General features: G+C 38.7%; 1 long non-coding RNA gene across 1 annotated transcript; it reads left to right on the top strand.

Moving 5' to 3' along the window:
- The first annotated feature begins 14,994 nt into the window (after positions 1-14,994).
- LOC127502750 (uncharacterized) lies at positions 14,995-34,449 on the top strand. Its single transcript, XR_007926921.1, has 3 exons — positions 14,995-15,185; positions 32,104-32,188; positions 33,806-34,449. It is a non-coding gene; the product is annotated as an uncharacterized LOC127502750 (long non-coding RNA).
- Positions 34,450-72,089: the final 37,640 nt, after the last annotated feature.

Below are 72,089 nucleotides of genomic sequence, written 5' to 3'. Positions count from 1 at the left end.
CGTTACATCATTATTTATATATAGATTGCTTTAAAGCAAGCAGATTTACAGTATTAAACATGAAAAGACAGTGTCAGTGCCGTTTCAGTTAGAATTACAACTTCAATTTCTACTATAAAGCGGCTCTCCAGTGTGTTTATGTTTTTACTTGTGGATGTCCGACCTCGATGGACTGAACAAAAGTGAGAAGATTCCACGTCTATGAAGGCGAAGCCTCAGAGCCAAACCTACCTATTACGTAATCACCACGGACCAATGGAATTTCGAAAGTGTTTACCAGCCACAGCAGTTCGTTCTTCGATTATGCAAGTATATTGGATAAAGGTACCCCCTGACATCTCTATAATGATGAACTAGGAACTAGTCAGAGTGCAATGGAATTGAACAGAAGGTGTGTTTATAGTTGCATTAGCTCCCATAAACCCTTGCTAAATGTACACTATTTACACTTGAGATTTTTGTCCCTACCCGATATTCATCTGATTGGTTAACTGTTTCATTGATTGTAAAAGATTGTCAAAGATTGTAACTTGATATTAGATCTTAAACGTATATTTGTGAATGTGAATTTTTCAGGAATGTAGATCTCGTTTGGGCACCCCTGCTCTAATGAGAGTTAGTTGACATGAGGTTGCATAGTTACTTATAGTTAGGAGAATGTCCATCATAAATAACGTGTAATCTGTTTCTGCCCCCTGTCATATTCAGAATTTGCCAAATTCTTATGAAAAGCACAGCAAATTCACTTTGCAGAATAAACCAAAAACATTTAGGCTCAGCATTCTGGATTGCTTGAGAGCTAATAAACACTAAACATTGCTGCATGCCTGCAAGTACTCCACTCTCACTCTTCAGGGCAGAGCAGCATTTAATTGATTAACTCCCTCACTGTCTGCAACAACAGCTGCTTGCCTGCCGTGTTATTGAGGGTCTCTTCAGCTAATAAGTGAGGTTGTGGTCGAATGTGAACTGGTGCACTATGAAGAGTGTCTCGGAAGAGCATCTCTGGATCTGCCTCATATATTTTTATTTGTATATTCATAGTCATGTTTTGAGTAAACTGTGTATTTTAATAGTATTTGTGACATTATTTACTCACCCTCATGTCATTCCAAACTCATATGCAGTCTCATTTTTTTTTTCTGTTGAAATGATTGAAGAAAATGTGCTCTCTTTATTTATTTATTTATTACGATGCATTTATTTTTCCTAAAATTCACCTTTAGCTCCGTTTCATTTCTTCAAACTACTTGAGGGAAAGTATATACAGTTGCAAGAAAAAGTATGTGAACCACTTGCAGAATCTGTGAAAATGTTAATAATTTTAACAAAATAAGGGAGATAATACAAAATGCATGTTATTTTTTATTTAGTACTGTCCTGAGTAATTTTTAATATTTTACATAAAAGATGTTAACATATAATCCACAAGACAAAAAAATTGCTGAATTTATTAAAATAACCCCTTCATAAGTATGTGAACCATTGATTCTTAATACTGTGTGTGGTTACCTGGATGATCTACGACTGTTTTTTTTTGTTTTGTTTTGTGATGGTTGTTCATGAGTCCCTTGTTTGTCCTGAGCAGTTAAACTGAGCTCTGTTCTTCAGAAAAAAATCCCCAAGTCCTGCAGATTCTTCAGTTTTCCAGCATTTTTTGCATATTTGAACCCTTTACAGCAGTGAACGAATGATTTTGAGATCCGTCTTTTCACACTGAGGACAACTGAGGGACTCAAACACAACTTTTAAAAAAGGTTCAAACATTCACTGATGCTCCAGAAAAAAACATGATGCATTAATAGATGGGGGGTGAAAACATTTGGAATTTGAAGATCAAGGTAAATTGTATTTAATTTGTCTTCCGGGAAACATGCAAGTATTTTCTGTTGCTTCCGAAGGGCAGTACTAAATGAAAAAAAAAAAAAAAAAAAAAAAAATGATGTTCATGCGAAATAAGAACAATTTGGACCTCTTCATCATGTTCAAAAGTTTTCACCCCCCAACTCTTAATGCATTATGTTTCCTTCTGAAGCATCAGTGAATGTTTGAACCTTTTTTAATAGTTGTGTTTGAGTCCCTCAGTTGTCCTCCATGTGAAAAGATGGATCTCAAAATCATTCAGTCACTGTTGTAAAGGGTTCAAATATGCAAAAGATGGTGGAAAACTGAAGAATTTTTGGGACCTGGAGATTTTTTTCTGAAGAACAGAGCTCAGTTTAACTGCTCAGAATAAACAAGGGACTCATGAACAACCATCACACAACAAAAAAAAAAGTCGTAGATTATCCAGGTAACCACACACAGTATTAAGAATCAATGGTTCACATACTTTTGAACTGGGTCATTTTAATAAATTCAGCTATTTTTTTTTTTTTTTTTTATGGATTATATGTAAACATCTTTTATGCAAAATATCTTACTCAGAACAGTACTAAATAAAAAATAACATGCATTTTGTATGATCTCTCTTATTCTGTTAAAATTTTGCACATTTTCACAGATTCTGCAAGTGGTTCACATACTTTTTCTTGCAACTGTATATTCCATTATATATTATATTATATATTTTGTATTATATTCCATTCCATATTTTATTATATAAAACGAATATTCCATTATATTACAATATGCCACTAGCATTATTTTTCAGGATGTCTGATATCAACTGAAATTCTTACACTTTGACTTTTCAAAAAAAAAAAAAAAATGAAGATAAAAAAGAGAGATATAGAGCAAAAGCTTATTTTCACTATAGTCACTACTGTCAGTACTTAATTTAATAATTCATGGTTAATTTAATAATTCACAATATCTTCATTCTGTTAGTTGACCTGTCATTGCATCATGCATTCATCAGTCTCTGCCACATATTGATTCAGGTGAGTCAGTTCTGAGCTAGCCAGATCTGCCCATATCATTGGCTTTTGTAAGTAATAAATGGCCAAACTCTAAGATCTAATCAAAACTATCTTCAGTCTCTGAGTGTGTCTGTCAAGCTCTGTGAGGTGAGCTCTCAGTGACAGAACAACTCTTGATCTGGTAATGAAAGCTGCTCATTGCTCTCCACAGGGTTGCCCCGAAGTTGTTCTTACAGTGTTTGGAGCTGCAGGGAGCCACTGGGTGCCAGTAAAACAGAGTAAGTGGCATATAGCGCTGTGAGAATAATAAGTGGTGTCATAAATATGTCATTATATCTGCTCTGATGTCATTATGTCTGTTTAGCAGGAGTTGTTCTCTGTGGTTTGGAAAGCCATTATTCCACCCCTTGTTGCCTTTGTGTGTCTCTTAACTATCTTTTTTAATACAAAGACCCACACTATTAAAGACAAGACAGGAAAAAGAAAGTGTTTGTGGACTTCAAAGTTGTACATAATTTGGAAAGTCATACATAATTTACAGTTTTTTTTCAACTGCTTACACACATTTTCAAAACTTTGCCTCTTTTTTTTTCAAAACTTTACACACAAATCCAAGAACTGCACACACAAAATGCAAAATGCCTCACATCTCTTGCAAAATGAAGCACTGCATTCAAAATATCACAAACACATCTCAAAAGCAAACATTTGTCTTACTTTTCAAACACATTTGCCATAATATTCTATTTTTGGATATATCATATACACACAGTTATTCAAAACCTAAAGCTCTTCTTTCATAAGCTGCTATGTACATTTCTGTACAAGATTTAAAGTAATTGGCAGAGAGATGTTGAAAACTTCATGGTAAACAGGAAAGCAAGATTGAAACCTAACTATTATTTATTTTTTTTACTGTAAGCATTTGTAGTTGTGAATACAGTATTGCACAGTACAGAATAAAATATAATACATCAACCATGTGTAGCTGGACAAAAAAAAAAAAAAAAAAAAAAAAAAAAAAAAACTAGCATAATTTTTGAAAAAGGTGAATATTCCAAAGGAATGGTGTGTATGTGTGTCCTGGTAGGGGACCAAATGTCCTCACAAGTATAATACCAGTGCATTTTGACTTTGGGACATTTATATACAGAATATACAGTATAAAAACCATTACGCCTATGGAGTGTCCCCATAGAACATGGAAACCCAACATGTGTGTGTTGTGTGTGTGTTTGTTGGTGAGTGAGATGGTTGGGTGTATCTAGGCTTCATCTCTTCTCCTGGCTTGGTCTGGCCACAATACTTCATCCACGTCACATGCTATGTTCTCTCTTGCGTATCCAACGTTAGATGGAGGCAGCGTCAGTGTCTCCACATGCCTCCTCCATTGCCTGAAGAGTGTTATGTTGACATAGGGATGACGATCATGCACTTTCCAGCAACCATGTGGAGAAAAAATCCTCAATAGGGTTTAGAAATGATGAGTAGTAAGCAAGTAAACAACAGAAAAGTTGTTCAAAATCTATAACTTGACCTTTGGCCTATTCTAAAGCCATGATTGGTTGGTGTTAAGTAAAGCAATGAGTGTTTGCACATGTGAGGAGTTAGTGTGAGGCACTGATGAATTAGTGTGGCGTTTTGATTGGTTGTGTTTGAAAAAGGAAATCAAGATACTTCCTGTGAGATTTTTGTGTGTTACATAGAGAATTGTGTGTTGTGTTTTGCAAAAAGTGTTTTATGAAATTGAAAACTGAGTCGAAGGCTGAGAATTAGTGTATGGTTTTGCAGATTTGGTGTGTGGTTCTGCTGTTTGAGTGTCAGGTTTCAGAAAGTAAAGATTTTGTGTGTAAGCAGTTGAAAAAAACTGTAACATGTTAACTGTGTATTTTAGTAGTATTGCAGTGTTAAAGGAATAGTTCACAGGAAAATGAAAATTCTGTCATTTACTCTACCTCATGTCGTTCCAAATTCATATGCAGTAAAATCTGTTGTTGCTGAATTTATGAAAATATGCTCTCATTCATTCCTTTTTATGATGCATTAATTGTTTTTCCTAAAACATAGCTGTTACATTTTTTTTTAACAAGAATTACTTTAGAGAAAATATTTTTTTTTCACAATATAATGAAATAACAGTGCTTTTATTTCTGTTGCACTTTTAATTTCTGACCTTTATTGAAAAAAATAATTACAGTTTTTTTTTAACTGCTTACACTCATTTTCAAAACTTTACACACAAATCCAAGAATTGCACACACAAAATGCAAAACGCCTCACATCTCTTGCAAAATGAAGCACTGCATTCAAAATATCACAAACACATCTCAAAGGCAAACATTTGTCTTTGCAAACACATTTGCCATAATATTCTATTTTTGGATATATCATATACACACAGATATTCAAAACCTAAAGCTCTTCTTTCATAAGCTGCTATGTACATTTCTGTACAAGACTGAGAGTAATTTGAAAGAGAGATGTTGAAAAATTCATGGTAAGCATGAAAGCAAGATTGAAACCAAACTATTTTTTTTTTTTTTTTTTTTTTACTGTAAGCATGTGTGGTTGTGAATACAGTATTACACATTACGAAAGAAAAAAAATACATCAACGATGTGTAGTTGGACAAAAAAAAACAACAACAACAACAACAAAAAAAACAATACAGTTTTTCTCAATTGCTTAAACACATTTCTTGAAACTATGCCTCATATTCTCAAAACAGTAAACACAAATCCATAACGTCTCACCCAATTCCCCAAACATCCTATTTTCAGGTCAAAATGAAGCTTTATACTCAAAACCATTCACTCTTGCTGAAAAAACAAACTTTGCCCTCAGACATCACACACAAGCCCTCAAAAACACACACACTACAACATAGTCTTACACACTGGTGAGATAAATTCAAAACAATACTACAAACACCAAAAACAAAAACCAGTAATAAGTTGTGTCACTTGTGGTTCTCCCCCTCACTAAACTTTTCACATGATGAACACGTGTATACATTTGCACATTTTTTATTCCTTAATGTACTGTACAGTACAATACACCAAACAACAAAAAATATTCTGCCCCAGCATCACATTTTTGGTCTGGGACAGGCCAGAGAATCTCGTCAACTTCACAGGCCGTACTGGCCCTATCCAGGCAGCGGGGGGAAATCCTCTTGCATGCCTGATCCACCCCTGGCACGCATCAACTGAAATGTCTAGTCAGGCTTCTTCCATTCCATTGTCACTGTGTCCTACAAAAATAGAAGTACTGATTACTGTAACTGTAACACATCCTTTTTACAAAATGGAAGCAGACAGAAATTCTATCGGTATGTAAGGCACTTTGATGCATGTGTTGTAACACTCAAAAGTTACAGTAGAGTACACTGAGGTACACCTACCTGTTTTCCTCCCTGAAGGTTCTCATGATCGAGGCGATGATGAAGCAACTTAAGTTTGGCTGAATTCATTGCCCAGCCTCCCTCATAGTCATACCATGGACAAGGACATGGTCAACTAGTGGCACGAATTTCATCTGAGACTCCTTGTCTCCTTGCACCTCATCCTTATCCTCATCCTCGTCCTCCTCCTCTTCCCTCACCTCTTCCTTCACTCTTTACCGCTCTTGCTCATCCTCTTACTCCTCCTTTCTGGTGTCCTCGACCTTTTCAGTCATGTCTCTCTGGATCCATTGTTCCAAAACTGAATGAACTGACTCGGGCTCTTTTAACTCTCTATTGAAGGTTCTGATTGGTGTGTGATAAATTTTGACTCTTAGTGTTTCCACATGGGTAACTATGTGCTAATTGAGCTCAAGCTATGCTGACTTGAGTGAACAATATTGAATGCTAGTGCTTTCTAAATGACAACATGGTGTAGGCAATGAGAAATGAAAGAATTTGTGTGTAGAGTTTTGCAGTGACAGTTCAACAAATCTGAGTCAAAAAGGGGAATAGTGTTTATAGTTTAGGGAAATGGGTGTGCTTTTTAATAAATGGCGTTATGATTTTGAAATTTTAGTTCAAATGCCTGGTTATAGTGTTTAAGCAATCGAGAAAAACTGTAAAAAAAAACTAGCATAATTTTGAAACAGGTGAATATTCCAAAGGAATGGTGTGTATGTGTGTCCTGGTAGGGGACCAAATGTCCCCACAAGTATAGTAATACCAGTGCATTTTGACTTTGTGGGGACATTTTTTACAGTAAGTCCCTATGAGGAAACAAACTTATACGTAAATCATATAGAATGATGTTTTCTGAAAATCTAAAATAGCAGAATGTTTTCTGTCATGGGTAGGTCTAGTGGTAGGGTTCGTGTAGGGGGATATAATATACAGTTTGTAAAGTATAAAAACCATTATGTCTTTGGAATGTCCCCATAAAACATGGAAACCCAACATGTGTTTGTTGTGTGTGTGTTTGTTGGTGGGAGAGATGGTTGGGTGTATCTAGGCTCCATCTCTCCTCCTGGCTGGGTCCAGCCACAATACTTCATCCACGTCACATGCTATGTTCTCTCTTGCGTATCCAACCTTGGATGGAGGCAGCCTCAGTGTCTCCACATGCCTCCTCCATTGCCTGAAGAGTGTTATGTTGACATAGGGATGACGATCATGCACTTTCCAGCACCATGTGGAGAAAAAATCCTCAATAGGGTTTAGAAATGATGAATATGGAAGCAAGTAGACAACAGAAAAGTTGTGCAAAACCTATAACTTGATTTATATAACTTTATTTATAGGCCTATTCTAAAGCCATGATTGGTTAGTGTTAAGTAAAGCAATGAATGTTTGCACATGTGAGGACTTAGTGTGAGGCACTGATGAATTAGTGTGGCATTTTGACTGGTTGTACTTAAAAAAGGAAATCAAGATACTTCCTGTTAGATTTTTGTGTGTTACATAGAGAACTGTGTGTTGTGTTTTGCAAAAAGTGTTTTATGAAATTGAAAAATTTCAATTAGTGTGTGGAATTAGTGTGTGGTTTTGCAGATTTGGTGTGTGGTTCTGCTGTTTGAGTGTCAGGTTTGAAAAAACTGTAACACGAAGGTTATAGGTTTGTCACGGTTCATGGATTCACTTACTCACCCTCGTGTGTTGTTGTGTGTGTGTGTGTGTGTGTGTGTGTGTGTGTGTGTGTGTTGGGTGTGAGTGAATGATTGTGTGGGCGTCACCCATTATGGTCTGAGTGCGATCTGTTGCCAGCCGTGTCTTGTTAGTGGTTGTTATATATTGTGCATGTCTTTATGTGTCTTTGTCAGTTCGTTGCAGGCTGTTCCCGGTGTCGTGTTCTCTGTGTGTTTCTTCCTGGTTTTTGGATTCTGGACTTTCGTCGTGTGCCCTGTTTTCTGGGTTGGATTATCCTTGTTCTCTGATACCCGCTGTAGCCCTGCGCCACCCAGTGCCTCGCCACTCTGCACGCCACAGCCTCTGCCTCGACTGACCCTTGGAGTGAAGTTATTGTACAGCATTTTTCCTGTCAATAAATATTGTTATTCTTGCACTTGGATCCTCTGTCTGTGTTCATTCCCTGACAGAACGAACTGACCACTTATGGATCCAGCAAGGTCGTCGGATCTTCAGGAGTATTTGAGCAGGAGTGCTCAACGGATGGATCATCAGGACGAGCAAGTGGTGGCCACTGCTCGTGCCGTTCAGGCGTTGGTGGCGCAGGTGGCTGAGTTATCTACCCAGGTTCAACATCTTTCATCTCCCACTGCGCCAGCTCCACCGTCTGTTCCCCACCCATCCGCCAACGTCAGCAGTCAACAAGAGCCGCGTATTCCTGCACCAGAGAGGTATGCTGGAGAACCAGATGTTTGTAGAGCCTTTCTAACGAAGTGCTCTATTTATTTCTCTTTGCAACCTAACACGTTTTCTTCTGAGGAATCTAAAGTCGCGTTGGTCATGACGCTTCTGACGGGACGCGCAGCGTTGTGGGGAACAGCGGTGTGGGAGAACAAACATCAGTGCTGCTCCTCATTCCACACCCTGTCGCAGGAGATTAGACGGGTCTTCGACCGTTCGGTGGCGGGACGGGAGGCCGCGCGCAAACTCGCGGATCTGCGGCAGGGAATCCAACCAGTGTCTGATTACGCCATCAAATTCCGCACCCTGGCAGCGGAATGCAAGTGGAACGAGGAGGCGCAGTGGGATATGTTCCTGCATGGGTTGGCCGACCGTGTTCAGCAGGAGATTTACCAGCTGGATCTACCCACCAGTCTCGACGGTCTCATTGAGCTCGCGCTGCGGGTGGACGCTCGCTTGCAAGAACGCGCGGCGCGTAAGAGGCCCGTAGCGCGCTTCGAGGAAATGGAGGAGAGCGGTGCCAGCGGAGTTAACACGGTCGGTCCCCCGTTCGATCCTGAACCCATGCAGGTGGGTAGAGCTCGGCTCTCCCGGGAGGAGAGATTACACCGGAGAGAGATGGGACTGTGTTTGTACTGTGGAGGGGCGGGGCATTTTCTTAGGGAGTGTCCCGTAAAAGGCAGAGCCCGACAGTAGTACCGAGGTTATTGTCGGGTGGTCTTTCCTTGGATAAATCCTCATCTGCGACACTCCTCCCGGTGAGACTACAGTGGGTATCGGGGCATCACACCTGCCAGGCTCTGGTCGACTCGGGGGCGGAGGGCAGCATCATGGACTATGATCTGGTCACGCGTTTGCACATACCCATTCACCCTTTGGAACATGCCATAACTGTCATCGCCCTTAATGGACAGAAGCTACCCACCATCACACACGCCACGGAGCCCTTAACCGTCATCACTTCCGGTAATCACACTGAACAGTTGCCATTTTTTATTTCTAGATCTACTACTCATCCGGTCGTCTTGGGTCATCCGTGGTTGCTCAAACACAAGCCCAGGATCGAGTGGGGTCAGGGGTCCGTGGCAGAATGGAGCAACCAGTGTCATGCGTCTTGTTTGTTGTCTGCCTGTTCTTCTGTGTCTCGTTCTGTGTTACAGGAGTCGTCGGTGAATCTGTCAAACGTGCCAGAGGAGTACCTTGACCTGAAGGAAGTGTTCAGTAAGTCCCGGGCTGCTTCTCTTCCTCCGCATCGTCCCTACGACTGTGCCATAGACTTAGTACCAGGGTCTTCTCCGCCTAAAGGCAAGTTATATTCACTTTCTAATCCGGAAAGGGAGGTCATGGAGAAATACATTTCTGATTCTCTGGCAGCTGGGATCATCCGCCCTTCCTCGTCTCCCGCGGGGGCGGGTTTTTTTTTCGTGGGTAAGAAGGACGGGTCGCTGCGGCCGTGCATTGATTACAGAGGACTGAACAACATCACGGTAAAGAATACTTATCCTTTGCCGTTGATGTCTTCTGCCTTTGAACGGCTGCAGGGCGCGTCTCTTTTCACGAAATTGGACCTGCGCAACGCTTATCATTTGGTTCGCATTAGGGAGGGGGATGAGTGGAAGACGGCATTTAACACCCCTAGAGGGCACTTTGAATACTTGGTTATGCCTTTCGGCCTTTCCAACTCGCCCGCCGTGTTTCAAGCACTCGTTAATGACGTGTTGAGAGACATGATCGATCAGTTCATTTATGTCTACCTGGACGACATATTGATATTTTCTTCTTCTCTCCAGGAACATGTGCAACACGTCAGACGAGTGCTCCAGAGGCTGCTAGAGAATGGGCTTTTTGTCAAGGCGGAGAAGTGCGTTTTTCATGCACAGTCAGTTCCATTTTTAGGGTATATCGTGTCGTCTGAGGGGGTGCGCATGGATCCTGACAAGGTTAAGGCTGTGGTGGATTGGCCAATCCCAGATTCCCGTAAGGCCCTGCAGAGGTTTTTGGGATTCGCCAATTTTTACCGGCGTTTTATTCGCAACTTCAGCCAACTAGCCGCTCCTCTGACCGCCTTAACCTCCACCGCAACGGCGTTCAGGTGGTCTAATACAGCTGAGGCTGCATTTTCCAATCTGAAGAGCCGCTTTGTTTCGGCTCCCATTCTTGTCGCCCCTGATCCTTCACGTCAGTTTGTGGTGGAGGTTGATGCTTCAGAGGTGGGGGTAGGGGCAGTTCTTTCCCAGCGCGCCGCCACGGACGATAAGATGCATCCTTGCGCGTTTTTTTCTCATCGCTTATCCGCCGCCGAACGGAATTACGACATTGGTAACAGGGAGCTGCTGGCGGTCAAATTAGCTTTGGAAGAATGGCGTCACTGGTTGGAGGGGTCGGGGGTACCTTTCATCGTCTGGACCGATCATAAGAATTTAGAATACATCAGATCCGCTAAAAGACTAAACTCTAGGCAGGCTCGGTGGGCTCTGTTTTTCGGTCGTTTCGATTTTTCTCTATCATATCGTCCCGGGTCTAAGAACATCAAGCCCGATGCTTTATCTCGTATTTTTGATCGTTCCGAGCGCCCGTCCACTCCCGAGTGTATTTTACCTGAGAGACTCATTGTCTCTTCACTCACATGGGAGGTCGAGTCGAAGGTCCACACGGCCTTAGAAGGGGTAACGCCTCCGCCCGGGTGCCCACCGAGTCGATTATTTGTACCAGAGAGGTTACGTCCAGACGTTATCCGATGGGGCCATGATTCCAATCTGGCTTGTCATCCAGGGGTTAGTCGTACCATGTTTTTGGTTAAGCAACGATTCTGGTGGCCCTGCATGGCTCGCGATGTTCGCAATTTTGTTTTGGCTTGCTCTGTCTGCGCTCGTGGTAAGATTTCTAATCGTTCCCCAGATGGGCTTCTTCAACCGCTGTCTGTCCCTTCAAGACCCTGGTCCCACATAGCGCTAGATTTCGTAACAGGCCTCCCTCCTTCACAGGGCAATACGGTGATTTTGACCGTAGTGGACCGGTTCTCGAAGGCGGCACATTTCATCCCCTTGCCCAAATTACCCTCTGCCAAGGAGACAGCGGTTACTGTCATTAATCACGTCTTTCGTATTCATGGCCTCCCGGTAGACGTGGTTTCTGACAGGGGATCCCAGTTTACCTCCAGATTCTGGAAGGAGTTTTGCAGATTACTGGGAGCGACTGTTAGTTTGTCATCTGGGTTCCATCCCCAGAGTAACGGGCAAGCTGAGAGAGCCAACCAGGATTTGGGGAGAACGTTGCGATGTCGGGTAGCTCAGAATCCTTCATCCTGGAGTCAGCAGCTTCCTTGGGTGGAGTACGCGCACAACTCGTTACCAGTGTCGGCTACGGGCCTGTCGCCTTTCCAGTGTAGTCTAGGTTACCAGCCACCTATCTTTCCTAGTCTGGAATCCGAAGTCGCGGTCCCCTCCGCTCACGCCTTCGTCCAGAGGTGTCGTCACACGTGGAGAAGAGCCCGAGAGACTCTTATTCAGGTGGGAGCGCGCACCAAGGCCCAGGCCGATCGCCACCGGCTGAAGCCTCCCGTATACGTCGTCGGACAAAAAGTGTGGCTTTCTTCCAGGAACATTCCGCTCCGCTCCGTATGTAATAAGTTGGCACCTAAATTCATTGGCCCGTTTACTGTCACCAAGATTCTTAGTCCGGTGACAGTCCGCCTCAAATTCCCCCCAGCGTACCGTAGAATTCACCCCGTATTCCACGTATCTAAAATCAAACCTGTTTTTCATGCTAACATTAATCCGCCGGTTCCGGTTCCCCCCCCGCCGCGTCTCGTAGATGGGGAACCCGTTTATTCGGTTCGTCGTATTTTGGACGCTAGGCGAAGGGGACGCGGATTCCAGTACTTGGTGGACTGGGAGGGTTACGGTCCGGAGGAGAGGAGTTGGGTTCCTGCCAGGGACATCCTGGATCACTCTCTTATTGATGATTACTATCAACAGGTAGGCTCTCCTGGGAGCGCCAGGAGGCGCTCATAGGAGAGGGGGTACTGTCACGGTTCATGGATTCACTTACTCACCCTCGTGTGTTGTTGTGTGTGTGTGTGTGTGTGTGTGTGTGTGTGTGTGTGTGTGTGTGTGTGTGTTGGGTGTGAGTGAATGATTGTGTGGGCGTCACCCATTATGGTCTGAGTGCGATCTGTTGCCAGCCGTGTCTTGTTAGTGGTTGTTATATATTGTGCATGTCTTTATGTGTCTTTGTCAGTTCGTTGCAGGCTGTTCCCGGTGTCGTGTTCTCTGTGTGTTTCTTCCTGGTTTTTGGATTCTGGACTTTCGTCGTGTGCCCTGTTTTCTGGGTTGGATTATCCTTGTTCTCTGATACCCGCTGTAGCCCTGCGCCACCCAGTGCCTCGCCACTCTGCACGCCACAGCCTCTGCCTCGACTGACCCTTGGAGTGAAGTTATTGTACAGCATTTTTCCTGTCAATAAATATTGTTATTCTTGCACTTGGATCCTCTGTCTGTGTTCATTCCCTGACAAGGTTCTATTCCAGGTAAGGCTTTGTTTAGACTGATCCATCACCAATGAACTCTCACACAAGACACTTAATCCCAGGTTGCACCAGGAGGACTGACTGTCAATTAGTTTACCAGAGAAGTGTTAATTAAATAGTAAGTAGCCATGATTTAGTATTCTTTCAGTTCACGAGTACAAACAATGTACTGTATAGTTCACCTTTCCATACTAACATACATAGCTTAAGGATCAGAATATCAAAAAACAACATATGGTTCTGAAACAACATGAGGGTGAAGAAATATACTACAGTAAATATACTATGTTATAAATATAGTTTAAATATGCAGTTGACCTTATCAATAAGGAAAGTATATCAGTGCAAAAGTCAAGCTGGTTTTTAGAACTTTATTTTATTTCATTGTCTTTTGGCCAACCAGCCCTATCCAACTTCATCAAGATGATCCACCATGTAGTTGTCTAGCTGATCAACTATCTAAACCACCTATAAACCATAGGGCAATGGTGTACTAAAAATGGAAAAGATTTTCCTTTGCTTTTTTCACGTACATACGACAATGTTGTCAAAAGGATCCCGTTCACACAAATCTGCAAAACGACCAAAAATGCTGTATTATGCTGCCAGGCCAGTAGTTGGTGATGTCACTTTGTAAAGAAACACTACGCGCCTATACATTGAACACCTAATATGCATGTGCATGATGTCACCATTTTCACAAATTCACGTTTTTGTTGTTTGCACAGAGATGATAATGGGATCAGTTTCAAAAACTTGCAGATTTTGAGTTAGTATTTTCAGGTCCCCAAATTGCCATTGTCATGTAAATGAATGGCCAAAGGTATAAAGTTTTCAGTTTTTGTTGAAAACGGTGTCGTGTAAACAGCCCTTTAATCTGAATCAGCTTAATGTTCACCCAAAAATGAAAATTGTGCCATAATTAACTCATGTCATTCAGATCCTGATCAAAACATGTTAACAGGTGTAGAAGAATGTGTCGATTGGGCTCCAAGGTCCAGTTCTGCATATCTGCATATGGTTTAAATGAAAACAAAAGCATTCTCAACTCCTCTGGATGTACGACAAAAGATGTGTAAAAGCGCTCAGGGGTGACAACAGAGAAATGAAAACCATGAAATATTCATGCCTCACATTTTATCTAATATCACAGGACAATTAGTAGTCTCTCTGCCCACATTGATTTCCTTCAGAACAGAGAGGAAAAACAAGTCTGAAAGTCCAGTCATCAGCACAGGAAATGACTCTCTCTATTATGGCTAAAATGGGTGATAGCAAACACTGATACAGTAAACAACATCCGGCATGAAATATTTTAAGACCTATTTTCCTGACAACACTTCAGCTATCCATCGAAAGTTATTGAATTTCAATGTTTTGACAAAAGCCAGAACCTCCATGTTGTGTGGTTATTATTTGTTGCCTTTGTATGAGTTTGTGCCCTTATGAATGTAAATGAATGTCTCCTTTTATTTTTTATGACTAAAACAATGCCAATATCAAGTCTTAATTATTCTTAAAAGTACATTATTTTTGTATATATTTATGTGTGCAAATACTTCAAGAAACACTATAAAATAATTCAAGGTATGTTGTTTAAACATTTTTGGTGTAATGATGACACACATAAACAGCTGATCTTGGCGGAATGGTTTCTGTGCTTGAGGTTAGTAAAAGACCTCCCTCTGTACTCCACCCTCTTCATGTATTCTCTTCCTGGCTTTGATGTGAAACCTCAAAGAGGGACTTCAAAGCCTCTTCTAAGGAAAGGGAAGAATGTTTATGTGAAGAAAATGTCAATACTTGGAGTCTATCGGCACAATCAAATTACTTATCACAGCTAATAAGCTTGTGGAGAAAGCAGCGCCAACCTTTTACCAACAGGATGATATGATCTTTGTTGCACTCAAGAGCTGATCAGGAATGTTGTTTGCCAAGGATCAGGTGTAAGCTGTGAGATGTGCTGGAGTGTTCCGGGGAGGCAAAGGTAAGAAATGGAGAGAGACATAGAGATTGTGTTGGTTATACTTTTTATTGACCAGCACCTACCCAAGGACGTAGTAAATTAACCAGTACCCATACAACCCAATAAAATAATAAAACTACTAACCCAAACTGAATCCTGAACTTGCTCTATTACACTGCACATTATAAAAAATGACATAATGTTACGTCTGAAGATGTCTCCGCCCTAATTGGACGTACGAAGGCGCATCTGCTGATTCGTCTTTTTTTTTTTTCATCAATGTCAGTCTTTCTGTCTTCTAGCTTCATACCTTTTTTCACTTTTTCGGCTGTACATGTACTGATTCTCTGGTTGTCTCTAGTAAATTGTATGATAATAAGTTCTATTGTTCTATTGTCTAATTTTTGCTCTTTGTATCACAAAACAACAACTCTGCTTGGAAGGGGAATATGTTATTGGTTACCTGCAGTGCTGAGAGTTTAGAATGCTTCCAGATTTATAGATATTCTTGCACACTTCTTAACATATTAACTTAGTAGCGACTTTTACTGAGTTTGGTTTCTCATTAGACCAGCACTAACTTGATTTACATTTCCTGAGAAAATATAATATGGCCTAATATGAAGGTGCCTAAAAATAGTTTGTCAATATGAGCAGTTCTTTTTTTTTTTTTTTTTTTTTTTTTGAAATACAGCCATTCACCTGTCATGACTAATTTGCTCTTGCCTCCATTCTGCTGATTGATGCTTGCCTGCACTGCACCTGGCTCCAGCACATTTCTTGCGACCTGTCACCTTCCTGTCATTCAAATGTGAAACCCACAGAAACCAAAATAATGCAGCCAAGAGTCAGAGGGGTTGATCTCCCTCCTAAGCACTGACTGTTCTTCTCAATCTGTCAGAAAGAGCTTGTTAAGTCTCCTTATGTCCACCTCTCAGTCAAGTCCCTGCCTCAAAGACTGCACCCTTAATGGTTACTTCTGCACCCTCTTCACCAATGACACCTCTTCACCAATGGTCTGTGAAAAGACCATTTGCATTTGATCTCAACACAGGTGGGTTAGGTTTTAGATCAGTTGGTTATGTACAATATTCTGACAGATTCTCTGTTCTAAAAGCACGTGTGCTGTTTTACAATGAGATTTACTATGGTAATACATTATTTAATAAACTAACTATGGACCACAGTTAAACTATACACGTAAATACTATAGAAACCTTTCATTATGAAAGGTTTCTATAGAATCAAGAGCTTTAAAGCTTAGGCCTCCATGAATTATAGATAAAGCTGTCATTTTTTCTCCTGTGTAAAATCTGTTGAGTTCTAATGATCTTTTATTTTAAGATTCTGGCTCTTTTGTTTCAAGTTGTTGGCTTCCAGGGTGAAAAAAAAGAGATGACAATACTGCAATCTTTAGGAGGCCGATGAAAGAAAACTTTCTGTTAGGGAGCCCTAACAATCTACCTACTGTCATAATATTTTAACTTATCTCTATATACTGATGTTTTTGTTGTAAGTCACATATGCATTTCAGCTTATATTCAATGATTTACTGTCTTTATGTCTTTATGTTATAATATTGATGTAAGCAGTCATAATTTTATTATTATCATAATATTATTATGCTGTCCCCACATATTTGACTAATACAGGTGATTCCAAAAAAATATGCACTAACATTATCTTCCCATCAAAGGCTGCTCATGCTACACACCATATTGTGAGTCTCTTAGGTAACCCTTGTGAAGCATCTTCACAGGTAACCCATGTGAAGCAGACTTTTCAAAAGAGTTCTTATTATGGAAATAACTTTAAAAAATACTTGAACTTTACTTAAAGGGATAGTTCACCCAAAAATGAAAATTATCCCATGATTTACTCAACCTCAAGCCATCCCAGGTGTATATAAATATCTTCTTTCAGACGAACACAATCAGAGATATATTTAAAAATATCCTTAGTCCTCCAAAGTCCTCTGATGGTTGTGAATGGGAAGTGTTTTAAAGTAAAAAATAATGCACCCATCCATAAAAAAAAGTAATCCATACGACTCCAGGGGGTTAATAAAGGCCTTCTAAAGTGAAGTGATGAGTTTTTGTGAGAAAAATATCCATATTTAAAAGTTTATAAATTCAAATAACTAGCTTCCGGCGGACAACTGTACACAGAATGCGCAAGTCGATTTGCAGCAGTAGAGTATCCTTTGACCTGATGCACAACGTAATGACAAGGCACAGAGGATAGAGCAAAACAAATCACTGGTCGCGGATAAGTCTGAAACGCAAATTTTTAAAGAGAAATTTCTGAGGATTTCAATATAAGAGGAGCTTAAATTTGTTGCACAGCGCTATTTGTTTGAACTGCGAGAGGCGTCTAAGCTTACAATACTCCTACATCCTGCATCATACATCGCGTCAGAGGATTACTCATTTGGCACAAGCCGACTTGCGCGTTCTGCGTACAGTCGTCCGCTGGAAGCTAGTTATTTGAATTTATAAACTTTTAAATATGGATATTTTTCTTACAAAAACGCATCACTTCGCATCAGAAGGCCTTTATTAACCCCCTGGAGTCGTATGGATTACTTTTTTTTATGGATGGATGCATTATTTTTGGCTTCAAAACTTTTTGTTTGTATTACTCTGTGGTAAAATTACAGCACCACATATTGGTCTGACATGTATACTGCATTGTTTTGAGTCAGTTTCAGTGGTTTTGTGTGTATGCAGATATTTCTTGAGACAAGGAAAAAAAAAAAAAGATTGAATAGGGAAAGCTCTGGCTTCGTGTGGATGTGGCCTAAAAGAATTAGACAGCCTTTGCATTTTGAGTTGAAAAAAAAGGAAAATGTACTGTTATTTCTGTTAGTAAAAGTGTTCTTTCTGCTGCCTCAGGGCACATATGAATTCTGTACCTCATCACTACAGTGAGTAAACCTAATCAAGCAATTTCTCTTGCCTGTTACCAGAAATACTCCACCAAGAAAACCAGAGGCATAACAGTCAGTTAAGCGGAGATTTCAAAGCTGACACAGTATTGCTGGCAAAATTGAAATGATTTTTCCTTTACATTCTTTGAGTCTGTAGCTCTGTTCCAAAACCTAGAAAGTTGCCATCTTGGCAATATTTTTTAGGCATCATAGGCATTTCAAATGTAATGTTTATTCCAAACTGTATGCAAAAAAAAAAAAAAAAAAAAAAAAAAAAAATCGCTGCTTTACCTTGTTTTTGCCAAAAAATTAGGCCTGCAGGTGCTTAGATCCTTTGTGGACAGGATACTGCAGGAAAATTTGTGGATACGTATTTATAAAATGTTGATTATAAATATGCTTGTTCTATATTTCATTCAGTGCTTAAAGTATTTAGCTCCATCTAAGTATAAGGTAACACTTTAGAATACTGTTCTGTCATTAATGAATAACCACACAGGAACAAATGCGTAACATAATATTAAAATAGTAACTGCTATTAAGAAACTCTGATTAACTAATAAGTAAGTAATAGTGCCCAGCTGAATGTGGTTGTTCACTATTGGCTATCAATAACTCCTATTTTTTCATACCTCCCAGTGCAGTTCTAAGAACTATTATATACATGTTCATAATTAAAATGTTAATAATGCATAATGTGTAATTAATTAGTTAAGATCATGGCAACACACTAGTAATGACTCGAGTATTACCAAATAACTAATTATTTTAAAGTGAAAAAGTGAAAGTGACATGACGTGTAGCCAAGTATGGTGTCCCATACTCGGAATTTGCGCTCTGCATTTCACCCATCCAAGTGCACACACACAGCAGTAAGTAGTAAACACACAGCCATTTTTGCTGCGGCGCTGCTTGCTCAAGGGCACCTCAATTGTGGGTAATGAGAGTGGAAGAGAGCACTGTTCATTCATTCCTCCCATCTACATTTCCCACCAGTACTGAGACTCAAACCTGTGACCTTTGGGTCACAAATCTGACTCTTTAACCATTGGGCCACAACTGGCCCCAGTAGGAACATAACTAGTATTGACTGAAGTCATTGTGAGCTTTTGAGGTTTTTGTAAGGTTTTGGATAGTAATTGCTTCTGATGGATTTCGTAACACTTGAGCCATTGTAAATGTGTTCAGCATTCTGCAGTAAATATTTTTGGGGATTTTAAGTCGGAAAATGAGCAGCATATATTAAAATTTAATGTATGGCTTCAGCAGGTGTGTATTATGATACTAAACATGAGTCCTCCCCAGCTCTACAGCGCCACATAATTTTCTAATGTAAATCTGTGGTGAAAAATGGAACTGCAGTGGACTCTAATTGAGGGCCATTGGGGCAGATTTCAGACTGCCCCACTTATTTTTCATGATGCACTATAGGTAATCCTCGTTCCAGACCAAGACGATATTAATCAGCTTCAGCTATGTGTATTCAAGAATGCATCAGGTCTATGACATGCCTGTTCTTCGGAGTAGCATATCCAATTAATGAAAGTATAAATCCTTTAGTTTAAATGTGCTCATGTGAATAGACTTTTATAGTTGTGTTTTGTTTTATTTGTTTCAGAATACACATAGCTTTCTTTTCTTCACTGGAATTCCTCCACAACTTGTAGGCTAATATTTTAAAACAACATTCCGAGGCAACATTCGTTCTATGCGTGGGTCCTGCAATTAAAGCCTGTCCATCAACATTACAGCACCATGCAGGCTAAATAGCGCAACCTCTGCCAAAAGTGTTGTTCGTGTGTTCAGCAATTACAATATAAAGCTTACAAAATGTTTATCATAAACTAGTGCTATTTATATAACAATCTATCTTTGCTACCAATATTCTGTTAATATTCTTGTAATCAGTTATTTATTGACCTCTCATGCACTTTAAAAATCAAAATAGCTTGTCTTGATTTGACGTTTCTTGATTATATTCTATTTTTACTTATTCTTTTTATCATTGGATTAATTCATTGAAATTTGTTGTTCTTTGTCATTTTAATGTTTGTTGGAATTGTTGTTTTTATATGCTGCAAACTGGATTGTGTCACAAAGAATTTCATTGTGACTCAGTTACAATGACATCAAAGAAGTCTAAGTCTATTCTATTTCAGAATATTAAGAATATTAGGCCTATAAGTCCTGAATCTTATAGAAACAAACAAATTTAAAGCATATAAGCACTGACACCACAAACTGCACCTTAGCTCGGCATTGTATACAGCGCATTTTTGAATCAGAGACTGTTCTATGAAGCCATGCAAAATTAACATCCTCCATTACCTTGCATATCCTTTAATCGATCAGAAAAAGAAATTTTAACAGAAGCCTGAACATGTTTTTTTTTTTTTTTTTTTAAATTTTGGATGGATTCCCCCAACCACAAAAAAAAACAATGGTTCTGCACAATTCGCCTATAGGCTGTGTGACATTTTTTAGCCAAAAACTAAGAAATTCACCAAAAGAATTTAGCAGTTGATAACATGACGCACTGAACATTCTAATCACACCGGTGTGATCGTACACTTCAAAGGGTTAATTGTCAAATGTAAAAATATTGTTTTTTTCATTTGGAAGCTGCTTTCAAATCCATTTGGCTCAAAAATCTAAGGGGTTACTTGCCCCCTCGGTTTGAATGGGCATGACACCTCTTGTCATTATTCAAAACCTTACAAAAACTTCAAAAGCTTACAATGACTCCAGTCATTACTAGAGTTATCATGCTTTTCACTTTAGAATACTGATCCAAGTAATTAGTAATTCCTTCTGAAGGATTTGGTAATAGTTGAGTCATTACTAGTAGGTTACCATGATCTTCACTTTAGAACTAATTATACATTGTAAATTACTCTCATTAATTATGAACCTATAGTAGTTCTTAGTATTCCTCTGGGAGGTATGGTATGAAAAAAAAATTGTAGTTACTGATTATCTAATAGTTAACTACCTCATTTCACTGAGCGCTATACTTACATATTAAAGGGATAGTTCACCCAAAAATAAAAATTATCCCATGATTTACTCACCCTCAAGCCATCCTAGGTGACTATATGACTTCTTTCAGACGGACACAATCGGAGACATATTTAAAAATACCCTTAGTCCTCCAAGGTTTATAATGGTTGTGAATGGCTGCCCAGATTCTGAAGACAAAAAAAAAAAAAAAATGCACCCATCCATAAAAAAATTTATCCATACGACTCCAGGGGGTTAATAAAGGCCTTCTGAAGCGAATTGATGCATTTGTGTAAGACAAGTATCCTTATTTAAAACTGTATAAGTTTCTAAACTACGCCATGTTGTACAACGCGTAGTACTTTATGTCATCATGTAGAACGTCATGGCATTGTGTACTAAGTCGTGGAAGTTTTATAAAGTTTTAAATAAGGATACTTGTCTTACACAAACGCATCAATTTGCTTCAGAAGGCCTTTATTAACCCCCTGGAGTCGTATGGATTCATATTTTTATGGATGGATGGGTATTTTTTTTTTTTTTTTTTTCAGAATTTGGGCAGCCATTCACAACCATTATAAACCTTGGAAGACTAAGGATATGTGTGATATGTGTTTGCATGAAAGAAGATAGTCATATACACCTAGGATGGCTTGAGGTTGAGTACATCATGGAATAATTTTTATTTTTGGGTGAGCTATCCCTTTAATTCTTTAATCAGAGTTTCTTGTTAGTAAATAGTAATTACAAAAATGTTAATATTGCATTACTCATTTGTTCTTGTGTAGTTATTCATCAATGACTGAACAGTATTCTAAGGTGTTACCAAAAAAAACTTAGACATTTACTGTTTGGTCCAGCTCAAGTGCATTGTTCTAGAGTTAAAAGGCAAAGCAGTACCTTTAACAATGAGGTGAATTGCTCTCTTAATTGAAATACATGAGCTGCTTTTCTAGGAAGTGAGAACAAGAATTTCACCATGTACTTCTGTTGTTTGCAGATGGTTCATCCTATGAGTTCAGGTGAGTGGATGTTAATATTGACTCAGTGTGAGGTGGGGAACTTTGGAGTCAGGGAGATGTGTCAGCAAACACTGTCCAATACATAATCGCCACCAGGCCATAAAACAGGATCAGGACAGGATCAGCATTGATCGGCAGCTTAATCGCAGTGTTCTGAGAGATAGAGATTGTGTGTGTGTGTGTGTGTGTGTGTGTGTGTGTGTGTGTGTGTGTGTGTGTGTGTGAGAGAGAAAGAGAGAGTGTGCCCAATGCCCCATCAAGTGTAAGTGGGTCATACACTCTGATTTATCTTCTCAAACCCAAAATACACCATGCACCATATCATGATACTCCTTGATACAAATAACAGCAGCTCCAGTAACCCCCGATTTAAATCACACATCAAAAAAATTAGGCCACAGTGGCCGAGTTTTTACACATGCTATTCCTGAATCACTCTCTGCCCTATGATCATGAAGTTTGCCCGCCAAATGACTAAAATACATAGTGACCTGAATGATTCAGGGTTTTTTAATTTATGAATTTGGCAGATGCAGAAACACATTCCCAGTCCTGGTATTTGCATGCAAATACCAAGAAAAATTAACCGGCTTAACTTTTTTTGGCTGGTCATAAAGTGAGTTGTAATATATAACTTTGCACAGAGTTGGTAAGTTATTCTATCTTACCAGTCGCATGTTACCTTATTGTGGTTTTACTTCCTATATCATTGTGATAAATGTGTTAAAAATACTTATGTAAATTTGGTGGAGTTGCTTAAACCAGTGGTTCTCAACTCATGACCCCAAAATGGCTAGCAAGTCTGTAAGCAATGATAATTAATAGCCTAAAATGTGTTTTTCAACTATTTAATCATGACAGTCAGGATGGAAAATTAATTTGCTCCTCAACTTCACATCCTCAAAAAACATGAACAAAACTACATAAAGTAAATGAAAATATATGTTGCTTATGCTGGTTATTAATAAAATGGTCTGTTTTTATTTAGCTATGTAATGTTAAAAATGTTTAATATGCCTATCCAGTGTCACAGACACGCCAGGCTCCAACACCCACCAATCACAGCGCACTCCATCTCCTGAGTACTGATCACACGCACCTGCACCTCATCAGCACGCTCATCACCATCAGTACAAAGGACACTCACTCACACACACTCAGTCACTGTCCGGTCTCGTTCGCATCCATCTCGTGGTTCGCATCCCTTCTGGTGGCCGAACATGGCATCTGACGTCAGAAGGTACGTGCAGGGGTGCAAGGAATGCACCATCTCGAAGAGCCCTCGCCACCTTCCAGCCGGCAAGCTCCTTCCTCTGCCCGTTCCAAACCATCCCTGGTCACACCTAGGAGTTGACTTCATCACAGACCTTCCAGCCTCCAATAACTGTACCTGCATCCTCGTCATTGTGGACAGATTCTCCAAGTCTGTGAGATTGATCCCCCTAACTGAACTACCCACTGCTATGCAGACTGCTGAGCTCATGTTATCTTGTATCCCTGAAGACATCGTCTCTGACAGAGGACCTCAATTCATTTCTCGAATATGGAGAGCATTCTTCTCGCTCCTAGGTGTGACCGTCAGTCTGACATCCGGCTACCATCCCCAGTCGAATGGGCAGACAGAGAGGAAGATCCAGGAGATTGGTCGCTTCCTCCGTACCTTCTGTCACGGCCACCAGGAGCCAGTATCTGGGTTGGGCCGAGTACGCACAGACCTCCCTGCGCCAACCATCAACTGGACTCACCCCTTTCCAGTGCGTACTCGGGTACCAACCCCCACTGTTCCCCTGGTCAGGGGAACCATCGGACGTTCCATCTGTCGACTACTGGTTCCGAGAGAGCGAGAGAGTCTGGGACTCAGCACACCATCAGCTGCGTCTGCCCTGCCGGAAGCTGAGTCCCAGGTTCATTGGCCCATTCACCATCACCAAGCAGGTCAACCCGGTCACGTAACAGCTCCAGCTTCCACCTCAGTATCGCATTCACCCCACATTCCATGTGTCACTCCTGAAACCTCACCACCCTTCTGTTCCTCTCTCCACAGAGCCTGGCGTAGCAGCAGCCGAACCCCCCCTTCCACTCATCCTGGACGACGGTGCAGCCTACGAGGTGCATGAGATCTTGGACTCCCGGCGCCGTGGTGGCCAGCTTGAATACCTAGTGGACTGGGAAGGCTACGGCCCCGAGGAGCGCTCTTGGGTCCACAGAAACGACATACTCGATCCCAACCTGCTTCACACCTTCCATGCAGCCCATCCCGACAGACCTGCCCCACGTGGAAGAGGACAGCCACCACGACGTCGGGGTCCTCGGCCCTCAGGAGCGGGCCGGGGGGGGAGGGTATTGTCACAGACACGCCAGGCTCCAACACCCACCAATCACAGCGCACTCCATCTCCTGATCATCACCATCAGTACAAAGGACACTCACACACACTCAGTCACTGTCTGGTCTCGTTCGCATCTAGACTTACCTACATGCTTACCTCAAGGACTCCAAGCGATCCACTCACCTGTCTCCAGCGTCTCCTAGTCTCTCCTTGTGTTCCCCGTCTGTGTGTGAGTGTCTCCAGTCTCCAGCATAGTGTGTTCTCCACCGTCTTCCAGGATCATCACCTATTCAACACAAAAGGACAGTATCATCTATTCTCATCTCACCATTCATCTGCAAAGTCACTTAATACTCACCTGCACGTCTGTTTACTCTGCTGTTGTCTAATAAACTACCATCTCTGCCATCTTCTGTCTCCGACCCTTCTGTATTGTAACATCCAGTTTATAGTAACTATAATAAATATAAGTTTATATAATTTTAATCTAATTTTATTTACATTTGTACAATAATCAATTTTGGTGCTTTAGTAAAATCTGGTTCCTAAATCATAGCCAGTTTAAAATGGGTTTAAATATTTACTTTTGCTGCCTGCTGGTCTGCTAAACTTTCATTTTAAGTGTATTTTTTGCAGCACAGGTTTTTAATATTCCTGTTCTTTCAGTGCTCAGAGGTAAAAATTTTGTCCGTGGTAATCAACAACATGCTACAAATGCAACACATGAACATTAGGTAAATAACCTGGTACACATTGCTCTAACAGCTTTGATACCAACTTTGTTGAACTCCTGATTCCCCATTCTACAAAAACTGCATAAGACAGCATGTATCTTTATGAACCCCAAACCACTAAATAAAAACCCCTGAAATAGAAGAAGCTAGAGTAACTGTGAGGTTTATTTCTTGTTGTTATTCTTATAGATGCTCACCTGCCCATTTCTGAGCATGACCTTTATTTAGGAAAGCTGATAAATTGGCACAAAGGGATTCATGAAGAAAGGTGCCATCACTAACAGGGACAAGGATTGCTTCTACTGGTTATCATTTGAAGGTCAGTGCTAATTTGAGCTCTTCTGATGGAGGGTGTGTGATGGACAGACTGAGGTGGAGGTATAGTGTGAACAAGAGAGCAGAGTGATTGCAGAAGGCATGTAGAGGTACTGATAAAAGGATGAAGCCTTTCTCCTCTCGCTGTTGTCTTTCATTAGTCCTGTCTTTTCTTAACACCTCAGCTATGTCTTTATGTCAAGCTGAAGATGAGGTGTTTTGTGAGCCACATGAGCAAACAGCATTCACACAAACCAAACAGCCTGAACTCTGACATCAAACAGTGTATTTAAGCATGAACTGTACAAAATGATATTATGTAAATAAAAAGATTATTGGAGTATATTTTACAAAAAACATTCAGTATTTCCACTTAAAAACAAATCAGTGTGTGTTACATGCCGTTTGTTTGTAATTATTTGTGAAATTTACCAGCAATTTCTGAGTGAAAATTGAGTGAAAAGTAAATTCTAAAAAATTTTTCAGTATAATACTTACTGTTCATACATCATTAAAAAGTATTATGCATTAAAAACATGCAAAATCGGGTGCTTTAATTGCATGTTACTCTTTTGAGAGTGATTTCTACCTACGGAGCCGTGCATATGACATGCAGGAAAAAATAGTAGGCTAAGTCGTTCCCTCGATTTATAAATCGTGCACACGATTTACTTATTTGTTCCCTCGATTTAGTAAATTGTGCGCATGCTTTACTAAGTCGTGCGCAATTTACTTTTTTTTCCCTGCATGTCACGTGCAGGGCTCCGTATCTACCACAAGCATTTTAGACAAACATCTATCTTATTTTTTAGAAATAGCATTTAAAACAAATTTGATTCCTGTCACAATCTGTGTGTTTAGTTTCATTTTCATGTTTTCTCATCAGTCACATGTTTCTGTTTGTTCTATTTTCTTGCCACTATCTGTTACCACGGAGATTCAGTAATGATCACACTTGTTTGTATTAGCCTGGGTATTTAAGTTCTTCTTTAGTTCTCTGTCATTGTCCGGTATTGTTTGTCTGTGCGTGTTACATACGCTGTTACATTGCCTTTGCTATTTTGGATTATCCTATTTACTTTGTTTATTAAACTGAACTTTGATTATTATCTATCTTCATCTTCCTTGGACCTAATACATTACAGAATTCCAGACCGAATATAAAGATGGAATTTGCTGCAGCATTTTCTGTCCTTACCAAGGAAGGGCTTTCTTTCATGGAATATTCATTTCAATTTTGCCAGCTTGCTCAGCGAACTACCTTCCATGATATGACTCTAAAGTCTCTGTTTTGGATAGGGGCAAATTACAACCACTCAGTAGATCTCCCAGACATTAAAGGGGACACGGAGGGAAGCTGTCCTCAAATGTCTGGTGAGCATTTACCCCCAACTGGAACTATCCGCCACGTAGCCAAGCCAAGAGTAAGACCCAGCACCTACGCCCACTGAATACACCGCAGACTGAGAGACCCAGCTGATTCCCGCCACGGAGCCAAAGCCAGAAGCCACCATAATATCTGTCCCAGTGGGAGTATTGGTAAAGCTGGGAATTGATGAGTGGCTGATTGACTGGTAAAAGGAGGTAGTGCTTCCCACCCTGCCCACCCACAAACATTATTTACTCCCAGTTCCTTCCTGTAAAGGTATATGTTTGTCACCGCTGGTCCTGCCTAGCACAAAGCCTCTGTTATTGCCCTATATGGAGATTGTGTTGTCATCACCGATCACACTCAACCTCTCTCTCTCACCTATTCTTCAACATCCAGCCGGTCCTTCAGCCCTGTCCTCACTGGTTCCCTTCAGCCCCTCATATTTTACCCTGACACATTGCTGTGAGGAAAAGCCTCAGGTTCTGTGGTTGCTAGCTTCGCCAAGTAAAGTGGATCCCCCGGCTTCACATCCAGCCACTAGCCATCCTCCCTCCATCGACTCCACTGTAGGCTGTCATTCTGCCAGCCTTCTGGGTCCTTCTTCCACCATCTACTTCACCCTGGGTCCTTCTGTCTACTATCTTTCCTGGACTTTTTACACCATTTGTCCTATTTCCATTTAGCAAAACTAATTTTTTTATTAACGACTACACCTACCCCAACCCTAAACCTACCCTTAGTGATTTATAGTGCATATACACTTTATGAGCACATGTGTTCCCTGGGATCAAACCCACGACTGCATGATCATATGATTGCATATTGTTGCATATTGCAATGCTTTACCATTTGAGCTACGCAAAACCCAAAATATGATGCAGATAAAAGGGTACAATGCATTAAAACGAAAGTGTCCTGTTGTTGATAGGGGCACAACTTTAGCAAACGCTCCTATGGGACGTTTTTCATGCATTAAAATGAAAGTGTCCTGTTGTCGATGGGGGTGCAACTTTAGTAAACGCTCCTATGGGTTGTATTTCAGGGAAGTGACAAACAACCTTTATGGGCGTATTGGTTGGAGGACATGTTGGTGTGCCTTTGCTATCTTAGATTATCCTATTTACTTTGTTTATTAAACTGAACTCTGATTATTATCTATCTTTGTCTTCCTTGGACCTAATACATTACAACTCCACTGAGTCTGTAACAAGTTTCTGAAGCTGCTCAGAGATCAAACCTTATAAATCAATGAGCTATCAGAGGCTGCTTATAGATCAGTTATTATTTTTATTATGCATTTTTCAGAACACATGCAAACCATAGCATTGTTTATTCATGAAGACTACTGACAACGATAACAATTGCTGTCTTTAAAACATCTAAAAACTTTTTTCTTTGTTTAATCCTAACTCCCGCACACCCAAGTTACAGCTGCCTGTTCTTGTTAAAGTAGGAAGTGTGTCATGATGACACAGTTTCCTCTAGACTGTAATGCATGTCCTCTAAAGCACATTAGGTGAACTGTATGCTCAAAGATACTAACATAGTCACTCCTGAAGTGATTCATTTACAGTTGCACATTGACACCAAAGGATTTCTTACAATACCTGTGCCTGACGCTCAGGCTCTGTTCCAAAAGCTACACAGTATCACTTTGTAGGTAGCATGGTAACATCAAACTTTATTTGAATTAACTGCTTGAGAAGGAAGTTATGTAGGCAGTACACACACACACACACACACACACACACAAAGCGTAGGCTTTGGATAGAACTTGTATGTGTGATATATTGTATATGTCCGATTCCTCAACTCCACAACTGTTTTAGAGAATTATTAGAGCACACATTTAGTAGATTTTACAGAGGAGGCTGCACACATACATATGAGGTGAGAAGCTGCGGATCTGGAGTTAATAGAAATAATCAATAATCATGTTGTACGAAATGTTCACATTTGCATTACCACCATCTCCATGAAAGTACAAGCTGTCTCTAATTCCCAGGGTTAATTACCACATCACATGTAGTTTGGGGAATACAGCACTCTGAACTTAATTATCGCCCAAGACGAAAAAATTACATAACACATAACCACAAAACTTCCCTATAAAGACAGAGGACAGAGCGACACATGTCATAACCACGCCCACCAGTTATTGGGCTATTAAAGTAATGGGGGGGGGAGAGAGAGAGAGAGAGAGAGAGAGAGAGAGAGAGAGAGAGAGAGAGAGAGAGAGAGAGAGAGAGAGAGAGAGAGAGAGAGAGAGAGAGAGAGAGAGAGAGAGAGAGAGAGAGAGAGAGATAAAACTGACATTTGGATATTTGACTTAACAGTGACAAAATGTTTACTGCACACGTAGGCTTACTGAGGCATACTGAGTGTCAGGATCCCAAAATTTACCCATTCTTCCTTCTGATGCTTCACGTCTTATTGCCTGTATCCACTTTTGTCTCCTTAAAGGCTGGCTTTTACAGTTCGGTAGCTTATAAAAACTTAGTTCTGGGTTTTTTAGCTTGTTTGCTGTACACCTTGTCGCACAGCAGCTTTAAGGCATTGTTCTGTTTTTTGTTATAAGTCAGAAATGACAAGAAGGCAGCCTCACGCAATACAAAGTCAATGGAGACGGTTGGATTGCCCCCCCCCCCCCCCCCCCCCCCATTCAACATTTGTCATTCTCTAATGTTGACTGTCATTAAAATGCAGAAAAAAGCAACACAAAGAGACAGAACTAATTTTATTAGAAACTGCATTCATAACATTCACATGAGGACAACATTTTTTCATTGTTTTTTTCAACTGCTTACACACATTTTCAAAACTTTGCCTTTTTTTTTTTTTTTTTTTTAAACTTTACACACAAATCCAAGAATTGCACACACAAAATGCAAAATACCTCACATCTCTTCCAACGTTGCAAACACCTTTGCCATAATATTCTATTTTGGATATATCATATACACATAGTTATTCAAAACCTAAAGCTTTTCTTTCATAAGCTCCTATGTACATTTCTGTACAAGATTGAAAGTAATTGGCAGAGAGATGTTGAAAAATTTATAGTAAACACGAAAACAAGATTAAAAGCAAACTATTATTATTATTATTATTATTATTTACTGTAAGCTGTTACATATAGAATTGTGTGTTGTGTTTTGCAAAAAGTGTTTTATAAAATTGAAAACTGAGTCTAAGCCAGATAATTATTGTATGGTTTGCAGATTTGGTGTGTGGTTCTGGTGTTTGAGTATCAGGTTTCAGAAACTGTGTGACAAGTAAGGATTTTGTGTGTAAGCAGTTGAAAAAAAACTGTAAAATGTTATTTTGTGTATTGTACTTTTTATATTTTTAGTATAGTATACAGCAAAACTACAGCACTTCCAGTAGGCTATTTTACAGAGCTGTCAACACTAGAAACGAAACCCAGATGGCATGCCTTCAGGCTAACACAACATGCATATATAAAATTATATGTTATAAAATTGTGTGTATATATATATATATACAGTGGGTACGGAAAGTATTCAGACCCCCTTAAATTTTCCACTCTTTGTTATATTGCAGCCATTTGCTAAAATCATTTAAGTTCATTTTCTTCCTCATTAATGTACACACAGCACCCCATATTGACAGAAAAACACAGAATTGTTGACATTTTTGCAGATTTATTAAAAAAGAAAAACTGAAATATCACATGGTCCTAAGTATTCAGACCCTTTGCTCAGTATTTAGTAGAAGCACCCTTTTGATCTAATACAGCCATGAGTCTTTTTTGGGAAAGATGCAACAAGTTTTTCACACCTGGATTTGGGGATCCTCTGCCATTCCTCCTTGCAGATCCTCTCCAGTTCTGTCAGGTTGGATGGTAAACGTTGGTGGACAGCCATTCTCTCCAGAGATGCTCAATTAGGGTTTAAGTCAGGGCTCTGGCTGGGCCATTCAAGAACAGTCACAGAGTTGTTGTGAAGCCACTCCTTCGTTATTTTAGCTGTGTGCTTAGGGTCATTGTCTTGTTGGAAGGTAAACCTTCGGCCCAGTCTGAGGTCCTGAGCACTCTGGAGAAGGTTTTCGTCCAGGATATCCCTGTACTTGGCCGCATTCATCTTTCCCTTGATTGCAACCAGTCGTCCTGTCCCTGCAGCTGAAAAACACCCCCACAGCATGATGCTGCCACCACCATGCTTCACTGTTGGGACTGTATTGGACAGGTGATGAGCAGTGCCTGGTTTTCTCCACACATACCGCTTAGAATTAAGGCCAAAAAGTTCTATCTTGGTCTCATCAGACCAGAGAATCTTATTTCTCACCATCTTTAGCAAACTCCATGCGGGCTTTCATGTGTCTTGCACTGAGGAGAGGCTTCCGTCGGGCCACTCTGCCATAAAGCCCCGACTGGTGGAGGGCTGCAGTGATGGTTGACTTTCTACAACTTTCTCCCATCTCCCGACTGCATCTCTGGAGCTCAGCCACAGTGATCTTCGGGTTCTTCTTTACCTCTCTCACCAAGGCTCTTCTCCCCCGATAGCTCAGTTTGGCCGGACGGCCAGCTCTAGGAAGGGTTCTGGGCGTCCCAAACGTCTTCCATTTAAGGATTATGGAGGCCACTGTGCTCTTAGGAACCTTAAGTGCAGCAGAATTTTTTTTGTAACCTTGGCCAGATCTGTGCCTTGCCACAATTCTGTCTCTGAGCTCTTCAGGCAGTTCCTTTGACCTCATGATTCTCATTTGCTCTGACATGCACTGTGAGCTGTAAGGTCTTATATAGACAGGTGTGTGGCTTTCCTAATCAAGTCCAATCAGTATAATCAAACACAGCTGGACTCAAATGAAGGTGTAGAACCATCTCAAGGACGATCAGAAGAAATGGACAGCACCTGAGTTAAATATATGAATACTTAGGACCATGTGATATTTCAGTTTTTCTTTTTTAATAAATCTGCAAAAATGTCATCAATTCTGTGTCTTTCTGTCAATATGGGGTGCTGTGTGTACATTAATGAGGAAAAAAATGAACTTAAATGATTTTAGCAAATGGCTGCAATATAACAAAGAGTGAAAAATTTAAGGGGGTCTGAATACTTTCCGTACCCACTGTATATACAGTATATATATATATATATATATATATATATATATATATTTTTTGTGCTCGTGCTTTATCTATATTCTACTACACTATTTAGATCACGGGTGCATATAGTTTTTACAAAGTGAATAAAACAGTTTGACTTCCCAAAGGAACCCAAGAAGGGGCCCGGGGTCTAGCCGGAGGGAGTCAGCAGCATAGGCGGAGCCAAGGAGCTGCAAGACACCAGCAGAGCAGGTGAGTCCAGAGAACTGCATAGCAAAAAAAAAAAAAAAAAAAAAAAACTTGCGTGCAAACCTTCCTGTGAGCAAACTCTTAGTGCAGTTCTAGCAACAAGGTTTCTTTGAAAAGATGCTACATGTGTTGTCTTTTTAAACATTTATAGTTTGTAGGATACAACTTTGTCCTCTTAAAGGCATCTTCACTAGCCTTTTTGAATCAAATCTTATGGCATAAACGAATAAGAGATAAGAGATGTTTACCTGTGTATGTCCTTCTATATCTCCACAATCAATGAATGATGTATGCATTTATCAAAAATTCACACATGTATTTTCACACACACAGTATGAGCGCAGATAATATAAACAATGTGTGCTAAATCAATTCTGTCTGCAAAGATTCACATGAACTTCTTTCATACCTTCTCCATCCTAAAGATATTAAAATTTCCTTTGACAGAGAGAGAGAGAGAGAGAGAGAGAGAGAGAGAGAGAGAGAGAGAGAGAGAGAGAGGGTATGTGCATAAAGAATAAAAACAAGTTCCTTATCTCTGTTGCCTCAGGGTGGGAATTAAAACATTGAAGAGGGGTGAACATGAGGAACTCCTTCCAAATTGCTCTCATTACTGGATGCATTCACCATGGCAACCTGCCAGTTCTAAAACTCACTTATATTCCTGAAATGAGTAAATGTGTACAGTGACCACTCTTTGAACATATGCCTGCCAAATATTTCTCAGCGCTTTATATGCTTTCTCAGGCTTGAATGACTTTGAGACAAACTGACATTTTGTTTGGTGTTGCATAAGAATAATTTCAGTGAGGCATATCGTGTCACACAACACCTCAGTGGAGAGTGGTTGGGCTCTGATAAAGCAAATCCTGTCAAGCCATTTGGCTAACATTTTTGAAAATGAAAGCTGGCCAACAATGACAGTTTACGTTTGGTACAAAGAGTGATAGAAAAATAATCTATTAATAAATAAAATATCACAAAATCAGATACACAAATGCTTTTGTGGGTGCCACCGTCACTGTTATAGTTAGTAGATAATTGGTTTTATCTTGAGAGCCCCATCTCAGTCATATTAAGTATCAGTGCCCAGAAATTTGTTTAGATAATGAGAGAAAAGAAATTCAGTCCTGGCTCACACAACTGTTATACACTATAATCCATCTTTATAGCTTCATAAGACCTCTGTTTCCAAAGCACTTGTTATAGATTATCAAAGCCCTAGAACAACAAGTTTTTCTTAGAAGTCAAAATGCAGATAAGTCCTTATAATCCTTCAAATTCGGTCAGTTCTTGGTTCTAAAAATTGTTATCTGATTGTGTACAATTGATCGCTGACAACTTGGGAAAACAATGCTAAATTAAAATAATAATAAAAAAAAAAAAAAAAAAAAAAAAGTCTTTTTATTTTGATGTTTCATTTTATATAGGCTATGGCTATATATAGTATTTTGCTACAAATTCATCTGCCACTGCCACTTAGAAGTTCGTCAAGTAACTTATTACAAGTCACTAATCACAAACATGTCACGTAACAAATGCACATGATCATTTGTGCCTGAAATCAGTTAAACAGCATATGCTAATCCTTCTGCTTTTTCTTTCTTGTTTCTATTTCAGGATGCCCATCCTGAGGTTACTAGAGACTTGACCAGCTGCAATTTAGATATTGTTTCACTTGTGAAGACTGCAGATGATGCCAACGATAAATGGGCTTACAAGACTGCCATAATATTGTCTTGTAATCGCAATCATTGTGATCACAAGCTGTTTTTACTGTCTTGATAATGCTTCTTTTATAAAAGTGGTGCTAACTACTAAGTAATGCTTAGTAATGCTAATTACTAGTGTGAAACTAGTTTCTCTACTGGGTTAAACTCAGGGTTTTGAACAATAATAACAATAATAATAAAGGGTTAAGTGCAGTGTCAAAAGCCCTATTGACAGGAACCGAACAAGGTTTAACAAACCATGACAAATATTACTGTAAGTTAGTTATGGTGTTTTGGAATAATTATGCTACTAATTTTCAAAGAAAAAAAAAGTAACTGAATAAACAGTCAAGCATGTTTACTTTCAGGTCGTCAGATAGAACCTCGGTATTCTAAGCATACATTCTAGTGGAGATTTTAGCAGAGGCTCTCCATGGTGCCTCCTCTTAAACATCTTTCATATGGCTCTTCAAAAGCACTGGGCATCTTCTCTGTTTGGCTGTCAACTTTTGTTCTTTTTGAAAGGGAAGATCTCTTTATGAATGTGAAAGAAAGTCAAATGCAGGTCTCTGGTGGAAGACATTAAAATGAAATTAGATACATGTGAGACACGCAAAAGCCAAGAAGTTAAAAGGAATTAAATAAAAGAGACTGAATCATTATTGTTTGCTTTACCAACTTCATAAAACATATGAAAAATCAATGGATGTCAATTCAATTTAGGTATGATTGAACTGTTGCAATTTTATTTTAACTTATTTTAACAACTAAAAGAATGTTATACATTCAATCTTTACTTTTTCGGTTGCAATTTTTTGCAATTACAGTATAACTCAGAATTGATTAAATGTTCATTTATTATATAACATTCAAAGAAGTTTGACTAATCTTTGAACTATGTAGTTATCTGCATGTCTCATCCATGAGGATGCAATGAACAAGCTTGTTGAGAACCAGAACCAAGCTGACTGAACAAGTTGAACTTTAGCTATAGTGTGAGTCACTTTATAAATATGCCCGACACCAGATAACTGATAACATTCTCAAAAAAATGTATTCATTCCCTCTGCACTGGCTACCAGCCCCTTAATACTGCCTGCACACTCAACACTGTTTATTTTAGCCTTTTTTTGGTTTTCTTAGATGCTCGGAACTCGCTATCACTTCCAAATTCGACCCAAAAGTCCACCCCGTCATCTCAGACTTATTAGTACCTAATAGCGAAACAATCACACATTTGATTAAACAAAGCAAGACAGACCAAACCAAAAAAGGCCATTTTATCTATATTTTCAACCTCTCATCGCCAATCCAACCATACCAGACCATCTTGTGTACCTCCAATATAAAAGCTCTCAGGCTAAATCCCCTTTTAAACCTCTATTCATAGATGACTCCAACAAACCTGTTACATGCTTTTGGTTCCAAAAACACCTAAAATCCGTTCTCCAACAGTCAGGCATCCCAGCAAAAAATTTCTCCAGTCACTCTTTCCGCATCGTGGGCAGCAACCTCAGCAGCCCAAAAAAGCCTCTCCCAGCAGCAGATCCAAGCTTTCGGAAGATGGTCCTCAAAAAAGGCCACCAAACCCTCATCGGTTAAAAAAAAAGCCTCTGTCCGTTACCCGTCCAATGCTGTGAGTCTTCATTTCCCATTGGACATGAGAGAGCCCTCCCGGTCAAGCGTCCATGTTTTCTCTTTTTTCCTCCCAGCTAGGCTTAACCGTCCGATGCCTTGACTCTTGATCTCCTGTTGGGTGCAGCGAGAGCCCTCCCGGTCGAGCGGCCATGCTTTTTCTTTCCCTGTCCGGCGAGGCTTATCCATCCGATGCTGTGAGTCTTGATCTCCCATAGGACGCTTCGAGAGCCCTAGCATTGTGTTTCAGAGAAACAATTATGTGAACTTTGCATGTTTCCTAAATCTCTGCACACATATCATGGTATTTTTGTGCTTTATTACAGTAAAAAAAATAAAAAAATAAAATAAAATAAAATAAATAAATAATAATAATAATAATAATAATAATAAACATAAATACATCACCTTTAATATTGGCCAAACAATATTTAATTAAAATGTCCATTTAATCTTATCTGGCCACTTCTTTATGATAGCAATGCTACAGCCACTAATTTCTTTTGTAAACATGTGGACATCAAAACATGCAAACTCAGAGCAAGGGTTTAAACTTTTATCTTGAAATCACGATGAACAACAATTTGTTGCTGGCGTTCGGACGTAAACACGGAAGCGTCCACTGCGTAGGAGACTGACAGCATAGAGAAGAAATTGTTGAATAAAGTCGTTATTTTAGTTTTGTTTTTTGTGCACAAAAGTTATTTTCATCGCTTCATAACATTAAGGTTGAACCACTGTAGTCACATGAACTATTTTAATGATGTCTTTAATACCTTTCTGGACCTTGAATGACAGTAATTACGTTGCATTCTATGGGGGATAAAAAAACCTCAACATAAAGTTGATGTCCCTACAATAACAGACCGGCATGCATCTAATAAATTATTCATTCAAGAATGTTGTGCAACTTCACATACTTTTGAAAATCCAGCGTTTAGTTGGTCCTGGAAAGCACTCATTGTCACAGTCGTAAACACAATGGCTTTCTTCATCCATGAGGGATTTTTGCTTCATGGCATTTGTTTCCAGGCGGACCATTAAAGAACGTGACACACGTCTCCCGGACATCCTGTAGAATTCAACTAACCAGATGACGACTTTGAAAATCCTGAAGTGTTTCCAGTTAAGTGTGCCATATGCATCAGACGTTCAGCCAACGGTCCGTGGGCATGACGTCTGAGGCTGAGACTAGGTTTTGAACGACATGAGGGTGAGTACTTAATGACAGAAATTTCATTTTTGGGTGAACTAACCCTTTAACCAAGCTGCTGAGACTCTCCACGCATGTAAATGATAACAGTGCTACGCTTCGCTTTGAAACACAAAGCACGTTAGACTTTATATGCGTTCCCAAATCCACGTTATTGGAAACCCAAACAAAAAGCACATCCCTTACGAAAAAGAAGTATACTTCAAGTTAATTTTATGAAGTTTACTTTACATTTCATTCAGTAACATTAGGCAGTTTTGATTTACATGCTGTTTAATGTTTGATGATCGCGTTATTTTATATTTGCATGAGCAATCTTATATCACTTGTTTCAGCTTCTTCTTCTTCTGTGTTTTGTTCCGGAGATTCTGTACTCTTTCAGAAGATGCATAATAGCGCGCCTTGCTGTATAACAGTGAAAACATTGATAGCCAGAAACTTCAGTCAGTGGCGGGGAAAGAGTAAAGTAGATTTGAAGTAAATTCCTAGTAGCCTACACTACCAGTGGACTAGCCTACACAAAAATTCAGATACTCAGAATTAGGAACATATATTTTTTTCTTTATAAATCAATACTTTCAAACAATGTAACCCTAGTATGTATGTATAAATAAATAAATAAATAAATAAAGCAAGCATAGGGATACTTTCACAACCTGATTGTTCGGATTTTATGACATATTAGCTATTTTGAGACGGAACTTACCGTACATCTGAAACAATGCTGTGTTCTGAGATAAATGCGCTTGTTGTGTGTGCGATTTATGGCAGCTTCCGTAGACATCAGTGTATGGAATTTTTTACAAACTATAAATGTCTTTTTTATATAGCCTAGTACTTCATTTGAATGTGTATTTAAATGTCTGAAACCTAAAATAAACCTGATATGGTTGAAAACACTGATATATGACAAGCACTGAGCGCATCTGTCTCTAGCTCAGCGCCAAAGCACATTTGAATTTAGCAGTGAATCCTTGCATTTTATTCTTTGCCATTTATCCTAATTAAAAACCGGGTGTATTACAACTTCAGAATTTTATTTGTATAGACTGTCAACAGTGATAAGGTATAGCTAGTGGTCCAGACCAACCTTACGAAAGTATGACTTACAGAAGGTACTTATAAGAACGTTTCGGGAAACACGTACTAACGTTAAGGTACAGTTGCAATAATAACCCTTTCAATTATATAATTTGATCAAGTGTTTTATTTATATCAGATACACATTGTGTATGAAACAATAAAGTTTACTCTATTCTTCTCCCAGTTCACCTGCTATATAGCCTACTTCTATGTATTTCAGGGAAAAAATTTCTAAATCCGACAGCTCTGAATTGCGGTGCCAACTCATCGCGTGACAAAGCACATTCACTTCCACATATTTCACAATCAGAATATATCCTAAAATTCTTGATATAGTTAACAAGTTTATGAATATTTTGAATAAAAAAGGAAAAATGTTATAAATGCAATCTATCAGCTTCATGACACATCTCCAAGGAATTAATATGTTCTAAAATAATGTTATAAAATAACGGTCGCCTTAAAGGCCCGCTGAAGTGTCTTGGAACGCGCAGCATTATTCAATGTGTTGACGCAATTTCAACTGAAACAGGAAGACGCACAGCTCCGCCCCCTTTTTTAAATAGCCAGTAGCGTTTCGTTTATACCACAACTCGGCCAGAGCCGTTAAAACCCCCGTTTCCTTCTAATCTCTAACTCAGAGCCGTTAAATATGAGAGTTGCGACACTCTTTGATCTCGCAGCCACGCTGTCACGTGGTTCGTGTAGCTCTCAATAGTTCCAAACAAATCCGCGCTGTCAACCAGTTTGAATGGTTTTAAGTGGGACAGACAGCAGCAGCTATATTTGCAGCAATTATCCGTAAATATTGATGTTGTGTATTTACGACATGCAAATTGACCTTTCTGTGTTTCCGTATACCCTCCCTGTGTTACGTTATTCTAACGAGAATACGCCATAGAGTCATAAAGTGTTATGCAGGAATAAAAACGGCACGCACCTGTTTTATGCTCGCTCCTGCCTCTCGTGTATTTCTTAAATATAAAGGAAATACATAACATAATTGGCGACGAGGACCCTTCGTACCACGTTAATTTTTGTTGTTTTTGAACTTTGGTCGATGTTTCAAGACTGAAGATGTTCGCAGCGCTAATTCTCCACTCCGAGCACGCCATTCTCCACGAGGGAAAGGGAGAGTGAATGCACGGCAACCTCGTAATGTTGCAAAGCCGCGACAGTCGGAACAGAACGAGTTGTCTTCGCTGGAAGGAAATAGAGTGAAAGACAGAAAAAGAAGTTGACGACGGAACGCAGAGCAAGAAAAGGGGGAGAAATTAAAAGAGCTGATGAACGGAAACAAAGAGGGGAGTGAGTAAAAAGAAAAATGGCTGGATTAATTGGTTGTATTGGACTGTTTGATGAATCAGTAGAGCAGTGGAGTGCTTATACGGAACGTTTTGACTACTTTGTGCTGGCAAACGAAATAAAAAATGAAGCAATTGTGCCAACATTTCTAAGTGTCATGGGTGTGAAAACATTCAATTTGCTGCGAAGTTTAACTCAGCCGCAGAAACCAGGCGACAAATCATATGAGGAAATAGTGGGCTTACTCAAAGATCACTATTCACCCAAACCACTGATTATCGCAGAGAGATTCAGGTTTCATAAAAGAAATCAGCAAGATGGTGAATCCATCTCGCAATTTGTGGCTGTGCTGAAACAATTATCCGAACATTGTGAGTTTGGCCAGTCATTGAGTGACACAATACGTGACAGGCTTGTTTGTGGTCTTTGAAGTGAAGCTATACAAAAGCGACTACTAACTGAAAGTAACTTAACATTGCAGAAGGCCATAGAAATCAGCACGTCAATGGAAATGGCTGCAAAAGAGGCACAACAACTAAGTGCTTCCACCCAAGTACACAAAGTGTATGCTGATTCAAAGAACAAGTCAAACTCAGATAAGCCATGTTACCGCTGTGAAAAAGTGGGGCATCAACCTGGAGATTGTTGGTGCAAGGACATGAACTGTAGAAATTGTGGCAAGAAAGGTCACATTGAACGTGCCTGCAAAAACAAAAAGACACAACCAGGCAAAAATGCTGGACCTAAAAAGAAAAATTACCATAAATTCAAACAAAAGCATGTGAACCAAATGGAAAGTGCCCAGCACACACAGAGTGATTCGGGACCTGAGGAAGAGGATGTGTTATGCGTTTTATCTGTTTCAGGAGATGAACAGGGCTATTGGGTGACTCCTCTTCTAAATGGGAAACCAGTACGGATGCAGGTGGACACAGGAGCTGCGGTATCACTGGTGTCAGTGACAACATTGAAAGAAACGTTGCCGCATCTCACACCTCAGCCATCCAACATTACACTGAAGGCCTACACAGGTGAGATAGTTCCTGTTAAAGGGGTAATTGAGGTGACAGTTGAACTAAATATGCAGAAGAAGAAACTACCGCTGTACGTTATCGAAGGCAATCACCCAGCTTTGCTAGGAAGGACTTGGCTGGAAAGGATTAAGCTGGATTGGCAAGAGGTCCGTCTGGTCAACGAAAACACAAAACTCCAAGGGATTCTAAATAAGTATTCGGATGTGTTCAGTGATGAACTAGGAAGTATGAAGGACACTGCAGTGAAACTGATGGTGAAACCAGGCAGTCAACCAAAGTGTTTGAAAGCCAGACCAGTGGCGTACGCCATTAAACCCAAGGTTGAAGCTGAATTAGAGAGACTAGTAAAGGCTGGAGTTCTGCGACCAGTACACACGAGTGAGTGGGCGACGCCAATCGTGCCGGTCTTAAAAAAAGACGGGTCCCTTCGACTATGTGGAGATTTTAAGGTCACCATAAATCCGGTTCTGACCCCAGAGCAGTATCCCTTGCCTCTTATTGAGGATCTCTTTTCCAATCTCGCTGGGGGCCAACAGTTCAGTAAAATAGATTTGTGCCAGGCATACTTGCAGATGCATGTGGACCCAAATTCACAAGAACTTCTTACCATCGTGACCCATAAGGGGATGTATCAATATCAGAGGCTTCCTTTTGGGATTACCTCGGCACCGGCTCTGTTCCAAAGAGCAATGGACCAGATTCTCAGTGGGCTGACCGGGGTGCAGTGTTATCTTGATGATTTGCTGATCACCGGGAAGGATGAGCAAGAGCATTTGAGTAACCTAGAAGCCACCTTGCAGAGACTGCAGAATTTTGGACTGAAGGTCAGGAAGGACAAGTGTGAGTTTTTCTGCCCTTCTGTTGAGTATTTGGGCCACGTAATTGATAGTTCTGGACTTCACAAGGCGCCCTCAAAAGTGAAGGCGATACTAGAAGCGCCAGCTCTGCAAAACGTGAGTCAGCTTCGGTCTTTTTTGGGCCTGTTGACTTATTATGCGAAATTTGTGCCAAATCTAGCTAACAGGCTGAAACCGTTGCACGAGCTACTGAACAAATCCAAAAAGTGGGAATGGACTAAACAATGTGAAGAATCCTTCAATGAAGTAAAAACAGCCCTAGCTCAGTCTGAAGCTCTCACTCATTTCAACCCCGCTCTGCCAGTGCAGTTGGCATGTGACGCATCGCCCTATGGCGTGGGGGCGGTGGTGTCACACATCATGCCATCGGGTGAGGAAAAACCCATCGCTTTTGCATCACGAACTTTGAGTAAGGCAGAATGTAACTATGCCCAAATCGAGCGTGAGGCACTCGCTATTCTGTTTGGGGTGAAGAAATTTCATCAATTCTTATTTGGAAGACGATTTACGCTTCTAACTGATCACAGACCTCTCACCTTCATCTTTGGCCCACATCCAGGTATTCCTTCACTTGCAGCCGCAAGAATGCAGTGTTGGGTCCTTCTTCTGTCTGCACATCAGTATGAGATAAAATACAGAAGATCGGAACATCATGCTAATGCTGATGGGCTCTCCCAGCTTCCGTTGCCTACTTCACATCCAGAACCAGCAAAGGCAGAAATTTTCTACTTCAAAGAGGTGGACAGTTCCCCTGTAACGGCAGCTCAGGTAAAAAAGCACACATGTACTGACCCAGTGATGTCCAAGGTTTTGGATCTCGTGCTCAGAGGGGAAGTAGGAGAAATGTCACCACTCCTAAGGCCTTATGTGACCAGGAGAAATGAGCTAACAGTAGAATCTGGATGTCTACTATGGGGCTCAAGGGTCATTATTCCACCACCATTGAGACAACAAGTTCTGGAGGAACTTCATTCGGGACACTGTGGAGTAGTTTGGATGAAGGAAATCGCCCGTAGCTACCTTTGGTGGCCAGGTGTGGACTCGGAGATTGAGGAAAAAGCAAAAACGTGCAGTGCATGTCAAAAGCTGAGAAATACCCATCAACCAGCCCCGTTACACCCCTGGCAATGGCCTGAGGAACCATGGGTGAGAGTCCATATTGATTTTGCAGGGCCATTGGAAGACCATATGTTTTTAGTTCTTCTTGATGCCCACAGCAAATGGCCAGAGGTTGAGGTAATGAAAGGCACATCATCATTGAAAACTGTGGAAGCCCTTCGTTCAATTTTTTGTCGTTTTGGCCTGCCACAGCAACTTGTCAGTGACAATAGGCCTCAGCTGGTCTCGGAGGAGTTTGAGGCTTTCATAAAGCTCAACGGGATTCAGCACATTCGATCAGCACCTTATCACCAGTCAACTAACGGTCTTGCTGAGCGGTTTGTCCAGACAATGAAGCAGGCTCTCAAGTCGACACAGGGTAAAGGATCACTGAATCAGCGCCTCAACACTTTTCTACTTTCCTATAGAAACACCCCCCATGCCACCACTAAAGTATCTCCTGCCACCGCTATGTTCAAAAGACAACTTCGCACTCGTCTGGATTTGTTGAAACCCCTGAAAACAAAACAGACTGTTCAAGCGCAACAAAACCTTCAGATGGAACGACGTCTAAAAGCAAAACATTGTTGTTTCAGACCGGGAGACAAATTGCTAGCTCGTAACTATGGGAAGGGTGTCAAATGGTTACCAGCAGTAGTGATCGCACAAACAGGGCCAGTGTCTTACACTGTTGAACTTGCTGATGGTCATCTCATCTGGAAAAGGCATGTAGACCAGTTACTAGCTGCAAATTCAGGTGACAACTCAGGAGAACAGGTGACGATAGATCCTTACCTGGAAATTGCTCCAGAATACCATCATCTGTCGGAGAATTCTTCCACACCAACTCCTGAGAATGCACAGACTGAGACTCTGCCTAGTCAGGTGAAACAGACTGTTCCAGGTACAAGTCAGTCAGTGCCCTTGTCAAAGCAAATCCCTGCTAAAGAGACAGTAACTGTGGATGTACCTACAGTTCGGCCATATCCTAAAAGAGAACGTCGACCTCCAAATAGACTGACACTCTAGATAGTGACAAACCCACAACAGTGGGGCAGAATAATCCCCAGGGTTATGTCTGGGAATAGAGGTAGTCTACCCTCTTTCCCTAGTTAGTTAAAAAAAAAATAAAAAAAAAAATCTTCTGAATAATGTATGCTGACACATACATCTGAAGTTTAAAAGAAGTGTGTTTAAAAGAATGTTACAGTTGATGTAATCTTTATTTTCTTTACTACTTTGAATTTAGGGGGAAGGAATATGTTGTGTATTTACGACATGCAAATTGACCTTTCTGTGCTTCCGTATACCCTCCCTGTGTTACGTTATTCTATTGAGAATACGCCATAGAGTCATATAGTGTTATGCAGGAATAAAAACGGCACGCACCTGTTTTATGCTCGCTCCTGCCTCTCGTGTATTTCTTAAATATAAAGGAAATATATAACAATTGACACATAATGTACGTTTATTATTATGTTGACACTTACATTACATACATATAATAGCATTTTGTTTTCTTGGGAGTGGCGGAAATACAGCATTAATCAGTTTTTGTGTTTAATTGGAGGGAAGAGGGGCTGCTCCCATAACGTAAAATACATTTACAGCAACGACTATATTTGCAGGAGTTATATTAACGCATAATGTTCATCGATTACCACGTTGACTACACTTACAGTAGTGTATTCTATCTGGAGAGTGATGGAGAGATGGCATTATGGTTAACAGTGTAATTAACTATGTTCCTAAATATGATCCATAACATTAACGTTACTGTTAACGGGATTCATTTCTTCATTTCAGTATGGCTAATGTACCCCTTCATCCTTCCCTAAACATAGGCTAAACCATTCATCAGGACACACAAATACATGCATACGATACAGTATGTATGCATTATACATATAAACTGTTTGTAATAAATACTATATATATATATATATATATATATATATATATATATATATATAGTGCTGCTTGAAAGTTTGTGAACCACTTGTGTTTGCCAGAAGTCAAATTAAATACAATATTCCTTGATCTTCGAATTCAAAAAGTTTTCAACCCCCTGACTCTTAATGCATCATGATTCCTTCTGGAGCATCAGTGAATGTTTGAACACTTTTTAATAGTTGTGTTTGAGTCCCTCAGTTGTCCTCAGTGTAAAAAGATGCATCTCAAAATCATAGTCACTGATGGAAAGGGTTCAAATATCCAAAAGATGTTTTTGTGTCCTAATATATATATACATATTACTGTATGTATTACAAACAGTATATATGTATGAATATATACATAGTCTTAAAACTTTCATGCCAATAAAGCCCATTTTAATTTAATTTTGTGTGTGTGTGTGTGTGTGTGTGTGTGTGTGTGTGTGTGTGTGTGTGTGTGTGTGTGCAGGGAAGAGGGACTGCTCCCATAAGATATAATACATTCACAGTATGTACTGTATATATTTTCTCGTGCTTCTATGGTCATAATTACTAAAATCCTAATGTTGTGTTATGTTAAGATAATATTCACATAAACATGCACAACAAGTTAATATCAATGAATGAAGCTGCTTAGTTTAAGTCAAGAAAGAAGTTTGGTCAACAGTGAAAAATATACAAGGCAACCAATTGCATTCAACAAAACATTTAATTATATATTATATCCAGGGAGAGGGTAGGTAAGTTTTCCTTGAATGTTCTGTCTTCAAAGAAACTCATTAGACTTCCTACAGGGAGAGAAAGATGGCTGAAAGCAGGCCAGAATAGGAATACAAGTGTTCACAATAGCCATTACATTCTTCCAGCGCAGCTGATCTGGAGACCTGGTGGTGAATCGAGAATCAGTCAAATGCTTATCCGTACAATGATAACAAAAGCATTCAAACTCCACGCTATAAGTAATGCTATAGTTACTTGAATTTTTGGGTGAGAGCATTCCACTGCCAGAAGCAGACTGTGGCCCTGTTTCCACCTGGTGTTAAGATGCGTTTTGGCTGATTGGATCACAAGTGGACGACACTAAATACAGATGTAAAGGGGGTCTAAAACGATGTGAGTTTGTCCACTTTTGACCACTTCCAGAGGTAGTCGAAAACGCATTTGACCGGATTGCTTTCATAGCAATTTTCGTAATGTGGTCGAATGTGCTTTCGTAATGTGGTCGAATGTGTTCAAACAGCCACTAAAGACGCCTACTCTCCTCCTACTGACCTAACGTGTAAACATTATGGGAAGCGCTCAAGCCAGACAGGATTTAAACTTTGTCAGATGAAGACCCAATTTGATTTGAAGATGAAAAACGTACCAAGCACAATGTTCTCTCACCAAGACCTGTTCGACTGGTCTTGTGGCTGTCAGAGCAAAAACGAACACTGATGCTCTCAGTATGTTTTCCTGTCATCTCTGGGCACATTCATATGTAAACTGCTCTAGCTTATTTTGTCCTTTAGATTGAAAGATCTGAAAAAACAAACAAACATACATTTACCCTCCAATAGACCCTCTGCTCGAAGAAATCAGGACAGAAGTGGTTGAAAGTTGACAAAAGAGACGATTAAAACACCAGGTGTAAATGCGTATGTGTCTCCCTCGTCCACTTGTGATCCGATCGACCAAAACACAACAAAATCGCAGAGGAGACCGGGACTTGAGCCAAGTCAAGCCTGTTGCTGCTGGAGAGAACTGGGAGATGTAAAGAAAGAGGAAACAGTGTTAAGATTAATACATTGAAGGAAAGATTAAATACACATCGAAAGCCTGTGTTTCCCAAACATTTTCATGAGATTGACATTACAGAAGTGAGAGCACACACCTACAGTTAGGTCCATAACTATTTGGACATTTGTCAAGATTTCTGTTCTTTTGGCTCTGTTCTCCAGTACAGATTTTAAAATTAAATGAGAAAAAATATATATAAACAAAATATATCTAAATAAAAAATATAAATAACATTATGAAAAAAGCTGGGTGATTATTTTGCTCATCAAACAAATGATGCAAATAAGGGAAATATATATATTGCATTATGATACCATATATACAAAGCTCAGCCATAAATTCTGCTTTTATGTTTCTATAATGTTCCGGATTTTTTATGCTGTCATAGAGGTGTAAATTCAATTACATGATTTAGCACTGAGGTTGAGTTATATTTATTTAGCACTTGTATTGAATTACATTAGTTCGTATAATGTGTACCTAATATAGTGGCCACAAAGTGTATTCAACCTCCTTACTGTGTTATTCTCTGGTACTTTAATGATCTGGCAACTAAGTGTTGATAACTTTAACAACAAATCTAATAACTGAAGATAAATGTTGTATGTCAACGAACTTGCAAATGTAAAGGTAAATGTAGCCCAACTGACGTCAGGTTATGGTAGCTAAAGTTAGTGAAATGTTGGTCACTTAAGCTAGCTGCAATTAGAGTCTAACTAACGTTATTATCTTCCAATAAACATTAACTAATGCTGGTTACATAAATTACAACCATTGACTAGATTCATGAGAGGTCAGGTAATGCATTCAAATGTCAAAAATGCAGAAATTTAATCAACTTACCAGCGAGCGAACTTTGGAATCACTGAAAATGAATGGGGTTCAGCGCTGGAACTATCAGTGTTTGGAACTATCGGCTGCTCCACGACACGCGTTACTTCTGCATTCCAAAGTTTCTTTGGAAGTCTATGTGAGTGTCGCAACTCTGTTTTTCAACGGCTCTGCTCTAACTGTTTCTCCTCCTAATACCCTCTATAGCACTTTAAAATACAGCATCCTTTGCAGAATTCAAATCGGTTCGATACCTTTTGTGGTCTGAGTCGACTCGCGGTCCGCGGATATGATCCACTCTGTGCCCTCGTGTCTCTGGACCAGAGCAGACTGTGCTTACGCTGCGGCAGTTCACGTGACACTAATGCGAAAACGGACTTCATTCGCGTCATTGGAAAGCATATTTACACTGTCTGAATTGTTCCCTATCCTCTATAAAGTACACTGTGTGCCATTCACCATGTAGAAACTAGTAAATGTGTGAATGAATGACCGATTTCAGCCACAGCTTCAGTGTCTGTTTATAATGTCGGAGGGGCTTGACTTCAGATTCTAGAGAGCATTTGATTGGACAGAAGATCTGATGAGAAGTGATGACATGAAAATCCATGATCCATTTTAGCAGAAGTAAGAGACTGTAAGTTTTGAATGCTTATATCTCCTACATGCAAATTTTGTCATTGTTTTGGAACACACCAGCCTATTCATCACCTTAAGGCTAACATATTCATACTAAAAGCTAAAAAACTTAAATTTTGATTTCAGGGGGACTTTAAACTCATGCTGGGGGCTCAGCTAGTGTATAGAGCCTCAGAATATAGATAAATTACAATATAGATTTAGTTTGCAATTTGGATTATTTTTATAAGATCCCATGAGTCCTGATAAATGCAATTTCTACTTCTGAAGTGATTCTTTTATAAAGACCACCGCTTCCTCACATAACACAGTGAAGCAGCCCTGCATAGAGTGAATTATCGATTCTCAAGTCATCAATATCAACCAATTCAGCACCACCACCATGGACAGCAAGGTATACCTTTAGAGTCTTCGTAGCGAGCTAAGAGACAACGTTATCGGGAAATCCAGCCCAGAGCCGTAAAGTAAGGTGGAAAGGACGCAGCTCTCGTAAAGTCTCAGTTTAGTGTGGGTGCTATATTCTGCTACATTTAAACAAAACTAAACTAGCCAGTCAGATTTCTTTTCACCGATTCCCCACCAATGCATGCACATACATTTGACTTTACAACACACAAACGCACATCTTTATTTATTCTCATTTTCTCTTGCTTTCACAATATGTCATGAGATATGGGTATGTGAAAGTCAAGTCAAGTCACCTTTATTTATGTAGCACTTACAATACAGATTGTTTAAAACAGTGCCAGGTCGTCAGCAAAATCCAGTACTACCTCACAAAAATATAAGGAATAAATATGAATAGAGATTATCAATTACCATGCTGTCACAGACTGGAGTATCCTTGGTATTTAAGATGTAGGTTTGTCTTCTGATTTGGGATCAGACTCTGGCTTAAAGGGTTAGTTCACCCAAAAATGAAAATTCTGTCATTAATTACTCACCCTCGTGCCGTTTTACACCCGTAAGAGCTTCATTGATCTTCGAAACACAAATTAAGATATTTTTGTTTAAATCCAATGGCTCCGTGAGGCCTACATAGGGAGCAATGACATTTCCTTTTAGTACCTTTATGGATCTTGAGAGAGGAAATGTCATTGCTCCTTATGTAGGCCTCACAGAGCCATCAATTTAAACAAAAATATCTCAATTGGCGTTCCGAAGATTAAGGTCTTACAGGTATGGAACGGCATGAGCGTGAGTAATAAATGACAGAATTTTCATTTTTGGGTGAACTAACCCTTTAAACGTGTATGGCGAACATTGGAAGTTTTCAAAACTATTCCACAATTGTAGCAGGATGTTGAAAATGAAAAAGTGAGTGTTTCAAAGAGAGGGTCAAAAACAGGATAAAAAATAACCGATTACTTCTAAATTAAGATTTTTTTTTTATGTAAAAATCTTGCTGATATTATAGTTGGCCTCAAAGAAGATTATACAATTTTTTTAAAAATGCAGTTCATAACCCCTTTTAAAGTTTATATCTGTGGCCGCTTCAGTAATAGAATTCTAAAGTAAGAGAGAAGTTAAAAATATATTAATTAATATAATATATATATATATATATATATATATATATAATTTTTTTTATTCATTTATTTATTTATTTTTTAACCTACAATGTGATATTAAGAGTAAATTTGCCAGATGTGGTCTAATGTTAGCAGATGACAGTGCCATTTTTTTAGATACTTCAATTTACATGTTCAGAATGGACCAAAGTGTATGTAGGGCCAGATTACCCAAATTAAAATTTGAAGGGGGCAAGAGTAATCATCAAATCTTAGCACTGTCATTGTAAAGCCAAATTCACAACAGAAGTGTTTAAATCCCTGGAAGCCACAGAGTCTAAAGGTTTGTGTTATGTACAAGTTATTTCTACTGCAGCATATCACTGTCTGCACTCCCGATGGTAGTCTTTACATCATTACTCACATAACTAATTCTACTTGTACCAATGTGAGTGGGATTTGAACCAGCATCAACTGGAATGGGAGGCAGGTGTGTTAACAAGGAGGCTGCAGACCACAGCCTAATATGCTTGCCTAAAAAATTGGTGGCCTATGCTTGATAAAGTAGGGTAGATGGAAAAATAACCAAGAGAAGCGTTCAAATATAGTGATCAAATATCATGGTTCAAATATGACCATTGCACAAAAAACACTCATGTATCAGGAAGCACAATGATTTAATCAAAATCAATCAGAGGGGCATATAAGATGGGCATTTTGAGGGGACAGATTTGGCTCTTGGGCTGCTAGCTGTATTTTTCCTACTTCTCTACAGAAAGTAACCTTAGGAAATGACCCAACTTTGTTTCTTTAAGTATTGCAATGTAACTGGAAATCATAGTCTCTGTCAAACACACACTGACTCTGTAGGGAGCTCTTCACACCCACACACTAGCACACGAGAACACTCGAGCGGCTTCACAACCCACTGTGCTCTGGCATTTAGTAGAAGAAAAAAATGGAGATGAAATACTAACAAATGTAAAGGACAGTGCCCACATTTTTCCATGACCTTAGGTCTGTTTCCATTTGGTATTAAGATGTGTTTCAATGATCCAATCACATGTGGTCAGCCGAGATACATTACATCCTGTGTCCCCTTGTGTTCGGATTTTGTCTACATCCTCCCCTCTTATTTCGTCACACTCTACATGACTTTCACAAGAGCGCCGAGAATGGCACACAAATATGATTAAATGAATAAAGAAATTATGCTGCTTATTAGTGAGCTGGAAAGCAAAAAAATGGAAAGGATACGAACAGTAAAAGCGATTTTGATCCCAATCTATGTGTTTTGGCATAATATAGCCAAGTTGGAATCAATTGTTTTGGTGCTCTTTCTCAAAACATATAAGTTATAACACAGATGGTCTTAGCTGTTTGATCACATTCAACCACATGAGCATCTACACTACAAATGCAATCCGGTAGAATCAATTTTTGACTACCTCTGGAAGTGGTTGAAAGTGGGCAAGCACAAAACTTCTTAGACCCCATTTGCACCTTTGTCATCCACTTGTGATCGGATCAACAAAAAGCATTTTAATACCAGGTGTGAATAGGGCCTAAAAACGTCCCACTGGCTTACTTGATCTTGGTTTGGGGAGCCACAATTGTCGAGTGTTTGACGGAATTCTCACCTTCTCATCTTCCTTTCTGAGTTCTGTCACACTCACTGATTGAGAATGTAAGATAGGTGACAGACTAAACAACTGCCTCTGATATTTGTCTGTCAGCCTCCATCTTTTATTCCAACACCCCATTTTGACAATAAGTCACAATAAGTTTTCAGAAATAAGAACAGATTGGACAAACAATTTTTATAGGCTGAATTAGCATGCAGTTCATGGAATTTACTTTGTGAATGTGTGCAATTGTTTGTCTCTGTGGATGTTATATGTTCATGTGCAGCTTTAGATAAAAAGCTAAACACAGACTATTCTGTCTTCTGTCTCAATCACCATGGAGGAACAATCATTGTTTTTAAGGGAAAACCAACCCAATCTCACAGGATTCTTATTTTCTTACGAGGTGGTTTTCGTGTGATGTGAATTGTTCAAAAACTTGTGATTTTTAGACAAAAAGTAAGCATAAAAAAAATAAAAAAAAACACACCCTGAACCCCATCCCTGAACATAACAGTCACTGGGATGTACCCAGATTGCACAAAAACTTACAAATAGGACCATACAAGTTCATACAAATTAGCCACCAATTTGTCAAAAATACTCAAAAATACTTGTTTTAATCTCACCACAAATGTGATTTTTCAAGTAGAATGTTCATTGTTATTTTAGTCAAGCACCTGAATAAACCTAACTCCGGATGAGCTTCACATGATCTGTTATTGCATGTCGATATCAGGCACTACATTTATGCATTTCCCTGGAATAACACAGGCAAACTCATACAAAAGATGTTAAGTGAGGTTTTGTGCATGTATATGTATGAGCTTTTCAATTGTATGGCTGCTTTTTTACGGACAGATGTGGACTGCTTTTGGTGGGTCATCTTCCGTTGTTTTGGCACAGGGAATGCATGTTATGTGAGAAAACAGTTCAGGATGCATGGTTGAGATGAGCTGAGATGGATGTTGATACTTATGTAAATGAGGTCTTGGAAATTTGGTGTAATACAAATCTACATCAGATTCCTTGTGAGTCAGGCAAAATATACAGTAGAATAAACATCTGTGCAGTTTTGACAGTAGTGTCTATTTGACTCACATTTTTATTAAGCATTATTGGTTAGGACTTTGCATATGGCAGTTCATTGCTTTATGTGAAAGGTGGGACTTCATGCTGACAACCTCCATGCTTTAGAACTAATTTAACACAATGTCCAGCTGCTCAGCCAAACAAATCCACATGTACCATCTGTTACCACGTGTCAGGCTAAACGTCTTTGAGTTGTCAAGCAGATAAGTTTTTCCCCACTAATCAATGTCTGTGGATCCCATTAGCTGGACATCATGCACATGGAATACAAATGGAAACCAAATGCCACATTTGTGCATACACAAGATGAAAGTATAAAAATCTTTTTCTATGACATGAGGAAAATTATCACTGTGTCAATAACACTCTTCAGCTGCTCTGGTCTTCATTGGCCACAGGCTGTCTTGCATTTAAGGGATATAGTCAATAAGAGTTTGAAGAAATCCCCTTGGAGAAGACTGCCTCTGCAGTGCTTGGCAACTGTAGCTGTCCTCTGCTGCTTTTTCTGAGGTAAAACATGTACTTGTCCTTGTTTTGCTAGCAGTGATAAATAAGCCATGGACACCTCTACCCATTCTGCCTACGTCTCCGGGTTTGGTCCGTTATGCCTGAGGCCAGCATGGTGGTGTGGGAGGACTCCTCTGTGATCACAACCTCTAGCTTCATATTAATGCTAACAAATGTACAGATTGACCCAGAAAAGTTGTATATTCCTATTTTCAGCTCTAGATACTACAGTATATGGATTGTAGCAACTATATTAGTAGTTGCAACTCTTCCAGTTTGGCCTTACATAACAATACACTAAACCTTGTGTAGTGATTTTAGATTAGGCTCACATGAGGGCACCACAAATGTAGTGATTTTGGATTAAATATTCATATTAATATTTAGTATTAATATTAATATTGAGTTTTTGGTCACACATCACCTAAGGTGAGTATGAGAGTGACAGATGATTCCTTCCCATAGTTCGGGGCACCTGCCAAGGAATTTCACCTTGACAATAAAGAACAATAATGGAAGATTGTTGACTGAATTAGAATTATATAAATTAGAGGAAGTTTGTCATCTGACCAATCTGAAGGATTTAGTGAGATTCTGGCGAGCTTGTAGAGCCTCTGATTATCAACACAAGAATGACACTATTTGCAATAAAAATGAATTTATTAACAAAAAGATATACAAGAGTAAAATATCACACTCACTAAATGCTAAGGAAAATGACTAAACTACTATGGAAAAATGACTAAACTACTAAGAAAATTTAATCAATAATCAAACAGAAACTACAAACTACTACATAAATGGACATTAACAAAATGAATGCCAAGTAGATGAGCAACGGATTGGACGAAGCAATTAATGGGTAATTAACAGTCTATGGGGGAGTCGATTGAGGTCTTTCTGGATGCTGATATGAAATAGTAAATAAGCATTTACTATGAATATAGATAACATGTCTGATGTACACTATATTGCCAAAAGTATTGGGACACCCTTCAAAATCTTTGAATTCAGGTTTACCAATCACTTCCATGGCCACAGGTGTATAAAATCAAGCACCTAGGCATGCAGACTGCTTCTACAAACATTTGTGAAAGAATGGGTCGCTCTCAGGAGCTCAGTGAATTCAAGCATGGTACTGTGATAGGTTGCCACCTGTGCAACAAAGATTTCCTCACTACTAAATATTCCATGGTCAACTTTTAGTGGCATTATAACAAAGTGGAAGCATTTGGGAACAACATCAACTGTGGTGTACAGTGCGCAGAAGTCGCCAACTTTCTGCAGAGTCAATAACTACAGACCTCTTCGTGTGGCCTTCAGATTAGAGAGAACAGTGCGTAGAGAGCTTCATGGAATGGGTTTCCATGGCCGAGCAGCTGCATCCAAGCCTTACATCACCAAGTGCAATGCAAAGGTCGGATGCAGTGGTGTAAAGCACGCCGTCACTGGACTCTAGAGCAGTGGAGACGTGTTCTCTGGAGTGACGAATCACGCTTCTATGTACGACATTCTCAATATAATTCATAATCCCACGTTTATAATGAACAACGCATTATGGTTATTGTGTTATTACAAACTGTGTACGCAGGTGGTAAAGTTAACGTGGTAACACTACACTAAGCTTACTTTTGTGGATGGTTTTTAATGGTGTCTGTTACTGATTAAGAAGTACATTTACAAGCCTACATTTACCGAAAAAAAGTTTTTCATGACCATAAGCTGTAACATCAATCTGTCAATGAACTAATGTATACATCAGTAAACACATAGCATTCGTATCTCACTACGCTACCCTGCCAGTACATACAAAGATAGATCAAAGTGACATTACGTTAACCAACCATTCAGAAACGTCCTGTTCGAGCCTTAATTGTCGAACTTCGTCGGGGCCGTCATCTTGTCCCGGGTCCGACTCCGGTTCAAAATTATACGGTTGCACAGATGTGTCCTCAGAGACTCCCGCTGCCATTCTTTCTCCAAAATATACCCTCAGCTGTTGTCAAGGCAACACTCCACGTGTGTTGTGTCAAAACGCCCCACAGAACAGAGGGGCGGGGTGAGCAAAGCTCATTATCATTTAAAGACACATGCACTGGCTTGCTGAAAACAGAGCTGTTTTTGCCCAGGTAAAATGAGTGTTTTCTTACAATACTAATGAGAATTTTTAATTAAAGTATATTACAAACTTTTAATTTAGACCCTAAAGAATCATATTAACTTGTACAAAAATGCCATTATATGACCCCTTTAAAGGCAGACGTCCCAAAACTTTTGGCAATATAGTGTATATATCTGTATACGCTGACCCTAGATAAACAGTCTCTATACAAATAGCAATCTCCTATAGCAACCCCTAATGCCAAGCCCTTTGGGAAAAGGTTTGGTTATCTTATATTTATATTTCATTTGGTCCACATCTTCCACTGGTATCCTTCCGTTTGCAGTGGGAGAGACTGGATTGCTTTCCAACAGTTGCAGAGCTGCACTGAGTGCTGGGGGTTTGCTGCTGGTCTTTGTGTAATCCAGAGTATTGTAGGTCAGATAGTGGTCATTCCGTAGGATCTTCTGTAGGTTGGAGGTACTTGAGTCATGCAGGTCAGGAGCCAAAGTCCTCTGCAGAAGCAGTTGGGCTGCCTGAAGGTCTGTGTGGTGAAGGGTTTACTCGCAAGAGTATAACCTTGGTCATGCTGTTATTCTTCCCTTGTCAGGTCAGAAACTCAGAACAACGTTGTTTTTTTTTTTCACTTCTGAAAGCTTTTATTCCTTCGCGTTGGGGAGGGGATTATTAATCTCCACCTGGTGATGTGATTGGATTGTAGCATTCCACGTGTCCACCCTTCATGTCTCACCTTTCCATCCTGTGGAACTTGTTGCATTGTCCCAAAAAAAACAGTTAAATAAAACAATGTCTTTAGAACCTTGGAAATGCTTTGTTTCTTTTCCAAACCTTTATCAAAGTCCTTGTGGCAGCTAGTGTTCTGAACTCATAGATTCCAAACTTGATGTGAATTGTTTGAGGTATCACACTTCTGTCTCAGTGGGTGCAATTGCATTGGCTGTTATTCCAGGTGCGGTTTCCACTGTGTGTGCACAGTTTCCTGGATGAGTAAAAAGACATATAGGACATGTTCCTTAAAGTATTCCTGTCCATTTTTGATGGTTTCAAGCCAATCTATTTAAAGATTGTCTTTCTCTTGGGGCCTTTATTTGTTGTTGCTGTATTCTAGCCAGAACCGGTTTGGTGGCCCTGGGAGTCCATGATCATTCACACTTTGGTGCCACTAGCCGCTTCTCCACTGCCAGGCCAGTCTGGGCTAATAGCCTCAGACCTGTACCACCGAGCCCAAAATCTTGCTGCTTTTCCACCGTCGGGCCAGAAGCTCTGCAGCACTTCACTAAAACCCGCCTGTAACATTACTCTCTGGAACAACTTCACACAAACCCATCATTTCAACAACAAATGGAAGTTTTATCAGAAAACTAAACGGAAAGAAATCACTGGAAACAAGCTAGATTGCAAAACGAGCATGATAAAAGCGGCCGTTTGTTGCCATTTTTGTTGTTTACTTAAAGATTTAAAACCCAAGCATCGATGTTTCACAACATTTTTACAATAAGTGATGCATTGATCATAATTAATTAATTTGTGTCAAGATTGCACATTAGTCACAGAAATAAAGTGGTATTTACCGTTATTTCACAAAAGAAAGAGAACACATTGCTTATTCAGTCGCATCAGTTTCTGTTTATTTAAACTTTATTTAAATGCCTTTGTTCGTAACCACTCCCTCAAGCCCGAGCTGGCCCGCTTTGGACCAAGGTATTCGGCAAAAATTTATATGGAGGAAAAATTTTTTTTTTAATAGGATCAATAATGTGATGCTAATGTTTTTGGTGTTAGGGTGTTTAAATAATTCAAAAACAATTTTGCATTATGCAGTTTATACGGATAATGATTTTAATACACCACTAAAATATAATATTAAAGTATAATACATCACCTTCTGATTTATTTTTTGTTTTCATATAAACCAGGCTCATTGGAAAAACATACTGTATCTGTGGTGACATTTATGCAAAATTATATTATTGCATTTTTTTATCATATAGGTTTGAGTAGAATTATTTTGTACCTCTTCAATATAAAACTACAAAGACAATGAAAATATATTCTATTCTTTTGTTATTAACAATGTGAAGTGCATAAAAAATACATTACATTAGGATTTCCCAAACTGGGCTTGTGAAAGAACCACATAAACTGATTAATGATTAATTAATTAAATCATAAAAATGGGCTGTTAAAATAAATCATTTTAAATAAATGAAAATAAAACACTACATGTCATGTGATCATTAACAGACATCAGAGAACTGTGAACATGCAATTGTGTTATTAAATTATTGAACTATTAACTTCTACTTCATTTAAGTAAATAATACTTCAAGTAAATGTTTTAGGTCAAAGGTGTTTGGCTGACAAAAAAAAAAAAAAAAAAGATTGGTAATCCCTGGATTACATGAACAAACATTAATAAACATGAAAACAGCAATGACATTACACAGACAAACATCTTCAATGTTTAAAATACATTACACGGACAAACATCTTCAATGTTTAAAATATTTTTGTCCAGACTTGCAGAATTAATAAGTAAAGGTCATTGGATAAGATGAAGACATAGTATTTCACAGCTATACATTTGCAGTGTTTAGTAACTTGCATGCTTTTATAGGTGGCCTTAGTATGCACTGATGTTAAATACCAACAAGATGATGTATTCACTGTGTAATTACATAGAAGCAGCTTTTAATTCTAAAAAAAAATCCATATTTATTGCGAACATGTCTGAGGTATGGTTAGGAGTAAGTGTACAGTTACACTGTAAAAAAAAAATAACTGTTTGTTTTGCTTAAAAAAGTAAGTTACCTGGTTGCCTGACCTCACTGATGATCTTGTGTCTGAATGGAAGAAAATCCCTGCATCCATGTTCCAACATCTAGTGGAAAACTTTCCAAGAAGAGTGTAAGCTGTTGTAGCAGCAAAAGGTTGGATTGATGCTTGTTGCCATGCATTTGAAATTAAATGTTTAACAAGACACTAGAGCATCAGAGTGGTCAAGCACGGATGCTGGGAGATGCTTCCTTGCTAGCTGTTTCTTTACTATAGCTGATTTGGATCTTGATTTATGCACAAGAGCATTGTCACTGAACAAAAAAGCCTCTCCCCAAACTAGAAGGGGATATCCACAAAAAAGTGACATAAACATTCTTTGAAGCCCACTGTAATGAGCATCAGATGCTATAAGTACAAAAAAAAAAAAAAAAAAAAAAAACTACAACTACAACATAACTTCAAAATTGCCATCATAAAAAATGCATTAAATAACAATACACACTGAAGGCATATTATCTGAACCCAAGTGCAGTTTATTAAAAAAGATACGTGTACAATCCATGAAACAAACACAAAATAAACAAAAGACTTGGCAGAGCTAAACCTGACATGACATGACATGACTCATGAACTAAACATAAACAAACAAACTCACCAACAATGGGTTAAAAAGCTAGACAGGAAACATGGAAACATGAGGACTATTTATACAGAGAGACTAATGACTAACAAGGAAAACCTTGAACAATCAAACAATGAACCAATGAGAACACAAGACACATGACTAAACCAACCAATGAGAACATTACACATGGACAAGAGGAGCACATGACAGGATAACACAAGGAGCAAGGGAAAACAGACGTGACAAATCCCCCTGGTGTGGCAGCCATGACGTGGCGAAGCTCTGGCATGGCAGTCATGATGTGAACAGGCTCTGGTGTGGCAGGTATTGCGGGATCTATAATTCCCAAAGTAAATGAACAAAGTTCAAACTCAATATATTGGGCCAAAGTACAGTGTGATAGGCCAAAATGTAAAGATTCTTGACAAATTCAAGCCTTTTCATCTTTCTATGTCAATTTCACTAATGCAGTGATTTATTTCCAAATGTGTGGGAACTGCAGACCTCTCAGCTGGAAGCCCCTGACTGTCATATGCCCAAGTGCACTGGCTGCATTGGCCCAGAATTCCTGACTCTAGGGTAAATGTATTTACTCATTTATTTTAATTCACATAAATATTATTTAAATATTATTAGTATTAAACAATTTTAATTACAAAAATTTTGAAAATGTTTTAAAGTGTTGATGCCACTGTCTAAAGTGGATGCTGGCTAACAATCTCATTCCTGTTTCTAATGTCAGTGTGAACCTGAGAGTGTCTTGTGCCTGCCCAACTGCCAAAATTGATTAACTCACTACCAATACATTCCCTTCTCTGTGACCTTCTTCTTTTTTTAGCAGCAGGCACATACAAAAAAAGGATCTTGATACTGTATAACCATGCTCATTTTGACATGGTAATATGATAGATTTCTTTGAAGTACCTACCATTATACATGAAATACGCTCATAAGTGTGATGATAAAGTACTATTATCTCTGACACATTGCTGTTACACTATAGTGGTAGTTATATGGGACCTATGAATGACAGCAGCGTCCCCATGTTACCCTGCTTCAGGTCCACTTTGAGTCACATGACCAGGGCCAAAGAAAGACCTAGTAGAGTGCTGTTAGGGTAATATAAAACTGTCCATTTCCACTTCTGGAAAAAACAGTGTTCTTTCCGTGACTAAGTGCACTCTTCATATAAGTGCACTATTCCAGATGAAGAGATGTAGTGTCATTAGATTTCTCAAGGCTATTGAACAAAACACATTATATCAGTATTACTGTACTTTCAGCAGATGTTGATATTTTGCCCTGCATATAGTGCACTAAAATGAAAAATTAAATAAAATAATAATACCAATAAAACATGTGTAATATCTGCATTGCATGTGGCACCAAACAAAATTGCACACATTATAGTTTTTAAGCAGGTTTATCCCCTTGTCTGAAATTGGTTTGGACAAACAAGTAGTCCCACCATAGACCCTGTTGAAAAAAACAGCATATGCTGGTTAGGTATGTTTTTGAAGCTTGGCAGCTGGTTTGAGCTGGTCTATGCTGGTCCTTAGTGGGTCCTGAGCTGGTTATAAGCTGGTCCTGAGCTGGAGATAGATGCTAAGAACCAGCTTAAGACCAGCACTTGACCAGCTCATGACCAGCTGAGGACCAACTAAGGACCAGCTTAAACCAGCTCAAACCAGCTGCCATGCTTGAGGGGAGAATGAGGTCTCCAATGTTCTTGGTGCCAGTCGTCCTACAACCTGTCCCTATCCCAGTCTTATCATGCTTGAAAGGACAAAAACACACAAAATCTTTTGAAAGAGTAGAAAATCTCTGGAAACACAGGGGAAAAAAGGAGCAGAAACAAGCATTGCTTATGCAAGTTGTAGTCTTTGAGAAAAAATAAATAAATAAAAAAAAATCTCAGCTTTTTGTTCAAAATGTTGCTTTTTTATAAAACTTAAGCCCAAAGTATACTTTTTAATGAGCTCGTGTGAGAAAAACACAGACTTGGCAGATTTGAACGGGATTAAAATCGCAAAGTATGTCTGTGAAACACACATTTCTATAATGTCCCAGTGGAAAACTAGACCCATCCTCATAGGGCTTTAGTTAAAAAGAAAATCAGATGTGTGTCAGATCTGCATCATGTGCATCAGGTCTTAAAGGGACAGCAGCCTAATATACCTGCTGCAGTCTGTGTCATTTGCTGGATAACTTCTGTAGCTTTAATAAGGATTAATCTATATTTAATTTATACAGCGAATACTGTGAAGTGTTATTTTACATTTGATTATTTTATTTAATTTTTGGATTTTGTCTACCTGAATATTACTGTTAAACCAACTTGAAAATCTGAAAGCACTGTTACATGGGGGGAAAAAACCTGAAGAGTTGAATGTATATAATTAATTGCTAAAACTGAGGGGGGAAAAAATCAATTTAATAGAGACATCAGTAGCAGTATTGGTATCAGTGATACTGGCTTTCATTTATAGAGCTTAGCAAAAAAGATGCCATTAAACACATATTTAAAATAAATAATTAAACATAATTAAACATAAACATATAAACATATGTTTCTACATTAATTTAGAGATTCAATGTGAAATTATTATATAAAAATATATTAAAATTGTAGATTAATTACGATTAATTACAGAATGTAATGTGATTAATTAGTTCATTTTTAATTGATTGACAGCACTAATTTTAACAAGACATTTTAACACAAATAGACACACACACACACACACACACACACACACACACACAACACACACACAACACACACACAAAAAAAAATGTAAGCATAGGAAACATCTATTAGGCAGAACTGTATCCAGCACTGCAGTCTGTCTACATCTACTGACATCCCAGTCTGTCAGTCCACAGATTCTCATCCACATCACAATGGATATTTTCACTTGCAATGCAGAGTGGAAAGAATTTTGGAATGTCTTATCCAGCTTCTGCAGGCATCTGCTGTGATGTCCTCACATGCTGCATCCATGCCAGCTAGCAGGGTCATCTGAGTATGTGGCTGGCGATCATAGACCTTCCACCTCCATGATGAGTAGAACTCTTCAATTGGGTTAAGGAATGGGGAATAGGGTGGGAGGAATACCATTAGCATCCTGTTGTGGGTCACAAAGCATTGCCTGCTGGTGTTTGAGCAATGGAAATTCACATTATCCTATATTATTACTATCTACATTATACTATCTTGTAACAGACCCCTCTCATCATCAGGGATAAGAGCCATGTAGAGGATATGAGATGAGGAGATTCTGTGTGTTGTATGGCCCTATAAGGGGAGTTAGCACTCCATGCTCTGAAATAGCAGCACACATGTGATGTTCCCTCCCTGTTGGCCTGGCAAATCAACAGTAGTTCTGTGACCAATGACATTTCATCTGCATCTGGCCAATTTGAAGGCAGCCTTATCCATGAATATAAAGTTGTAAGATGGTTCACTTGATTCCAGTTCCATTATATGCTATATCCCAGAAGATACTAAAATAGTTTTGGGAATTACATGTATATTTATTTTGGACAAGATATTTTTTTCTACAGCCATAGCAAATGTGTACAGGTCACACTTGGGGGTATTGCTAGGAATTCTCGGCCTCTTGTACAGGTTAATGCTTGGGGCCCCGTCAGTTAAAATTGCATTGGGCCCCAAGCAAAAATAACTGTTCCACCGTTACCCCCTGTCTGACACCCTTGGTAACATTTACTGTACTGTAAACCACTATAAAATATTGTACTGCTTGCTGTAAAGTAAATAGACATAGATGTTTTGCTAGTACTTACTGGTACCATAACTCCTTCACTTCGTCACCATTCCTTTTAAATGGTACATGATATAGCTGTTTCATGGTTATGTGGATGTTTTTAAAGATATTGTTGTCTTCTATTATAGCTCTCTGTATCACTTTTACTCTAATTTTCTCTGACCATGGTGCAAATAGCCTCCTCCTGCAAGGCGCCCTCTCCCACCTTTGTGAGGTAGTCTTGCAGTCCTATGTGTGAAAAATACTATAGAATGAGGAAAAATACTGTAGTTTACAGGGTTTTTGTGTTTGTGTGTGTGTGTGTGTGTGTGTGTGTGTGTGTGTGTGTGTGTGTGTGTGTGTGTGTGTGTGTGTGAATGTGTGTGTGTGTGTGTGTGTGTGTTTACCAATACTTATACTTTTTCTAAACTCTTAACACAGCAACATACCTACATCACACAGTTAGCCAAATAGTTAATCTTTTGCCCAAAACCATATTTTGTTAAATAAATACAAACTCTACATTTCAAAATGCTAAAAACCTTTTTCCACAAATACAATCTCTATCAAAACACAGCAAACCTGATTCATTGTCAAAACACTAGCATTAGTTTTCTATCCAACATGAACATATAGTCAATCAAAGCGCAATGACTGTCAAAATACTAACAGTTGATGGTATTACGAAAACTGCATTACTTGTCATGTTTCAGTTCTACCTGCAGAAAATACGAAATCCATTGTTTTTATAATTCAGTTTCCTTTTACTGCAGTAATAGTAGAATGCTTACATGTAAGCCATTCTACATTTTTGGTTGAGTGTTGAATGTGTGCATTCTTGGCAAAATAAGTGAATGAGTCATTACTTTATAGAATGTGCAGTAGAAAAAAGAAGAAGAAAGTAACAGAATTGCTTAGGGCAGCTACTGGTCAAATGAGTCCCCTATGCAGAACTTCAGTTGGCCCCTTGGTTGAAATCTCTTTCTGGGGGTGGGGTGGGGTGTTGATGGTGCCTCCATAGAGGGTGGGATGGGGTGTCCCCTTGGTAGTTAGTGCCCTATGCAGACCACATATTCTGCATATATGGAACAGTGGTAGTGGAATCATTGTAGTAAAAGCTTTACATGAAGCTTTTACTGAAATGAAAACATGAAATTCCTGCCATTGATCAACTACAAATCCAACATAGGACACTGTTGAAGCTTTTTTCTCCACAGAATAAAAAAGTATAAAAGGTAATTGTGACTTTTTATCTCACAATTTTATTTATATATATATATATATATATATATATATATATTTTATTTTTTTATTTTATTTTATTTTTTTTGCAATTGTAGGTTTATATCTCACAATTCTGACTTTTTTCCTCAGAATTGTGACATATAAACTATAGGAATTGAGAGAAAAAAAGTCAGAATTGTGAGATAAAAATACATAATTACCTTTTTTATTTTCTATTCATGGCAGAAATAAGCTTTCATAGGTTCCACATGTGTAAGTGAAAAAAACAGAGATGCACAGTCCAGCACACATTCTTCCTCCTCTTCCATACCTCTTCTTCTCCCTTGTCCTGATCCAACTTCTCCTCTCCTCCTTCATCTATTCCTCTCCCTTACCCCGACATTTTTATTTTTTTTTTTTTTGCTCCTCTGTGTTGTTCTTCATCCACACTGAACAAATCCGATTCAAAGAGTCCTATTTTACTGTATGTCCATGTAATAGAAAGAACTTCAACACCTGACTATGCCTCCAACTGAGATTGGAATCTGCTATTTCTCAATATTTCAGTGATCTGCTGCTTAAAAAATGCTTATAAATAGGTTGTTTGCAATCACGTGGTTCTGGTGACGCGCGAAATTCCGGTGGAGGGCAAGCAGTGAAAATTAGAGTGGAAGAGATGGAGAGAAGTCCGTACTGTGCTGGTTTAGAAAGGTATAAACAGAAAATCACAGCATATGTTGGACGTGATCCTTATGTTATGAAGAGAAGCGACTTTTCTGCCATCGAGGCGGTAGATATAGGCTAGAGAATGTGAAGCTGCTGTCACACCGTGTTCAGTTCTAGTTTGGTTTGTTTATATCGCGCTGCCTTTCTATTAGTGACGTTAAGGGCAGTATTTTAATTCTGTCATGATTGTGAAAAATGTTGCCATTTTAAGTCATTTATGCTGAATCAAGAATTGCAATAGGATCTCACATCATTGTTCAGGGAAAAAGACTGGACGGTGTAATACAGTGTCGTGTCTGTCCGCTGAATGTGACCCTCCGATTCTCCGTGGCCATATGGGAAAGTGAATATTTACAAAGACAACATTAAAACTAATGACATTTACACGCTTCCAACAAATAAATGTATCGACTTCTGTCAGCTTGTTGAACACATTTATTTTATTTGGACATTTTCTACCATATGATGGCTGAAGCAGCAGTGCGTGACACTGTTCTCACGGTAACCAGATCAACATTGTGAACGGAATTCTACAAAACTGAAGTGAAAACACCAAATTATCTTTCAATTGGATAAAATAGCTTCTCTTCCCTGCAAACAGCAGCGCGCATAAAGAAATGTGCCATGAGCTTCAGACCATGCGCTTAGATCGCTAAAATAGGGCTTAAAAAGTCACAATACCTTTTTTTTTTTTCTATTCAAGGCAGAAATAAGCTTTCATAGGTTCCACATGTGTAAGGGGAAAAAATATAAAGATGGACAATCCAGCACACATTCTCTCACACAACTCTTCTTCTCCTTTGTCCTGATCCAACTACTTCTCTCCTCCTACAGCTATTCTTCTCCCTAACCCAGACATTATTTCTTCTCTCTCTGCACCTATGTGGTGTTCTGCATCCACACTGAACAAAACCAATTCAAAGAGTCCTATTTTACTGTATGCCCATGTAGTGAAAAGAACTTCAACACCTGACTATGCCTCCAACTGAGATTGGAATCTGCTATTTCGTAATATTTCAGTGATCTGCTGCTTAAAAAATGCTTTTCAATTGTTTCAGTATTTGTTTTATATATTATTTTCAATACTTTTGAGCTGCTGTTGTTGCAGAAGTAAAGGTTTTATACTATAGTATTTAAAGATTGGAATACTCTTTATGCTGTGTTTAAGCATTTGTAAATAATATCAGAAAGATCCACGATTTTGGTATGGTGTAAGCTTGTATGAAAAGAAAATTTAAGCATTTTAGAAATTAGTTAATTGATTGCATTTTGTGTGAAAATTACATGAATTGTGTTAATAGTATGGTCACAACAAACGGATGTTGTGCTAATTGTGTTTAGAGTTTTGGAAATGTGATTACAGATTGGACAAATGTATGTTAGCAATTGAAAAAAAAAAAAGTAATGCAAAACACAAGATTAAGGAAGATTTAAAGATTTAAATGCAAGTACTGTAATATGAAGCATTATTGTAAGTATACAGTTTTACAGTACAGTGCACATTGCTGGATTACATACCTGTTCTGTCTACAAAACGTTTGAATGATTGAGGACAACGTTGTTCTCCCAACATTTGGCTGCACCCTTCGAACAGCAATGGCCATTGTAAGGCCATGATTGAGAACATGGTCCACAATAGTGGCCCCCATTTTATCAGAAACATGCCTATATTGTTGGCCTCTTCAGCCTATTTCTCTGTTTTTGCCTCCCTATCCTTCCACCACACATTCTTCCTGGTTTGTTTCCTTGCTCCATTGTCAAAAATGGTAACACTGTGTTGTGGTCTGTCTATATACAGTATGCTTGTCAATTAAATGTTCATGCAATGCCCCTCTGAGCTATTTTAGAGAACTGGTTGATCACTGGTTGATCTAAGGGGTGTCCAATCCTGCTCTTGGAGGACCAATTTTTTCTGCAGATTTTAGCTCCAACACACCTGCCTGGATGTATCTAGTGATCCCAAAGACCTTGATAAGCTGGTTCATGTGTATTTAATTAGGGCTAGAGCTAAACTCTGCTGGATAGTGGCCCTCCAGGCACAGATTTGGACACCATTGATTTAATGCTTTAGATTCCCCTTCATTAATGAAAGTCAAGATTCACCTGGGCAATTCATCAATTCAAGACACATTTACAAAAAAGTCTAATAGAAATGTATGTAAAATATGTTTGACAGATTATGACAGCTGGTTCAACCATTTTCAATGTAATGACTTTTTGATAGACATTTTGAAGGGTAAGCCTATTCAACAGAGAACCAGTATAATATATTTTTATCAAAATGACATAAGCAATTGATAATGTAGGTACCAGCAGACAATTGGACACAATAAATTGGATAAATGTACCACCGAATTGACAATTGGAGAAAAACAATGAGAAATTTATTTTATGATGTCCACAAATGACAAGATGATGTGGAAGTTGCCGTGTCATGGTGTTTTTTTTTGTTTGTTTTTTTTTTGTTTTTTTTTACAAGACACATATAAGACATTGTAATACATATCAGAGCATATAAAACAAAGAGTAACAACAATAACTAAAATACAAAAAGAAAATGTATACAAAAAAATAACAATAATAATAATAAAGAAAAATAATAGGATAAAAAGTGCTACATATGTGTTTTGAAAACAAAGTAAAATGTCATGGGGTTCTAAATTAAGAGTTCTGTTTAATTTTTTTGTCATGTCTATTTTAAAGTCAGTCCAAAAAGAAATAGAAAAAGGGCAATAAAGAAATAAATGTTCAATATCTTCAGATGATGTTACAAAAAGTACATTTATCACAGACAGTATGGATTATATCTACTAATGGCTGCATTTACAGGATAACATTTATGAGTAATTTTGTAAATGATTTCTTTTTACTTTATTAGAAATGATATATTTATATGGTAAGGTCCAAATGCTGTGCCAAAATATACAATGAGGTTTAAGCCATTTTGATTGACATGAAGGAATGGATCCAATATTAAAGTAATTTCTTATAAAATTGTTATTAAAACGTTTATCAAAAAAGGAGAGACCATTTACAAAAAGTTGAGGATTTTGTAAGGATGTATTATTAACGTCTGAGAATTTGGTTAACATTATTATATATTTAAAAAAAAAAAAAAAAAAAAAAAAAAAAACATATTTTGAAATAAAGTTAGGGTATGTATATAATTGCCCATTCTTGTCAATAAGCTGGTTAACAATTAAAATGTTGTGTTGAACCCAATTATCCATGTACAATGACTTCTTATTATGAATGATATTACCATTGTTGCATATAAAGCACCTGCTAGGAGAAAAATTGTGTTTGTACAAAAGTGACCAGAAGAGTAATGCTTGTTTGAGATAATTTGCCAAAGCAATAGGAAGTTTACCAGTTATATAAGGACATTGCAAAAAAAAAAAAAAAAAAAAATTAAACCCACAAGTTTTTCAAGTAAAAATATGGGACTATATTGAAAATACTTGTTTGATTTTTTTTTTTTTTTTTTTTTTTTTTTAAGCTTTTAAGCCAATTAATTTTTAGAATTTGGTTGAAAATAGTAAAACTAAGAACATTTAACCCACCATCAGATAATTTATTAACAAGGACATTTTTTTTTTTATTTTTTATTTTATGAGGTTTGTTTCTCCAGATGAAATTAAAGAGTAATTTATCCATTTGTGAGCATATATCCTTCGGAGCACTAAGAGAAGAGAAAAGGTATGCTGCTCTCAAGAGACCTTCTTCCTTACGCAATAGAATTCTCCCTTGAATAGAAAGATCTCTTGTTAACTATGAGTTATATTTCTTTTGCATTTTTTCAATAACAGGCATAAAGTTAGAGTTGACCATTACATCAGTGTTTTTAGATATTTTAATTCCCAAATAGGTTACTATACTTTTAACAGCCACTGCCTGGCACTGATTACTCACTCACCTGACCCTCATTTCGTGGACTATAAAACACGCATACGCACGCTCACACTCTGCGAAGTCTTGTTTTGTCACGGCTGACATTTCTGAGCATTTGTTCATTCATCCTTCGTGTATGACCTTGGTTTGTTTACCCAGTTTTGATGTTCTGCTGCCTGCCCAATTGACCTTCTGCCTGTATTTCTGAATATTACCTGTTCTGTTTGCTGCCTGCCCCGACCCTGTGCCTGTCTCTTCGTTATGATTCTGCCTTGCCTGTGATACTGCTGTTGTCTGTGATTTACCTCTGTCTGCCAAGCTGCACATGGATCCCATGGCTTCTACCTCCTCGTTACAACTGTCATCAAGAAAAATTGTCATGTCATCGGCAACTTGCAATATTTTAATTTGCCTTTCATGAATTTTAATTCCTTTAAAGGGGTGTTGGTTTATCATATTACTTAACACTAAAAAAAGAAATGCAGAAATTGGACATCTCTGACGGATGCCTCGGTTTATTTCAAATCTGGGAGATGTTCCATTAGCAAGTAAATTAATAGAGCTATTACTACCATAGTACATAGTTTTTACACTTTTGATGAAATATTGTCCAAAACCAAAGAGTTTTAGTGAATCAAATATAAACTTATGACTTACTGTATCAAAAGCTTTTCTAAAATCTAGAAAAAGTATTAAAGTTTCCATTTAGTAATTTGTTATATTGTACTAAATCAATAACTAAATGCATATTAGAGGATATATGACGTCCTTCCATGAATCCACATTGAGTTTCATCAATTATCTCATTTAAAGCATTTTTCATACGTTTTGCAAAAACTGCTGCCATTATTTTATAGTCATTATTTAATAATGAGATAGGTCGCCAATTTTCTAGTATTAGTTTATCTTTTTGAGGTTTAGGGATCAAGGTGATGACACACTGTCTAAGTGATGTAGGTAAGGATCCCTTGTTGATGGCTTCTTCATATACCGCTAAGAGGAATTTGGATATATCGTCTATAAAAGCTTTATAAAATTCTGAAGTAAGGCCATAATTTCTGGGGGATTTGTTATTTTTTAGTGCTTTAATGGATAACTCAATTTCATTTAGAGAAAGGCTTTGGGAACATTCAATTTGACTTTCTAAAGATAGCATTTTTGGATTTTGAATTGTTTTAAAAAGAATGGAATTATCTTGATTTTCTTTTAATGAATAGATATCTGTATAATATTTAGAAACTAATTTAGAAATCATAACTAGGTCTTCAGTAACAATGTCATTAATTTTTAACTTTCTAATCAGACACATTTATGCATTCCTTTTTTCAAGACTAAAAAAGTGTTTACTGTTTCTTTCACATTCTTCCATCCATTTCCTTCTAGATCTTACAAAAGCACCTTTGGCTTTTTCTTGATAAATACGGTTTAGTTCTTTCTGATAATTTCTAAAACATCATTATTGGGTGGGTGGGGTGTTTAAGTTAAATTTGAAATCTCTTTAATTATGTCTTGAATACGTGATCTTTTTTTCATAGCCAATTTTTTCCCAAATTGAATGCTAAATTTTCTTACTTCAAACTTTAATAGTTCCCATAACTTGCCATATTCCTTTTAAATATTTGCTTGTTTGCAGTATTTATTTATTAATGATTGGATTTGTTTCACATAATTTTCATGGTACAAAAGTGAATTGTTTAGTTTCCAATAGCCTAGATATCTAGAGTTATACTGTATATGTTCAGATTTAATCTTTAAAGTTAAAACTTTGTGATCAGTGAGAATAGCTGGGAAAATTTCGGTTTCTAAAACTTTTTGCTCTAAATCAGAGGAAATCAGCCAAAAGATAATTCTCGATTGCTGAGTCATTTGCTTGTTGCTCCATGTAAATTGTCTAACAAGGGGATTTCTATATCTCCATATGTCTATGAGAGCTAAATTATCACAACAATTCTAGAGATTGTTATTCTTGTTAAAGACTTTGGGGGGGAATCTATCTAGAACATTACCATGAACCATATTGAAGTCTCCACCAATAATTATCTTTGCCATTGGAAATTTAGTTGAGAGAATATTGACATTTTCTTCTATAGTTTCTAACAAATCAGAATTCAAATAAGAGGAATTGTATCCATAAACATTACATAATATAAACAAATTACTGCTAGTTTCAATAACCAAAATAACCTAATGCCCTTTGACATCACACTTGTTACAAAGAATTTTCCCTCTAAAGTTGCCCTTTAAAGTGCTCACACCGGCTGACTGATTATTTCCATGTGCTAACCAAAGATCATCACCCCACTGGTTCTTCCAAAACAAAACCTCTTCTGCACTTGAATGGGATTCTTGTAAAACAAACAAAATAAAATAAAATAAAATATAACTAGGCCACAATATGAACTCAATATGAAAAGTGTATTATATACAAACATAAATTATGAACAAAGTAACTTTGTTAGGTGTAAACATGATAAAACAGTGCCATGTGTTTGTGGCCATGCATCTAAAGGGTCTGAATGCCAGCTTAACCGTATACTGTTCAGTCTATCTTTTGGCCTTCTGCGTTGAGCTTGATTTCAATTAGGGCTATGACGGTAGGCATGACAACCGCGCCACCGCGGTGGTGAAGTTGCCACCGCAGTCGTGGAGTGTCACCGGCGGTAGTGTGACAGGTCGCGTTAACCGAAAAATTTCCGTCATTGATGGAAGTTTTTTAGCAGTGACGGAAAAATCTGCAGCCCGTCCGTCATTTTGACAGATTACAGGTGCTGGTCATATAATTAGAATATCATCAAAAAGTTGATTTATTTCACTAATTCCATTCAAAAAGTGAAACTTGTATATCATATTCATTCATTACACACAGACTGATATATTTCAAATGTTTATTTCTTTTAATTTTGATGATTATAACTGACAACTAAGGAAAATCCCAAATTCAGTATCTCAGAAAATTAGAATATTGTGAAAAGGTTCAATATTGAAGACATCTGGTGCCACACTCTAATCAGCTAATTAACTCAAAACACCTGCAAAGGCCTTTAAATGGTCTCTCAGTCTAGTTCTGTAGGCTACACAATCATGGGGAAGACTGCTGACTTGACAGTTGTCCAAAAGACGACCATTGACACCTTGCACAAGGAGGGCAAGACACAAAAGGTCATTGCAAAAGAGGCTGGCTGTTCACAGAGCTCTGTGTCCAAGCACATTAATAGAGAGGCGAAGAGAAGGAAAAGATGTGGTAGAAAAAAGTGTACAAGCAATAGGGATAACCACACCCTGGAGAGGATTGTGAAACAAAACCCATTCAAAAATGTGGGGGAGATTCACAAAGAGTGGACTGCAGCTGGAGTCAGTGCTTCAAGAACCACTACGCACAGACATATGCAAGACATGGGTTTCAGCTGTCGCATTCCTTGTGTCAAGCCACTCTTGAACAACAGACAGCATCAGAAGCATCTCGCCTGGGCTAAAGACAAAAAGGACTGGACTGCTGCTGAGTGTTATGTTCTCTGATGAAAGTAAATTTTGCATTTCCTTTGGAAATCAGGGTCCCAGAGTCTGGAGGAAGAGAGGAGAGGCACACAATCCACGTTGCTTGAGGTCCAGTGTAAAGTTTCCACAGTCAGTGATGGTTTGGGGTGCCATGTCATCTGCTGGTGTTGGTCCACTGTGTTTTCTGAGGTCCAAGGTCAACGCAGCCGTATACCAGGAAGTTTTAGAGCACTTCATGCTTCCTGCTGCTGACCAACTTTATGGAGATGCAGATTTCATTTTCCAACAGGACTTGGCACCTGCACACAGTGCCAAAACTACCAGTACCTGGTTTAAGGACCATGGTATCCCTGTTCTTAATTGGCCAGCAAACTCGCCTGACCTTAACCCCATAGAAAATCTATGGGGTATTGTTAAGAGGAAGATGCGATATGCCAGACCCAACAATGCAGAAGAGCTGAAGGCCACTATCAGAGCAACCTGGGCTCTTATAACACCTGAGCAGTGCCACAGACTGATCGACTCCATGCCACGCCGCATTGCTGCAGTAATTCAGGCAAAAGGAGCCCCAACTAAGTATTGAGTGCTGTACATGCTCATACTTTTCATGTTCATACTTTTCAGTTGGCCAAGATTTCTAAAAATCCTTTCTTTGTATTGGCCTTAAGTAATATTCTAATTTTCTGAGATACTGAATTTGGGATTTTCCTTAGTTATAATCATCAAAACTAAAAGAAATAAACATTTGAAATATATCAGTCTGTGTGTAATGAATGAATATAATATACAAGTTTCACTTTTTGAATGGAATTAGTGAAATAAATCAACTTTTTGATGATATTCTAATTATATGACCAGCACCTGTATGTAGCTTGTAACTGTAATTCCCACCCCTGTCCAGTAGGTAGTGAGTGCGCTCCAGTGTGGCAGCAGAGCGCGAGTTCAGTCTCCAGAATAAAATGAGAACAATGCGCTTGATTACACACAGACGAGCACCCAGTTTAAGTCAATTTTATAATAATAAAGTTACTTATGCTTACTTACATAATTAAGTTTTGTTATTTTCTTGCTGACTATAAGTTTATGGTCAACGAATGGCTTTTCTGAGGTATAATGTTACGTGACAATATGGTCATTGCAACACTGATTGAACTGTTGTGATACAGATTTCGGTAAGCTAGTATATTTCAACATTTTTTTGATTTTCATTCATGTTTATTTTGAGGAAAGGATGATCGCATGCACTCACAATCCGTGACAAGTGTTCAAGATGAAAACTGTAAGTTCGTGAATAAAAATGAAAATGTGGACGAATCAGAAGCTATTAAATGTCTTATCATTAAAATATAAAAATTAAAATGACAGGTAATTATTTATTGTGATGGATTTTTTTTTTTACGATCCTGTCCATCAAAATGATG

Source organism: Ctenopharyngodon idella, chromosome 20 (assembly GCF_019924925.1).
Source record: "Ctenopharyngodon idella isolate HZGC_01 chromosome 20, HZGC01, whole genome shotgun sequence".
NCBI lineage: Eukaryota > Metazoa > Chordata > Actinopteri > Cypriniformes > Xenocyprididae > Ctenopharyngodon > Ctenopharyngodon idella.
This window is presented reverse-complemented; position numbering and strand designations above follow the sequence as displayed.